Source organism: Saccostrea cucullata, unplaced genomic scaffold, assembly GCF_032062105.1.
Source record: "Saccostrea cucullata isolate Sc308-1 unplaced genomic scaffold, CSIRO_AGI_Scuc_v1 ctg787, whole genome shotgun sequence".
NCBI classification, from domain to species: Eukaryota; Metazoa; Mollusca; class Bivalvia; order Ostreida; family Ostreidae; genus Saccostrea; species Saccostrea cuccullata.
The window spans coordinates 263,478-335,566 of NW_026933448.1; the positions used below are offsets into that span (position 1 = coordinate 263,478).

At 33.0% G+C, this 72,089-nt stretch overlaps 5 protein-coding genes across 7 annotated transcripts; 2 read left to right on the top strand and 3 right to left on the bottom strand.

Moving 5' to 3' along the window:
- Positions 1 to 4,220: 4,220 nt before the first annotated feature.
- LOC134238346 (uncharacterized) lies at positions 4,221 to 9,033 on the top strand. Its single transcript, XM_062720473.1, has 4 exons — positions 4,221 to 4,270; positions 7,722 to 7,920; positions 8,137 to 8,261; positions 8,442 to 9,033. Exons 1-4 carry the CDS (start codon positions 4,231 to 4,233, stop codon positions 8,573 to 8,575), a joined length of 498 nt encoding a protein of 165 aa, XP_062576457.1. The 5' UTR covers positions 4,221 to 4,230; the 3' UTR covers positions 8,576 to 9,033.
- An 11,081-nt stretch (positions 9,034 to 20,114) lies between these two features.
- On the top strand, positions 20,115 to 59,801 carry LOC134238345 (protein shisa-5-like). 3 transcript variants are annotated; one of them, XM_062720469.1, is made up of 4 exons: positions 20,115 to 20,224; positions 57,413 to 57,611; positions 58,481 to 58,605; positions 59,235 to 59,801. In XM_062720469.1, the coding sequence occupies exons 1-4, from the start codon at positions 20,185 to 20,187 to the stop codon at positions 59,390 to 59,392; spliced, it is 522 nt and encodes a 173-aa protein (XP_062576453.1). In that variant the 5' UTR covers positions 20,115 to 20,184; the 3' UTR covers positions 59,393 to 59,801. The 3 variants fall into 3 exon arrangements, with proteins under 3 accessions (XP_062576453.1, XP_062576455.1, XP_062576454.1); XM_062720471.1 differs by lacking the exons at positions 57,413 to 57,611; positions 58,481 to 58,605; positions 59,235 to 59,801 and adding exons at positions 25,163 to 25,361; positions 26,327 to 26,451; positions 27,622 to 28,281 and having other exon boundaries at positions 20,120 to 20,224; XM_062720470.1 differs by lacking the exon at positions 20,115 to 20,224 and adding an exon at positions 53,132 to 53,234.
- On the bottom strand, positions 31,277 to 37,050 carry LOC134238365 (arrestin domain-containing protein 3-like). Its single transcript, XM_062720505.1, has 7 exons — positions 37,038 to 37,050; positions 36,272 to 36,385; positions 33,410 to 33,633; positions 33,136 to 33,315; positions 32,652 to 32,846; positions 32,374 to 32,515; positions 31,277 to 31,766 (listed from the first exon to the last, which is right to left on the bottom strand). Exons 1-7 carry the CDS (start codon positions 37,048 to 37,050, stop codon positions 31,642 to 31,644), a joined length of 993 nt encoding a protein of 330 aa, XP_062576489.1. The 3' UTR covers positions 31,277 to 31,641.
- On the bottom strand, positions 44,038 to 47,039 carry LOC134238344 (uncharacterized). Its single transcript, XM_062720468.1, has one exon. The coding sequence runs from the start codon at positions 46,036 to 46,038 to the stop codon at positions 45,367 to 45,369; it is 672 nt and encodes a 223-aa protein (XP_062576452.1). The 5' UTR covers positions 46,039 to 47,039; the 3' UTR covers positions 44,038 to 45,366.
- A 2,443-nt stretch (positions 59,802 to 62,244) lies between the features above and the next one.
- LOC134238347 (adenosine deaminase-like protein) lies at positions 62,245 to 69,518 on the bottom strand. Its single transcript, XM_062720474.1, has 8 exons — positions 68,107 to 69,518; positions 67,827 to 67,948; positions 67,037 to 67,097; positions 66,142 to 66,432; positions 64,339 to 64,419; positions 63,723 to 63,858; positions 63,333 to 63,433; positions 62,245 to 63,015 (listed from the first exon to the last, which is right to left on the bottom strand). Exons 1-8 carry the CDS (start codon positions 68,137 to 68,139, stop codon positions 62,806 to 62,808), a joined length of 1,035 nt encoding a protein of 344 aa, XP_062576458.1. The 5' UTR covers positions 68,140 to 69,518; the 3' UTR covers positions 62,245 to 62,805.
- Between the last annotated feature and the right edge of the window lie 2,571 nt (positions 69,519 to 72,089).

Here is a 72,089-nt window from a genome sequence, read left to right on the forward strand (position 1 = left end):
CACATGCATCACCTAGATATTTAAAAATGTATTTCACTTTATGGATATAAAACACGAACTGTGTAGAGTACGTACGTTTTATGCGATAAGTAAAATTCGATGTTCTAGAAAAAGGGACCTGTCGTTTTTTGATACAAAATGATAACCAACTTTATATATTGAAAATATTGTGTATTTCGTAATTTATAAAGGGAAAGAACATTATGACTAACAATCTTTTTAATGTTTAGAAAACCTTTAATTCTGAATAACTTCTCCCACCTTAATCCCTATACACCAACACATAAACTTATATGCATAGAGAAGCCCGGTCCTCCGGGCTGCAATAATTGATTGAATTCATAGTAAGTGCATCTATGCACATTTTTATTGAAATCATTTTAAGCTGTAATACTTTGACTTACCATGATGTAGAGGAAATTGGATTTAATTCCAAAAGTAGTAATTCGATAATTTCTGAATCTTTCCTTTCTTAGGAGGATTTTTTTTTTCAAAAACACGTGTCGGTTTTAAATATTTTTAATATTTTAAAGAAATCAAAATTAAATTTGTGATAATGATACTTATATTTGATTTGTAAACTTCATAAAATGCCACAAAACAAAGATACATAAGGGTATATCAGTAAATGTTTTACCAAGACTAACTCTTAGCTCCTCACTAAAATATTCAGAACAGTTAAACTTCAGGTAAACTGCGCAATAATGTATCCAAAGATGGTGTAAATAAGATACTAATAAGTTACAAAGATCTTATAGAATATACGAATATAATAATTATCCCTCATGATCAATTAGCCTTAATGTTCAGGCATTTTGTCATTATTGACTGCTTTCTTTTTCAAAATATAAATGAGACTCATAAATTAACTCTAAATGACATTGGTTATTTTCAACACGTACACACACACACACAAACATCCCCCTCTCTCTCTCTCTCCTTTTAAAATCATTTATGGTTAAAATCCTCCTCATTTTTCTACAGTAATATATTCGTTATTCACCATATATGAATTCTGGGAATAAAAAGACTTCTTTTTAAAATAGACGACTATTATTTTCCTTCCGCAATATTAGCGCAATCTAGTTATTATTCAATTGATAATGTCTGTTACCTTCACCTTCTCAATTTAAATCCAGGCTGCCTTTTGTCTTGGGTACATAGTGTTTGTTATATGTACACCGATATTAGCCGGAACTGCCTTTGTTATTAATTCAAGCCTGACAATTTCTTAATTGAGCCCTTTAAAATCTAATTAAAAATCAAACACTAGTACCTATCATATTGAGGACATCATCGAGGATAAGGATTCACAACATGGAATATCAGTTTAGTTTGACGACTTTCCTTGAATTGAACATATTTTATTGACAATTAAAGCCAAAAGGATAAGACACAAGTTCTACAACAACTTAGATGGTCTTCTCCTTATACAAAATTTTATAATATTGCCAAAATAAAGAACAATTATTTTCAGTAACAATTAGTACCAGAACACAATACTATATATACAAAAAATTAAGATTTTTCAGAGAATCGACCACACTCTTTTAAAAAGGTATGAATAACTTTAAAAATTTCTACATTTTGTTGATCAGAGAATGAATTAACACCCCATAACATCAAATGGACATCTATAATGTACAAATTGTTGAATGATAATAAATTATTCATTAGAGAATATCTTGCTGTTGCATATTTTCTACAAACAAAAAACAAATGATAGGAATCCTCTATTTGTCCACATGAGCAATTCGGACTGTCAATTAAATTACAGCGAAATAGGTCAGAATTTAAAATACAATTATGTCTTAACCTTGTGTGAATAATATTCCAAAATCTCTTACCAAAAGAAAAATACTTTGAAGGTTTTACAATATTGCTTGACAAGCATTTTTAAAAACTTTTAATAGAAGTTGCCTCCCTTATGTTAATTTTAATTGCATTCCACTTTCTAACAGTATCTGGAATAAAGGATTTATTGAATAATTCTAATCTGCATTTTGGCGAGGAATAATTGGAGGAATTTGTAGTAGAGTATTGTGAAATGTTGCCTCTAATATCAGGTACTATATTTTGAATATAAGTAGGTACTAAATTGTTGTATATTTTGTACATTGTTACTAGATTTGTTCGATTTCTTCTATTTTCCAATGGTTCCCATCCAGTTTCCAGATAAAGTGAATTTTTAGAAGCAATAAGTGTAAAACCTGTTACAATTCTAGCAGCAAATAATTGAACTTTCTCAAGCTTTTCTATGTCTGCCTTTGTACACCCCGACCAAACTTCAACTGCATATTCCAGTTGTGGTCTGATAAAAGAAATATACATCTGGGACAAAATATCCCTTGACACATTAAATTTTAGTTTTTTCAGTAAACCAAGTTTTTGTAAGCCTTCTTTACAATGATATCAATATGATCAGACCATCCCAAATTTGAAGACAGAAGTATCCCAAGATGTGTATGTTGTGTGACTCCAGCTTTTACATAACCAATGGAAGAGAGCAGATTTCTGTACTTGACTTGTTGTGTTCTATTGCTTAAATAACTTTCAAACCATTTTAGCATTTTACCATTAATTCCATACATTTGAAGTTTATGAATTAAGCCTTTATGCCATACTCTATCAAATGCCTTGGATAAATCACAGACCACCATACAGCAGAATTTACCTTCATCAATACTTTTCACAATAGAATGGTATATTTCTAGAAGTTGATATACAGTAGAGTGTCCGGGTATAAAACCTGACTGATATTTATAAAAAAGATTTTTTGAATGTAGGTAATTGTACACATGTTTGAAAATAATTCTTTCAAATATTTTACTTACACAACTCAACAAAAAGACAGGTCTGTAATTTGAAGTTATAGAGGGGTCATCCTTCTTAAATAGTGGAAGAACATATGCCAATTTCCAACATTCAGGAAATGTTTTTAGTAATAATGATTTATTAAATAAAATACACAGTGGTTTTGATATAGTATTTTTACAAGACTTTAACATTTTGCGACTAATGTAGTCTGGACCCACTGCTTTATTGACAAGAATTACTGAGATTATGTCTGTAATCTCATATTCTTGAATTTTTATTTCTGGAAATTTATCATTACATCTAATTTCTATATTTGGAAGTTCATGGTCACTGTCGTCTAAAAAAGTGATAAATGTAAAATACTTATTTAAGAGTTCAATCTTGTCAGAGTCTAGTATTGCAAATTTATCTGTGTTAGTGTCATTTATATACTGAATTGGTGGTATTTCACTCGTCGATTTAGTGTGAAAAAAGTCTTTCAATAATTTCCAGTATAATTTTTGATTATTCTTATTAGCATCTTTTAGATGAGAATCAATGTTATCGTAATAATTAGTTATGGCATGTTTTTTCATGTTATTAACCTTATTTCGTATTTTACGATAATTGTTGCGATCAGATTCTGTTTTAGTTTTTTGTGCTTTTTTCCTAAGTCTATTGCGGTCACGAATAGTTTTCTTTAAAAGAGAATCCATCCATGGTTTATTGTTTGGTCTTATGGTTATTGTTTTTTCGGGTATGCATTGGTGAATTATAGAATTAAACTCTTCTGTGAAGTTTTTTGTAGCAGACTCCAGACTTTTCTGTATCATCAATAATGCTATTCCAGTCACTTTGTAATATGAGTGTATTTAGGAGTTCTATATCTGCATGCTTGTAATCCCATACTTTGCGTTTGTATGCCATATTAATGCTGTTGTTCTGATGAATGTATATGTATATCACTAAGTGTATGAGCAACATTTAAGGTGCCAGAATCATGTACATGTATATTTTCACCGATAATTATAGGATCTATGAGAGTGCCTGTATAAGTATAATGTTTGTTAATCTGCAGCTTTCCAAAATTGTATTTACTTCATGTGATGTATTTAGTTTTAAGAAATCAACATTAAGGTCACCAAGTATTACAATATTATTCGAGGTATCACAATTTTCCTTCCGCAATATTAGCGCAATCTAGTTATTATTCAATTGATAATGTCTGTTACCTTCACCTTCTCAATTTAAATCCAGGCTGCATTTATCTTGGGTACATAGTGTTTATTATATGTTCACCGATATTAGCCGGAACTGCCTTTGTTATTAATTCAAGCCTGACAATTTTTTGATTGAGCCCTTTAAAATCTAATTAAAAATCAAACACTAGTACCTATCATATTGAGGACATCATCGAGGATAAGGATTCACAACATGGAATATCAGTTTAGTTTGACGACTTTCCTTCTTCTAAGTATAATTTTTTATATTTTATAGATATATATTTTTTTACTTTAAAAATCGCTGTTCTGTTTAAAAATGTAATATGTTTTACGGTGTTACCGTTGGGGCGAGCGCAGTTTATTTATTATCATAAACCTACACATGTACTGTCTATCATTCAAGAAAAAGAAAGCAAAAAGAATAAAACAAAACAATAAAAAGAAATCATTTCCCAAGCATCAGGATCGAGATTCCAAACTTCTCGGAAGTTTCCGACAAAATCGGAAATACCCGAACCGTTGAAGTGACGAAAGTTCTGTTGACTTAGGACGCAAACGCTAGTTTTATGGAAAAGAGATTGCATTAAATCGTTCTTTTCAAGTAAGTTGTTGCTATGTTTTAGCCACCATGTTGCTATGCACCGCAACATGTTTTCTGAGTCTCACGGAAGCAACCGACATAACTTCGTCAAAATTCGTAAGTTTCCGGTGACGTCATTTGTATCATTTCCGAAGGGCAAGGTGAAGGCCGGTGTTGTGGCATGGGGGTATTTTTTTGAATAAGGTAAGGCAAAATCATTTCGTTGAGATTTCGGTAAGAAACAATGTTCCTTTAATTTTTTTACTATTTTTGATTTATTCGCGCAAAGGACATTGGGTAGTGCAGGAATTCTGGGAATGTTGCACAGAGAAATTTGGCTGACGTATGTACAGATTTCAATCCGAATTTCCTCTGTTCATACACGTTAGTCTATTGAGCTCGCTGCGCTCGCTATAATTTTATCATCTCATGGTTTTGAAATATGAATTTTGTGTTCATGTAGTTGATATTGCGTCCTGGAAATCATGAAAACTGTTAGTTTATAATGATTATGCGAATATAGGGGGTTGAGATGGGATGAGGTTATACATAGCTCTCCTTCGGAGAAGATTCTTCTATATCATTTGCAAATTTGAATATTTTTGATATTCCCTACAACCAAAATGAATTTGAATTACAAAATCTATATTGGATTCCAAAACGTAGTGAAATCCTGACACACAAAGATATACAAAAAGTTCCAGTGAATGTTTCAAAGCTCTGTTTTACTATTCACTAAAACATTAACAATGGGGGAGTAGAAATCTGAGGAGTAATGTGCAAAAATAAATTCAAAAGTGGTATATATACGATACCACAGCCTGAAAAATATATTATATATATACCGGGGTATAGACAATTTTACTAGAAAATACTTTAATGGTAATCTAATAGCCAAGCTTCATGATAAACGTGACGACTTTAACTTTTCCATCGTCAGCTTCCCTTACTTATCCAGCAATATACCTTCATCACCTGCTTATGGGGTTTATATATTTGAGTTGATTCGATGCGGAAAATAATGCTCTATATATGCTCAATTTCTAAAACGAGGTAAGTTATTGACAAACAAGTTGTTAAAACAAGAATATCAGCAATTTCGATTAAAGTCATCATTTCGTAAGTTTTGAGGTTAATACAATGCCCATGTCAGCAAAAGCAATTAATCATTAAGTCAAACACTAATGTTGTTAATACTAATTGTAAGCCATTATATACAGCTGTTCACATCATATACACTGCATTGTCGTCGGATTTTTTCCGTTACATGGTTCTCTATCATCTTAAATTTAACTGTGGTGCAAGAAATGCGCGAAGTACTAATCTTCGCGGTCATTTCGCAAAGGAATCTCGAAATAAATTGAAAAATACAATAACCATGCATCACTATTAAGTTCAAATATAATTAGCATTTATTATCTGGCAAAATGATTGATAAATTAGATATTAATAATAATAAATTGGTATCGATTTTTACATAGTGAAAAACAAAAATTAAAATACATGCATTTCCACAATATAGACTGTGAAAAGACCCCCCCCTCCCCAAAACACTTACAGTACGTGCTAAATAAATAATTATTTGCTTATAGAGTCGGAAGAAAAAAGTATCAGTAAAAATGATTTTAAGTATTTAAGGCTAATTTAAAAAAAATTACAAAAGCTAATTATGCGCATACAGTGATCATTGAAGGTCAGAGGAAATTCTGGTAGGTCACATAAGACATACATGTGCGTTGTTTTGTGCAAGTGAAATTTTAGAGATATGGTTAACTGTATAACTAATTGATATTTAAAAGTTCCTTTTAATTATCATGAAGTGTGAAAAAGGCTTCAAATGTCCTGCGAGAACTAGAAAAAGATTCATTGTGCGAGCTAAACAATTGGCACTAATTAGATTAAATTAACAGTTTGACATTAGAAACTGACAACGTTATATGATTTTGAGGTTTGGAGTTTTATTTGATTAATAAACCTATATATCTATCGTCCTGACATCGACGATCTGACGGTGGCGCTAATATTTCAACTGTGGCGGAACTATGGCGCTGATTTTTAAACTGTGGCGCAAATGAATTTAGCTGTGGCGGGGCCGCCACGTTAAACGGTCAATGGAGAACCCTGCGTTATTTCCCGGTCATGACGAGGAGCACACGGCAATGAATGCTCACTCTTGCATGGCATCTGATTCCGCCTCTCATTTTTGGAGGCCTATGTTTGCTCTGCTACAAAATTTGAATTGTTAAATGGACTCTTGAGCTTCAATACCGTTTGTTATCTCCATATAATTCGTTTACAGTCATCATTTCTTAATCGAGGTAAATTATTGACAAACAAGTTAATGAAACAAGAATATCAGCAGTTTCGTTTAAAGTCATCATTTTGTAAGTTCTATGATCGATACAATGACCTTGTCGGCAAATAAAATTTAACAATAAGTCAAATGCTAACTTACGTTTTTGGTAATAATTGTTAGTCCGTTATTTACACACTAAATTGACATTGGAATTTCCGCTCATCGCGAAGAGCACACGGCAGGTGTGCCCAGTCGGCAGGGGATGTTCACTCCTCCATGGCACCTTATCTGACCTCTGATGTTTCGAAGGTCCATGTTTTCTCTGCTCCTATTTTGTATTGTTTAATGAACTTTTGAGCTTGAATACTGTTTGTTATTTCCACATATTTCATTTCATGATCAAGGCTCTTGGAACAACTCCGTATTCTATTTAAATAGAATATGATGGGCTCTGTATTTTGTTTTTTAATAGCTTCGTACGACCTTTTCATATCTTGAAAATGGAACCCCCCCCACCCCCCCCCCCTCATAGAAGGGTAACTTCCACCATACGTATTAATCTGATAGACGAAATTTTCCATAATCAGTATTAAACAAAGGCCTTACAATTGGCACAATAAATGAATAGCAAACACATGAATTTCAGAATCGAAATAGGGCTTTTTTTCTAAAAGATTTTTCGAATCTTATTTTAAACATCTCCAGAACTGTAAAATATTCACACTAAAGGTTGAGGCAAATTCTAACTTTACCTCTTTAAGTACACAGGAAGTTTTTTTTCATTAATGGAATATAAATACATAACTTATCGACTTTTATTGGACAGTGAGTGTCCCCTTGTTGGTGTGGGCGGGAGAGTGCTGTAAAGCTCATTACGACATACTTCTGTCCTACAACGAGGAAAAGTGGTGTGACGATTTTTGCTGTGTTCAGTTGGGAAAATACGACTGCTGTAGTAATGTCCTTCTTCAGGCGCCATCTAACCAAAGGAATTCCATTTGCGCTGCTTACTTTTCTCAACATAAGTGGGTGTATAGCCAAATTACTAGTATTGAATATTAAATTTGAATAAGCAAGGACGGATAATTCAAATATGAATATCTTTATTTTCCAAAATATCCCTTCTTTTCAATTTACGATCTTTAGATTAAAATCTTTTATTACGTTATGGGTTAATTTGCTAAAATTATATTTAGAGACTAATTGTTAAAATCTTATTTCTGTTTTTCTTCATTCAAAAGGTGGGTACCAACACTCATTGGACTTGGATGTCTTGTTGTCATTGTTGTAGTCATTGTGTGCATCTGTAAAGCGTGTTGTTGTCAGCGCAGAGCAAACGGTGGAGTTATTCGCGGCGCAGCCCCAGGTAAAAAAAAACCAGAGGATTTTATGTTTAACACAGAAATGGCATTGTAAAAAAAAAAATAATCTATTACTGAGTATATTTCAATATAAACATTGTTTCACATGTATGTCATGAAACGAGAAATGAATTAGTTTCCTCAGCTTCTAAGAATATAATTGTAATCACATTTGTGTTCTGTAGGACTAACAGTAGTGAACTTGAACTCTGGATTGACCACACCTCAACAACCCAGTTATCCCATACAACAACCAGGTTATCCCATGCAACACCAGCCTAACGGTCTGATGCAGTCAACACCAAGCTATCCAGCATAATATGATATACTAGTAATTCTTTAAACGGTTATCTGAATATATCATGGGATTGATATTGTTTGAAGTTTGATAAAATGTATTCTTTCAATCGCGCATAGTAATGACTTTTACACACTACTATTTATTTTAGGCATTTTGCAAAAATTTCTTTCCTTTAACGTTGTAGAGATATAAACCCCACATGCATGTGATACAGGTATATTGTTGCAGAAGTAGGGAACTAACATTCCTAGATATATATATTTAATTTTTTTTAATCTTTTACATATATTCCTTTGGTAAAGTGTTATCATTTATGGTATCTATCAAATAAAATATCCATGAAACAATAACTTTAATGTGTACTACGCAGTTTGATAGTATTGATAAGGAATATTTATATTTTGTACATTTAACACAGAATTTACTAAATATTATTAAAATACTGTTGTTAGGCAGCAAATGATATGTATAGAAATGTGGATGTGGATTTTGATAAATTTACATATTGTTACCTATATATCTAACTATCTATGTTAAAGAACTTCGATCCTCCTCGCGGCACACATTCCAATTCGTATGATGACAGTGAGGGAATCAGCCGAAGTTTGCCGAATATCTGATCCTCTTGACCTTTTGTCAATAAAGTGTGTTTTTTCAGCAAATTGAAATTATCTTTCCTACTTCTTATTTTAAGTCATGAAGATATTCTTTAAACATGGCATCTCTTTACCTTTAGATTTCACTTATAATAATAGTAATAATTTCACGTGCTTTGAAATATCGAACACCTTACGTATCCAACAAGTATTTAAATATTTCCGACCAGTAGATCTCGTTTTTAGATTAAGCTTTTTTTTTCAAGGTTTGCATAAGAATTATGCAAAAAATACAAAAACACGGAAACGTTTGACATATTTTTTGTCATGTTTGTTTATCATCTCTCCAATAGTTTTACCAGATATATTTTATGCTTTCGTATTTTAGTATGAAATCAACTAAATCAATAAAATCCTTTTCCATGACCATAAACACAAACAAAAATAGATTTTTCATAATTTTTCTGTTCCTGATTTACTTCCCTTAATGGAGAATTACCTTTACAGTCAGGTAACCAGCGTTACCTGGCCGGAAAGGTATATATTCCCCAGTCATGGAATGCCTGTATGCCTGGACGACTTTCCTCTTTCTAGGTATTATTATTTTCCATCTTTAATTGAGATAATCAAATCTCGGCTAATTTATTCCACAAAAGATTGTATAATACATGATTGCAAGCTTAATTATAGGATTTTTTCAGACTTAAAGGTGTATTTTATATATCACTTTGTATTCAAGAACTGCATGGATTGCTTATGTGCATGGAGAAAACAGAATAAAGGGACACAAAATTTCACAAATAAATGTCATTGTCAATGAAAAATTGAAATTAGAGTTCATTGATTCATCTACGTAGAAATTATTTTACACCTAAAATATGCTTATAAAATTTGATGTATTTTTTCACAAAATATAGATTTCTGTTTTTGTTTAAACATTATCAAAAAAGATGAATCATTCATTGAATTTGGTTTTAATGTAACTTCCGTCTGTCGTCCTTAAATCAAAAGCTCATAGAAACAGATTTTATCGCGAAATGCAAATCATTCAGACGCATTACAGAATTACAACTGGGTGCAAAATTTGGTTAAATGGATTTTTTTATGCGTAGATTTTGCAACATCATAGTTTAAGAAATAGAAGTGTGTTTAACCTTCTGCATAAAAGCAACTTTATCATACTTTTCTTTTGCATGATAGCAATATCTTCTTGGGGAATTTATGTCATGTAAATTATCTATTTAAAAGTCAATCATCCTTTTTATCAATTTACTTTCTTTATTTTAATTTTAAAATCTAAATAAATCGCAAAAGAGCTTTCTTTTTCTGAGGCTTTTAAACCGAAAGAAGATTTCTCAGAAACGTTCGTATCCGTTTTTAAAAAATTCAATATTTTTACCTATATCTATACTGATAATGAAATTTGCTTGTTAAAACTTGTGCTGTATTGGTAATTTTGAAAAGGTGATAAATTTGTTTTTTATCGTTATAAGCTGTACTGGTCCTTCCTACCTGTCTATTATCATTATAAGCTGTACTGGTCTTTCATACCTGTCTAGTATCATTATAAGCTGTACTTATCCTTCACACCTGTCTATTATCATTATAAGCTGTACTGGTCCTTCAAACCTGTCTATTATCATTATAAGCTGTACTGGTCTTTCATACCTGTCTAGTATCATTATAAGCTGTACTTATCCTTCATACTTGTCTATTATCATTATAAGCTGTACTGGTCCTTCCTACCTGTCTATTATCATTATAAGCTGTACTGGTCCTTCAAACCTGTCTATTATCATTATAAGCTGTACTTATCCTTCATACTTGTCTATTATCATTATAAGCTGTACTGGTCCTTCCTACCTGTCTATTATCATTATAAGCTGTACTTATCCTTCATACCTGTCTATTATCATTATAAGCTGTAATTATCCTTCATACTTGTCTATTATCATTATAAGCTGTACTGGTCCTTCATACCTGTCTAGTATCATTATAAGCGGTACTGAATTTAAAGGTTGTTTGTCTGTTGATTTCGTACTAACAAAATTATCTCTATCGGAGGTTATTATATGAAGGTTAACATACTACCCTTACTTCAGAATTATCTATTAAGTAAGCTTTTAAAAGTTTTTACATACTACCATAAATTGGTAACCGCTCATTGTTGCTTATTGGTAGGACGTTCTCTTTGTATTTGGCAGACCCGGGTTTGATTCTCGTTCGCATCACCGCTTCAAAACCTAAGACCATAAAAAAACATAGGAAGTGACTGTTCCTTTGTCAGGATTTTGAGGGTGTTACCTTAAAGGTCCTGTGCCACGGTAACCGTTGGCGCGACCCCTCACTGTTTAATGGCCCTAAGTGTCATGATAAGGTTTAAATTTGCAGCTATTCATCAGTATATATTGTAACATCGGTATATAAGTGAGAAAAACATACTTGAATGGGGCATTAAAACAAAATATCCCGTGGTGTAAAATGATGATAAAAAATAATTTAAAATCAAATTAAATCATACAATACATTTCTGAAATTTCCGTTAAGGGTCATGAAACCTTAGATATATAAAAGGTACTTGTTGCGGTCAACGTTATTTTTAATGTTTAGAAATTTAAGAGAAATACTGTGGTATGCAGTCGAGGACACGGTGCAACGTCTTCGAATGAAGTGGGCACCTCCATTGAATCTGATCCTACTTCCGAGGGATCCAGAAAATAAAGTTATTTCCCTTGTCACCTTCATTGGGTGTACCCACCTATTGTTTCCCTCTCTCAATGTTTAATTTGCTTGATTTTAATTTGAAATAGTAGAATATCCTAAATTTTGTGGAAATTGTAGTTCATTTGAGTTTAATAAACAGAATAAAGAAACAAAACAAAAAATCATGGCGAATTAAAAATTAAATATTGAGTTATAAGTTGACTATCTAGTCGATATGAAAAACAGCAATTACTTTATTTATATAATTAAGTAAATATTAAGTCGTTGAATTTACAACAACTAGAAATTGAAAAGATAACTTCTCTACCTTTTTAATAAGACATAAGATAACAGAGAATCTCACATTGTAATGGACTTCTAGATGAACAACAAACACTTCTCATCTAATATTACCTGATAAGCTTGATTGTAATATGATTTAGCTTTACGAAAAATCCGTAGAAATGGTAGAAGGGTTGTAAATAGTAGGATTTGTGAGCTAGTGGGATTGATTGTAGTTAACAGGATGATTTAGCTGGGAGGGGGTTTAAGTTGAAGAAATTATAGATGTAAGGATAGGTTGTAGATGATTATAAGTTGTAATTATGAGGAAAGATTGCAAATGACAGGAAATTTAGCTGGTAGGAAGGTATAGTTAGTAGGACGAGTTGTCTATGGTACGATGGGTTGTACATATCTGATAAGGAATTGTTGGTGGTACGACGGGGTGTAGATGTTCTAGGGGTTGTGGATGATTATTAGATTTTACGAAGATTTATAGATGATAGGAAGCTTTAGCTGGGAGGAGGTTGTAGATGATAGGAAGCTTTAGCTGGGAGGAGGTTGTAGATGATAGGAAGCTTTAGCTGGGAGGAGGTTGTAGATGGTACGACGGGTTTTAGATCTATCCTTCTGTGTTCAATAATTCAGAAGTGAAAAAAAACTTGATAGATTACACGATCAGTATGTACTTGTTCCTGCTGACAAAGCAGGTAACAACATTGTCTTTGTTTGTAAGATTCATTATATAAATTGTAGTTTAGATTGATTGATTGTATGTTGTTTTACGTCCCTTTCGAGAATTTTTCACTCATGTAGAGACGTCACCATAAACCGGTGAAGGGCTCCAAATTTTGAAATTTACTCGGCACTCAGGGCCATTGAGTAGTGAGGGATCTTTAACCAACGCCTGCCGTGACACGGGACCTCGGTTTTTAAGATCTCATCCGAAGAACCCGCAACTTTCACTTCAAGTGCCGAACGCATGGTGAAGGAAAAGTTGCTACCCGTTTTTTATCGACTTAGGTCAGTCGCGGCCGAGATATGAACTCACGACCTCACGGTCACGGAGCGAGCGCTCTTGTAGTTTAGAGGAATATGGATTTAATTCTACAAGTGGTAATCAAACTTATTCCCATAGCTCCCTTTCTAAGGAGGAAATTCTTCAAAATCATATATCAGTTTTGAATATTTTTAATATTCCCAACAACCAAAATCTATCTGAATTACCATATCTACATTGGATTCCAAAACTTCATAAAAATCCTTACAAAAAAAGATGCATAGAGGGTTCCTGTAAATGTTCTACCAAGCTTTTTCTTAACTTCTCACTAAGATATTAACAGTAGTGAAGGAGAAACTTCAGGTGTCCTGTGCAACAATAAATTCGAGAAGTGGTGGAAATCAGATGTGGATACTAAAAATTCCAAGGAACTTTTGAAGCATTTGAAATCACAGAATTTTTCCAAAAATCAACAACATAAAAACTTATCAACTTTATTCTATTTCCCACAATAAATGAAAGACCAGGTTTTCTGACATCATTGATAGCTACTTTTTCAATAAAAATGGAACTTGTAAATTTACTTACCTTTTCATTGGTCGTTTACAAAAGTTCTTTGTTAAAAACCAATCTGATTGTACAAATAAGTACTCTGAAGTTGATATTAAGAGGATGCTTGAGTTTGATTGACAATATCTATCTAATTTTTGGAGACCAAGTCTTCCAGCAATCTACTGGAATTTCAACCTATTTCTGTCTTCATATGAAACAGAATTTGTTAAAAAAAAAAACAGTTGCTGTGGCCTTCAACTCGACATTTAGAAATATCAACGACGTATTGTCTATCAACAATGGTTATTTCCATTCTTATGTCGACAGGATGTGTCCCGGTGAGCTTTAAATATAAGATACCACAAAGTCTGACACATCTGTTTCATGTTTTGGATATTTTACTAGAAAAATAGGTTAATGGTAATCTAACAACAAATCTTTATGAAAAATGTGATGACTTTAACTTTTTAATCGTCAACTTCTCTTACGTGTTTCATACTAATTGTAAGGCCATTATTTACACACTGAATTGTCAGCGCGGATTTTTCCGTTATTTCCCGATCATGACAAGGAGAACTTGGGGGGGGGGGTGAGCGGTCGGCAGGGGATGTTCACTCCTCCATGGTACCTGATCCCACCTCTGATGTTTAAGAGGTCGGTATTTACTCTGCTACTAATTTGTAATGTTCAATGGACTTTTGAACTTGAATACTGTTCGTCATCCTCACATATTTCATGTACGACGGGTTGTAGATGCACGATGGGTTGTATATGGTAAGAAATTTTAGCTGGTAGGAAGTTGTAGATGGTACGACGGGTTGTAGATTATAGAAGGTTTCAGATGGAAGGAAGATGTAGTTGAGAAGTAAGTCATCCTTACATTTCACGCACGCGTGATGCAACGGTTAGAGCGTTTGTTCTAAAGTCGAAGAGTAAAATTTTGAGTTGATCCTCCGTCGCAGTTTGAAATTTCTAGCTAAACATTTTTGAATAAGAAAAGTTTATATTTTGTACATTTGAATGAGAAATTATTTTTAATTTCATAAAAAACCTTAGGTTTGCAGAAGATCATATATATATAATTACATACACATGTTTATTTTGAAAAATTTACATACTGTTGTATTGTCGAAGACAATCTAAGAACTTTTTTTTTATTTCAAAAAGTGACATGTCAAGTTAAATGATATAGCAGCGCAGTAAATCATAGGCATTTTGTTCTGCTTTAAACAAGAAAAGATATATAGCTTTGTGTATAAAATAATGAAATTTGTCACCCTATTATGATAAGAAAATGGCGTTTCACCTAAAATAATATTGCATTTGTTAAATCCAACTCTTTTAGAAGTTTTTGTAAATATGTGCAAGCTAAGATTACTCCATAGTGAAAATATTTTTGTACAATTTAAAATATATGTTGTATTGTTTCTATATCCTGCTTACAAAAGGTACAATGATCATCAGATAAAATACTTATTTTCTTCAAATGATATTTCACTGGAAGGATTCTATGTAGGATTCTATCCTGTAACCATTGAGCAGAAGTATCCATATTTGTTCTAAAACAAACCTTAAAAACATCTTGAACACAAATATCAGATTCTAGAAACATTGATAGTTCCTGGTTCCATCTAAATAGTGATGTAGGAATGATGCTGTTACTATTCAAATATCTATAAATTATTTTGTGCACTTTTCATATACAATAATATTTTCAAAATAAAAAGGAAGAACAGGGGTACATTCCCTCTTAACAGATGATTTATCTATAGACATTGTTTTTAAAAACCTGGATATAGCACAAATAAAACTGTTGTATTGCATAATGCAAACATTAGACAAATGAAATCTATTTCCAAAATCAGTAACATTTAAAAAATTTCCTTCATTGTCTAAGAAATCACAAACACTTTTAACGCCATTTACATACCAAGTCTTTACAAAAATTATTTTGTTTCCAATTTTTATATTGGGATTGTACCACACAGGTAAGTTCAGATACTTAGTTTTCATATATGAATTATTGTTGAGTGTTTTCATGAAATATAACCATGAATTAAACACATCTTTCCAAAATGTTGTTATTTTTTACAATAAAGCAAGACACATACTCTTCACCAAAATCAAAAACTTTATGTAATATGTCTTTACCATTAATTGCCAAAAAAATATCTAACCATGGTTGATTACTTTTTGTTAATCTTTTAATCCAGGAGCATTTAAGAGATGTAATAATTTTATTTACATCCAACATTTTTAATCCTCCTTGTAAAAAATCCTGAGTAATAACTTTCCTTTTAATTTTATCACATTTTGATTTCCAAATAAACTCAAAGATTTCTCTGTTCAATAGTGATAGGGTTTCTTTACATGGATTTGGTAAAGATATAAAAAGATGGTTAAGTTTTGGTGAAACTAATGTTTTAAGAACTGTAACTCTGCCAATAGGAGTAAGAACCCTTCTTTTCCATTGCTGAATTAATGCTTTGATCTTTGGTATTTGAACATTGTAGTTTAAATCAATAATTTTATCTAGTTCTACTGAAAAATTAATTCCAAGTAAATTGAAAGTTGTACAACCCCATTCAAGTTTCCAACGAGAATGATGGAAAACTTAGAGAATTTTTTTGAACCTATCCAAACAATTTTAGTTTTTGAGCTGTTAATTTTAAGTCCTGTAAACTTTGAGAAAAAATCAATTGTATCTAATGCTGCAAAAAGTGATTAAGGTGAACCGTCAAGGGCAAGCCAGGTATCATCTGCATATTGGGATATTTTATGTTCTGTTTTGTTAATAACAATTCCTTTAATACTTTGATTTTGTTTGATCATAATTGCGAGAATTTCTGCACAGATAAGGTGCCAAGGGATCTCCCTGACGACATCCTCTTTGGATATAAAATTGTTCGGATAAAAATCCACATTGAAGCACCGACGCACAAAATTTTGTATTTAGAATTTTTACCCATTCAATAATGTTTTTACCAAACCCAAAACATTCTAATACTTTATGCACAAAGGTCCAGGATATTGAATCAAAAGCTTTTTCAATGTCTATAAGTACAAGCAATCCCGGTCTGTTTCTAGATTCAGTGTAATCCATAATATCAAAAAGAAATCTGGTATTTTCACCTATATATCTTCCTTTTAAAAATCCAAGTTGAGTATTTGTTATGATATATATTGTCCAGGGTGGATCTTATTCTATGACTAATACAACCTGATAAAAGTTTATAAAACACATTTAAAAGTGTGATAGGTCGCCAATTTTTCAAAACTTCTCTTGGCTTATCACCTTTTGGTAAGCATGTAATTAACCCTAATCTTTGAGAAATGGGAAGTTCTTTCCTCTGAAATATGTCATTTATGGCAAGTACTATAAAAAGTTTTAAATCTGAACAAACCAATTTAAAAAATTCTGCGGTGAAGCCATCACTTCCTCGTGACTTATTGTTTTTCATGTTTTTTAACACCTCTAAGACTTCATTTTCCAAAATTTTTCCCTCAAGTGTTTTGGCAATATGATTTTCAAGTTTTAGAACCTCAGTATCTGTTATAATTTCTGCAAGATCTATGTCGAGAAGTTCTGCATCTACAGAAGTATAGAGAGATTTGTAATACATCCTGATTTTATTTAAAATTTCTGACTGATTGTAAATAGTTACATTTTCCTCTGTTTTAATCTTTTTGATAATCTTATTCAAATAATTACGGGATTTCAATTTACATAAAAATTGAGATGGTTTTTCTCCATATTCAACCCATATGGCTCGGGATCTTATGATGTGACCTTGTAACTTTTCTTTTCTTAAATTCTCAAGATCTGTTTTTTTTTCTCCTCTATTAAATGTAAATTTAAGTATTCTCTGCCTCTAATTTTTCTATTTGTGCAATTAACAAGGCTTCTTCTTTATTTTTTCTTTCTTTCTATATGATGAATATGAAATAGTAATGCCTCTAATCTCCATTAGAAGGACTTCAAAAAATGTACTGTTATCCATATTTTCTATCAGCACATTATTCTTTTCGTATTTGTTTCTAACAGATTTTATTGTTTCTTTCACTTTGATAACGTATGTTTTGTCTGTAAGTAAAGAGTTATTAAATTTCCAAACACCTTTCCCTTTCTTAAAGGTATTGAATTTTATTTCAAGAACTACTGATGAGTGGTCCGATCTGTACCCTGGTTTAATTGCTAAATTTTCAACCAAGTTGCACATATTTTCAGAAATTAAAATATAATCTAATCGTCCTTGTTTTATTGGATTTTTCTTTCGCCATGTAAACATTTTTAAATTTGGATTCAAAACCCTAAAGTAGTCTATTATTTGTAAGTCATTCATAATTTCTAAAAGTTTTTGTCTTGCCTTTGGATTGTTAATGTTACAATAATTTTCTGTATCTATTGAAGGGTCAAGAGCCGGATAAAAATCACCACATAAAATAAAATAATAATTATCAAATTCTAAAAATGTCTCTCTTACTAATTCATAAAACTCTGGATTGTCAGAATTTGGTCTATATATATTAATTAAAGTAACTTTATTATCCTCGATTGTCATATCGAGAGCTAATAAATTACCATAATCGTTTCTCCCTGTGAATATGAAATTCAAAATTGTTATTAAAGAGAATGCATACCCCTCTTGAGTTTGACTTGTACGAATTAAAAATACATTTATATCCCCATTGTGTTTCAAAATAAGGTTCCATTTCTTTAGTAAAGTGAGTATCTTGTAAACAGAGATTTGAAAAACCTTTTTTCTTATAATAATTTAAAACATCCTGTCTCTTGGTACCTGTTGCCAAGCCTTGACAATTCTCCGTTGCTAATTTAATTGAGCTACTTATTTAGTTTGTACTGGTTTAGAAAAAAGCAATAAAGAGACATCAAATAAGTGAAAGCACCATCTTTCGAATAATGAAAGCACATAATGATATTAGAAAAACAGGGGGACATACAAACATTCACCGACACACTCACACAAAAAGTAAACATGATCTGAATTTAGCGAATATCGAGCCCGATCTCACAGTCTACAAGTGTTATTTTCGCAAAGTCAGCTCCGCTGCATATTTGAGTAATTATTTAGTGTCCTTTCAATTTTTCAGACACGTTGTCCAAAATGTAAAATTTGTAGCGATTTCCCTCTTCGTCTAGGGCAAACTCTTTTCCATTATAATACCAAGCACTGTAAATTCGCGGATCATTGTTCAAGTCGCGCACCAGTTTAATGTTCATTTGCGTAAGGTGATCGTGCATGGTGAAGATCTCTTTAAGATTTTCGTCAGCTCTGTTTTTGATTACCATGATCTTGATGTCGGTGTTTCGGAATTTTGCGATCACAGGTCGTGGTCCTCTTCCATCTCCTCCAGGAATCCGATGGATCGCCAGGACATCAGCGGGGTCAAGGTCAACGTTCACCGCTTCCTTGAGTGTCGCGCAAAGCCTTTGTTTAAGATGTTCATTTTTCTCCTCTGCCCAATTCATAGATTTTATGTTAGCTTTTTGGGAATACTGCTGGTTTTGATTAGCGAGGGTGATTGCAGACCCTGCAATAGATTCGCATGTCTGAAGTTGTTTCTTCAAATCCCTCAATTCCCTTGCCTGTACACTTAGTTTTTCTCTAAGAGTGTCAAAATCAAGATTGAATCCATCCGAAATCTCTTTCGTTTGTGTTTGGAATTCTTTATGTGTTCTCTCTATTTTCTCCTCGAATTCTTCCTTAACTTTGTTTTTAATACCCTTTTCGAAATCTTCTTTCATTTCTGAAATTATTTCTTTTTTTTATTTCACCTTTCAGTTCATTTTTCATTTTGAGCAAAATTTCGGAAACTATAAGTTTTACATCCCGATTTCTTAACCATAGATTCTCTGATCTCAGTGAGACTGTCCTGAATTTGTTTAAGATCATAAGTAATATCATGATGTTATAGAACTTGTATCTGATCTTCTTAACGCTTTGTCAATAAAGTACGTTTCCTCGGTGAATTTAAGTAATCTTTCCTGCTTCTGACTTCACATGAAAATATTCTTTTGACAAGCCTTTACAATTCACCTTTAGAACTCATTCGTAATAGTAGTAATTACTCCAAGTGCTATAAAATGTCAAAAGTTCTACGCCTGCTACACCTGTACAAATATATCCGACCAGTAGATCTCGTTTGTAGACTACGATATCTTTTTTTTAAGATTTGCATAAGAATAGTGCAAATAGTACAAAAAACATGGAGTCGGTCTACATGTTTGTTGTCAAAATGCTTGTTTATGATCTCTCCCATATTTTCCCAGATTTATGTATATTTTATGTTTTCGTATTTTAGTATGAAATCAACTAAATCAATAAAATCCTTTTCCATGACCATAAAAACAAACAAAAAAATTTAGATATTTCATAATTGTTCTGTTCCTGATTTACTTCCCTTAATGGAGAGTTACCTTTACAGTCAGGTAACCAGCGTTACCTGGCCGGAAGGATATATATTCCCCAGTCATGGAATGCCTGTATGCCTGGACGACCTTCCTCTTTCTAGGTATTATTATATTCCATCTTTAATTGAAATATTTAATACTTGGCTAATTTATTCCACAAAAGATTGTATCATACAAGATTGCAAGCTTAATTATATGATTTTTTCAGACTTAAAGGTGTATTTTACTTATCACTTTATATTCAAGAACTGCATGTTTTAAATATCTTATGCGCATGGAGAAAACAAAAATGGAGAAAAGGGACACAAAAATTTCAAAATATAGATTTCTGTTTTTGTTTAAACATAATCAACAAAGATTAATCATTCACTGAATTTGGTTTTAATGTATCTTCCGTTTGTCGTCCTTAAACCAAAAGCTCATAGAAACAGATTTTATCGCGAAATGCAAATCATTCAGATGCATTATAGAATTACAATTAGGTGCAAAATTTGGTGAAATTGAATTTTTTATGCGTAGATTTTGCAACATTATTGTTTAAGAAAAGTAGTCTGTTGAACCTTCTGTATAAAAGCAACTTTATCATACTTTTCTTTTGCATGATAGGAATATCTTCTTGGGGAATTAATATCATTAAAATTATCTGTTTAAAAGCCAATCTTCCTTTTTATTAATTTACTTTATTTATTTTAATATTCATACTAAATAAATCTCAATAGTGCATTGTTTTCTGAATCTTTTAAACCGAAAGAAGGATTTCCCAGAAACGTTCATATCCGTTTACAGAAACTCTGTGTTTACCATACTCGTTAGTGAAATTTGACGTACTTTTTAAAACTTGTTCTGTATTGGTATTTTTTTTTTAGATACAAATTTGCAAGTGTGTATTTTGGAACACGGGTTCGATTCTTAATCGCCTCACCGCTTCAAAGGATAAGACCTTATAAAAACAAAGGAAGTGACTGTTCCGTTACCTGGATCTTGAGAATGAGACCTTTAAGGTTCTGTGCCATGGTAACAGATGGCACAAACCCTCATTGGTCAATGTTCTTAAGGGGATGAAGGACCTTTAGCTGAAAAAATACCTGTCATTTAATTTTGTTCATATTTTGTATATATCTTATTTAGTATGTCCTACATACTATAAAGCAGACATATCAATAGGTTTCTAGACTTATTTCTGAGATATTGAGTGACAAATACCATACCCCACAGTGTCTGAGCGGAGTTTTTATTCTCCGTGTTTCTGGGTCCATTACTCGGTCGATAATTGAAATTTTTCACCATAGATAAAAAATATACCAGCGGAAATGTGTCTTTTAAAATATTTTAGAGTATGAATAGGGTTAAAAATTCGAAAAAGCAAGATTCTTTTGTAACACCACATCTGGAGACGGAAATTTACGACTTTTTTAGGACAACTTAAACCATAAAAAAATTAATTTGCAAAAAATCCTATCATTCAATATTTGAAAATTTACGTCGAAGTTCAAGGTCGTCATTGTATTGATTAACTGTAAAAATATCGATTGGTGAAGCTGAGCTCAATATTGCACGGGGCAAAGTTAAACGAGTCATGATCATGAGAAAAACGTGTCATGTTTACATTTCTCGAGTACGGGAAAACCCAACTTTGACGTCACACATTCCGGAAATAAGCGAAATAAGACAAACCCACAGAACTTTTCCGTCAACAACCATGTAAAAATATTTTTTGCGTTCTGAAATTTACAAAATACCCTACTATGTACATATTATGGCCCGTTTTTATGATTTTATACTACCCGTTTTTACCGTGTATGATCTTACTGAACTAAGAGATCCACTATGACGTCAAAGACGCATTGGACGCGCAGAGTAGGGAAACGTCAGAGTGGATTAATCTATTCCGTAATTTGATTATATTTGCAAGAAATTTTGAATGTTTTCAGATATTTTTATACTAGATGGTGAACGCAAACAAACAGTAAAAAAATTATACAAGTACTGTGGTTTCAATCTCGTTTTGTACATATTTTATCAGAGATTATGACGTAAATCAACTGAGTCACGTGACCATACATCCTTCATCCCCTTAAGTGTCGAGATAAGCTTTAAATTTGAAGCTTTTATCAAAATATATATACTCAGTAGTGACATCTCTATATAAATAGGAAAAATCTTGAATGGGACGTTCAAACAAATTATATATATTCCTCGGTTTAAAATTATAAAATGATAGATAATGATTTAAATCAAATCTTACAATACATTTCTTAAATTTCCATTAAGGGTCATGAAATCTTAAAGATACACAGGTACTTGTTGCGGTCCACGTTAACTTTAAAGTTTAGAGAATTAAGAGAAATACAATGCTCTGCATTCAGTGACACGGTGCAACGACTTCAGTTAATGTGTCCACCTCCATAGAATCTCATCCCACTTTTGAAGAATCCAGGTAATAAAGATTATTTCACTTGTCACGTTCACTGCACCTGAATCCTCCTAGTGATTACCTCTCGCAATGTGTACTTTTTTGAATTTCAATTTTGAATAGCATTTGAAGAAGATTAATAACTTCTTATATTATTAAGTAAAGATTTAGTCGTTGGATTTACAATAACAAAAAATTGAAAAAAAAAAATAAACTTCTCTCTCTTTTAATAAGACATAACATGAAAGAGATTAAAACATTGCTGTGATGTCATTCCTTTGTTCTTGCAGTCAAAAAATTTACCTGTGGCAGTCCGATATTAGTGAGCAGTCTGATATTAATCGTAATATTAGACTGTATCAGTACTGATATCCTTCAAAATTGGACTGCTACTGAACAAAAGAAATAAAAAGTGTGATAATTTAACAAACAGCAATCTATATTTCTTACATAGAATGATGATTTTGAAACATTGATCTTACATAATTGCAAAATGGAAAAAAAAAACCTTTCAATTACACAAAATATACTGTAACAGGTAGAACATGCGACAGACCAGATAATGCAAATAAAAACAAACAAAAAACCCACAAAAAACGGGTAATCTCCTGATAAACTTATTAAAATGGAAGACGTGTTTCAATCCCTTTCTCTGGTTTTTGAAAAAGAGTGGGCACACTGAGGGTCACCAGAGAAGCAAATTAATTTTTAAAGCCCCAAAAATAAATTCATAATAAAACTCTAAGTTTAGACACTAGAAAGAGCCGCATTCAAGCAATTTGATCTCATTTTTCTCATTTAAAGGAAAATGCTTAGATGCAAAATCAAGGTAACTAGGCCTAGTATATGATAATTAATAACTAAGTTGACAGATTTGGAACAAATTTTGGAAGAAATTTTTGAAAGAAAAAAGTTTTTCAACGTTTCCCTCAATACTCCTGGATTATTGTTTATATTTGTTTTTCTGAAATGGAACATCAAAAACAAAGGAACATGTAGACGCTTAACATAAAAAAATAAAATGGTCTAGTATACCTCTTGCATCTGCTTGATTTTCTGTGGATATTCTTCATATCCATTCCATTCCATTGCAAATTCATCATTCACTAGATTGTCTAAATGATAATTTGTTGCACTGATTTAATCTCCGTGTATGTTTTAATGAAGAAAAATTTTGTCCCCACTTTCTTTTTCAAATCCTTTCAAATGCCTTCTTCAGTGTAGCCAAATCATTAAATAATAAGTACTTTTTATTTAAGCCTGCATTCTTGAAAAAATTGCTTCAGAGGTCATTAACACCTTTATTTATTGTTCCAATATCGGACTGTCGCAGGTAACTCAAAAGCAATGTTTTAAGTACGATTTATGTCTCATACAATTCTGTATTAAATAATATCAGACGGTTTTCGGCCCTGTCGGGCCTCAAACTGTCTGATATTTTTTTAATACAGAACTGTATTCGGCATATATCAAATACATCACACATTGAAATGGACTTCAATGTAATATAATATGAACAACTAACGCTTTTCACCTAATATTACCTGGTTAGGCGGATTGTAATATTTTTTACAGCTTGGCAAAAAATCCGTAAAAGGTAGGAGGGTTTGTAGATGATATCAAATAATTATAGATGATACGAAGGATTGCGGATTATAGGAAGTTTTAGTTGAGAAGAACTTGTCGATGGTAGAAGGGTCGTTAATGTTTGGATATTTTGAGCTGTTGGGAAGAATTGTAGATTGTAGGATGATTTAGTTGGGAGGAAATTTAAAAGAAATTGTAGACGGTGGGATTGGTTGTAGGTGTTAGGAAGTTGTAGTTAAAAGGAGATATTGCAAATGACTGGAAATTTTAGCTGATAGAAAGATATAAATGGTATGACGGGTTGAAAATTATAGGATATTTGAATGGGAGGAAGTTGTGGGTGGTAGAAAAATTTGTAAAGAACATTCCGAGTTGTACACTGTAGGTGGAATAAAGCATTGGATGTGTCAGACGGGAACTCTTGTAGTTGCTAAAAGGGATTTTAGAGGGTAAGAAGTGTTGTAATTTAGACGTAAGTTATTTTTTAATTTGACGCCAGCTTGACGCAGTGGTTACAGCGTTTGTTCTAAGGTCGTGAAGTAAGGAGTAAATCCTTCATCGCAGGTCCGAATTCCACCGGCGGACATTGAGAATATCGGTTGAAACCGAATAAACCGAGATCCCGTGTCACAGTAGGTGTTGGCACAATTTAAAAAACTGTTCAATGACCCTGACTTTAAATATAGGTCTAAATTTTCAGCATATGGTTGCGTTTCAATATAATTAAAAGGAACTTTAAACAAACAAGCAAATGTTTTTTTTTTTGTTTTATGATATCAAATTCCAAGAAAGAAAATAAATTTGATTCTCTTCCTACGAAGTTTTATTTGAAGATATTACAACCCCGTAACATATTAGGTATTAAAATAGGATAAAAATTAGGATTAACTGTACATTAAAGCTATAAAATGCAACAACTATCTCTTATTGTACTCAGTAATTGAAATACTTTGCTACCGTGAGAGTTATTTTGAAATTTTATTAAAGTTTGATAGCCCTATTGAATATAGCACTTTATTTACCATACTTTATTGGACAGTGAGTGGCCCCTTACTGGTGTGGGCAGGAGAGTGCTGTAAAGCTCATTTCGACGTACTTTTTTCCTACAACAAGGAAAAGTGGTGTGACGACTACTGCTGTGTCCAGTTGGGAAAATACGACTGCTGTAGTAACGTCCTGCTTCAGGCGCCATCTAGCGAGAGGAAAGACCTTTGCGCCGCTTACTTCTCCCAACACGAGTGGGTTTAACCATAATAGAACTCTCTCTCTCTCTCTCTCTCTCTCTCTCTCTCTCTCTCTCTCTCTCTCTATATATATATATATATGTTTTTGTGTATCTTTGCTATCAGGAATATTCATAGACTTGCTCAAGTCTCTATGTTTTAATTTTAGTGCAGTCTTTCAAACTTTTTGATAATGTCAAACACTATGTTTGATAACATTTAACTATGACAGAGAGCAGAGGACAGCAATACAAATAAGAAAAAGAATTTTTTAAAAAAAAAATATTTATAAAAATAAACAATAAAAACATAGAGACTTGAGCAAGTCTAGAATATTCATTTTATGCTACAATATCTAGACAATTTGAAATATAGTCTCTCTCTCAGAAGGACTAGTCATTCAATATACATTGTACAATCCTTATTTCATATTGTAGTTGGTAATAATAACTAAAAAAATATGGTGCCGTATTGCTCAGAGAGAAACTGTTTTGCTTCAGCATATCTGAACTTTTTAGGTTGTGATTTATAAACATACAATACAGCTTGCATGTTTATGATACAGGAGCTTTAAAAATGATTGTCCAAAAAAGAAAATTAATCTTTTTTCCGCGTAGAATTGTATGTTAAATTAAGAATATCTAAGTACAGGTACATGTACTAGCTAAAAAAGGCTTTGTTCAAGTTAAACTTAAAACAACTAACTTTATAAAAGATGAAAAAGAGCCACTTTGATGACCTTAATGTAACTAAATGAGAATACAGAAATTATGTCTGTATAAATGCTCATAATCCAGGTTTATTTACAATTAATTGTATGATATGAAAATTTTTTTAAACATGTTCTATATAACAGCCAGTAATATTTTTTAAGTTCTTATATTTACCTTTTTTCAATTTCAAATAATGGTTTCTAATCAGGTAAATAATGCTACATTAAGGAAATATTTAAGTGGCTGCTTCTATTTTTGGATTTATAGGTGGGTCCCTGTCCTGATAGGACTTGGCTGCATTGCTGTGGTTGTGGGGGTCATTATTTGTATCTGTAAATCGTGTTGTGGTCACAGTAGAGCAGGCGTGGTGATGCATGGCGCAGCAGGACCAGGTAAGAATGTAAATCAATAGCGCTAGGTAAGAATAGCAATCAACAGGTAAGAATGTCAAACAACAGCAACAGGTAAGAATGTCAATCAACAGGTAAGAATGTCAATCAGTAGGTAAGAATGTCAATCAAAAGGTAATAATGTCAATCAACAGCAACAGGTAAGAATGTCAATCAAGAGGTAAGAATGTCAATCAACAGCAACAGGTAAAAATGTCAATCAACAATGCCAGGTAAGAATATCAATCACCAGGTAAGAATGTTAAACAACAGCGTTAGGTAAGAATATAAATCAAGAGGTATGAGTGTCAAAAACCGGTGAGAATGTCAATCAACAGATAAATATGTCAATCAACAGGTCAAAATGTCAAACAACAACACCAGGTAAGAATATTAATCAACAGCGCTAGGTAAGAATGTCAATCAACATGTTAGAAAGTTAATAAAAAGCATCAGGTAAGAATGTCAATCAACAGCGCCAGGTAATAATGTTAAACAACAGCATCATGTAGGAATGTCAATCAACAGCGCCAGGTAATAATGTTAAACAACAGCATCATGTAGGAATGTCAAACAACATCACCAGGTAAGAATGACGATCAAGATAAGAATGTCAATAAACAGTACCAGGTTAGGATATTAATCAATAGCCCCGGGTAAGAATGTCAAACAACAACACCAGGTAAGAATGTCAATCAACAAGTAATAATGTCAAACAGCATTGCAAGGTTAGAATGACAAACTACTAGTATATGACAAGGTAAAAATGACAATCAACAGCGCCATGTAAGAATGTCAATCAACAGCACCAGGTAAAATTGTCAAATAACAGCACCAGGTAAGAATGTCAATCAACAGCACCAGGTAAGAATGTCAGTCAACAGCGCCAGGTAAGAATGTCAATCAACAGTGCCAGGTAAGAATGTCAATCAACAGTGCCAGGTCAGAATGTCAATCAACAACACCAGGTAAGAATGTCAATTAACAGTGCCAGGTCAGAATGTCAATTAACAGGTAAAAATGTCAATCAACAGGTAAGAATTTCAATCAACATGTAGGAATGTCAACCAACAGCGCAAGCTAAGACTGTCTAAAAACAATTCATTCACATTTGTTTTAATTCATTTTCGCCAAAGTCGTAGGATAGAGTTTTATCTAATTACCTACTTTTAGGTGTGACGGTGGTGAATTCAAACACTGCAATAGCCACACATCAACAAGCCGGCTATCCCGTGCCGCAACAGACAGGTTATCCCATGCAATATCAACCAGGCTACTCGATGCAGCCACCACCAAGTTACCCAGCATAATGAGTGGTCACTCCATCAACCCGGAATCAGAATTTATCGTAGGATTCAATTTGAAGTGAATTCAAATGACACAAAGTAATGTCAAAGCTGATTTCTCATGATGACTTTTTCATTCTAAAATTTACATGGAAATATTTCTTAACACACTTTGTCTTACATTGTTTATATCAAGTATCTTTTCTGCAATTCAATTTCTATCAATATCTTAATACAAAATATTCAAATGGCTATTCTTTTATTTACAAGCTACAGGAACAACGATTGAAATGTAATTGTATATTCCCGGTGTGCACTTTCCTAAGATTGTATGCCATTCTTAAAATTTGTTTAACATAAAAGCAAGTTAAGAAAACAATGCGTCCTTTCTTTAGCAATGTAAATGTTTTATTTCGAATTAGATGTAGAAAAAAGTGTAAGAAGTAACGAATTAAACAAAAATGATGATTTGAGCCTTTTATAATGAAAAAAATACTGGAGAACTGTAGAACTGCAAGACGCTTCATAATAAAATTGAGTTTTCTTACATAGTTTCTTTTTTCTGGGAGGGGCGTCTTCCTGTAAAAACTATGATTATTATAAATGAATATTGAGAGTCCTTTTTTTTTTTTATAAATCCCATACGATGCTTATGCTTTAGATAATACTTGAACAGCAATTCAATATCTCCTATAACTAAGCTAAGTTAAACTGTAGCCCATTCCTGTTGTCGGGGAGATAAAAAATATTTTCAAAATTAAAATATTACAAATTTCATAACTTGTGATTGGTCATCAACAACACTATTTTGTTAAAATTTCTGATTCTACAGTGAAGTACTCTGTAGTTAATATTAAAAAGACGTGTAGTTTCTGTTGACAACATAGTCTTCGGAGACAAATTGGAATTCCGTTTGCTCTATTTGTCGAATTGTTTTTATATTCCGATGAAGCAAAATTTTCAAAACCTTCAAAATAGAAAAAAAATCACTAACTGTGGCCTTAAATTTAACGTTCAGATATACTGACGAATTAATAATTACGTAAATGTATATATCAAATCGATATACATGTAGCCTAGTGTATTGGAAGCGGATATATTTTCTTTAATGCATATTTGTTTTGCGAAAAGGTCTGTTTATTATACATTGTATATCATTTGTTAAGTTTTTATGGTCATAGTAATTTTAAAAATTGTTTGTTTTCTCATTATGGTAATTTTGGCCCTTTCCGCTGCCCATACAAGTGAACTTAAAAAAAATAACATCACAGTGCCTGTCACGTTTGGATGTTTTACTGCTTATATACTTAAGAGTCGACTAACAAGTAAATTGTATGATAAACACGATTACTTCGGCGTTTCCATCATAACCTTCCTTATTCTTGAAGTCTTATTTCGCCATCACCATACTGGTGCTTACGTCTTTCAACTTATTCGCTACTTAAAGGGTAATAGAAATGAATCGCAATTCTTTTATATGTAAGAGATGTAATTACGGCGAAATAAAATCAAAGAAAAAAAAAACATCAAAATCTATGAACAATTAAGGGAGATATCGGGGATAAACCCCACTTCACACCCGAGCGATTTTCTGAATGGAGCAGTTTCAGGCCTTTGGCCACTGTGACGTCACTATATGGACCAGTCATTTAGAATGCTAAGAAAACACTGAAAGTTATGCTACTGTTTTTAGCGATTCTTTTACTTTGCAGTGACTTTATCAAGCAGAAGTTTGAAAGTGACTGTAGTATTAGTTTCAAGTTATATTTGTAACTAGTTTTGGGCAAAGTATTTAATATCTATTAGTGTTTGTAGATGATAAAAGATATCCTATACTAGATAACCGTCATCATCGCACTTGCTGAATAAAATTATAATGATTCATCGTAAATTAACGTTTTTTTATGATTGTTTTCAATATCGTATCGGTAACCCTTTTTTTTTTCCTTGAATATATTTAAAACCATCATAACATAATATATTAATCAGTAATGAAAATTTAACGACCTTCACGGCACATAGACGTTTACAACAAATTCTACTTAAACACCCAATTTTATGTTAACGCCCCCAAAATCTACCTGATTCAAGATCAATAATTTACCGCCTGTCAATCATTAAAAAAACAATAGCTTCTGATTTGATTGACAGCTCAGCTACCTGTGCTTCTTGATAATCTGAGTTTGCATGTTTTGAAAACAATTACCTGGTCACGCGTCAAACGCTCTCATGTACCCGCATAGTATACACGCGGATTAAAAAACTCCAATATGTTTGAATTTTATTTCAAAAAATAATTGGAAGTAGATTATTATAAATTGACATAATAAAATATTTCTTTTCTATCTTCATTGCTGTTTGTTACTTGTAAGTATTATATCGTCCACGTTTATCTGTAGAAAAAAATACCGCGTCCACAGAAACCAGCTCTAATTGCCGTAATTAGAAGTCCGACGAACTAAATTATTTTTTAAGAAATGGGATAGAAGAAAAATATTCAGCACTAATAAACGGCAAAGTATAGTTTTTAAAAGATGTTTTATTTTGTACTATGGCTACAATCCGCACGATGTTGCACAAAAATTGATGTTAGAATTAATGCTCGAATTTACTCTAGCGTCTGTATGTATACGTAATGAAAATGTGAAGATAATTAGTAGTGATCGATTCTGAAAAGAAATCTTTCTAAAAATAAAATTTTGTTAACACACGAAGAATAAAAAATATGGAACATTGTGGACAACATTGTTCGCCATAAAAAAAATATTCCGATCGCGGTAAATGCATGTTCACATGCACGACGAATAGGTGGATCAATATTTTTTTTTATTTCAATAGTCACACTTTTTTTAATCAAGTGATTTCTTTTATTGAAGAGTAAAAAAGATAAATATTATTGATTTGTAGTTTTTATTCGTGAATTTTTCTTTTATGTAAGGAAAACATTTTCTAAAACGATATACATGAATCTTATTATTTTTTTTCCTTCAAAACATTACCATGATTACGATGAAAGCGTTTAGTTTACAAATAAATTCCATCTTAAAATAATTATTTTACGTAGTTTCACTCAAAACCAGACAAAAAACACGTACTGTTTACCCTGATTACCAAACACAGACTTCCTGTGTAATGCTACGTATACACAGATTTTTGACATCTTGAGTATTGGGGGTCTCCAGGTAAATAACACCACTGTTACTTTGACCACTCCCCCTCCTCAGGTAACCGTACGGTAAAAAAATTGGGTCTTTAAGCCTAGCAATTTCATTTGCACCCTTAAAATTCCTCCAACCTCCCTCTCCTCGAAAACAGCCTTAGAATTTTTGTATTTATTTTTTTGACTATAAATCATTTTTCTAACAAACAGTAACATTACAATGTGTTTCATACATGAAAAGTTTTAACAAAAACTCTAAAACAATAATTCTATAAAAATATCTGCCGACTGTTCACACAGGAAGCAAGATGAATAATACCTATATATATTTTCTAAATGATATTACATATAGTATTTCACGCTAAAGATTGCAGTTGATATTTTGTTGTAAAACATTGTAAAGTACGTATTACACAGTCGATAGTATATAAACACTTTTACTTTTGGACAGTTTAGTCTGCTATATCATGTCAATACTGCATATACTTTCAGTCTGTATTTTCACAGTACTAAGAACATAGTATGATTTTCTGTGATGTTATTGTAACCAAACTATGATTAAACATTTATTTTGATAATTGTAAACGGATTTATTTACACATACGTATATGGCACACAATCAAGAAAATTAAAAATATAACAGAAAGACAACCAAAAACTAAATGGATTTGAATTCTAAATATGTACTTATTTTCTTTCTCTTCAAAGCAGAGGAATACCTCAGTGTTCATGTACACGTCTAACCAACTACCGCTTGTAAAACGAGTATCTGGGAGTAAATTCCAGTTGTCCATATATCTGTCCGTTCTCTCCCCCCTCGTCCCTCCCGATGTTGGTAGGGCCCCAGATCGACTCGGTGAAGCTAGGATCAGCTGCAGTATAAATTATTTTAACTCCATAAACAATGCTTTAGAATACATATACATGTAATTATATCTTTTTCACAAGAGCTTATATCGGGATGTGTTCTTTTCCAAGGGCATGCTCCGCTTTGCGATGCCCTTTTTGATGACTAGAGATGTAAATACTTGTAAATAAAAGACACAGTATATTAGTTCTTTTCTAACTACCTATAACCAAGGCATGTAGTATCGAGGGTGGGGGTGGTTGCTGCCCCCACCCCCAACCCTTCCCCACTTTTTTTTTTAAACATGTCTTTTGACTGTTAAGTTAGTATGATTATGTTCATTGAAAGATTCCCCCTCCAACTCTATTTTTGTTGCAGCATAAAAGGTTTTTTTATAGAGATGTTTTAAAAAATATCTTGTCGAAAATGATAAACCACCACCCTTACGTCCAATTTTTTTTCAGGTAAGTTGTCAATTTTTTTTCTGTCCCTTCTTTCAAGAAGCGATGCTACTTTCCTGTAACCTGAGGTTTAGTGTACTTTTAGGGTATCACAACAGCAGTGAACAAGCAGTGTTCAAGAGTTGTGAACATATGTAAGGTACCAGTACTTGTAAAATTGATAAAACATACGCATTAATGGTGGAGCGGATGGCTGAGTTGTAGAATTTGCCTGTTGATATTGCTGTACCACAGATTGCAATGGAATTGTTCCTATAATAACTTCAGCTGGGATTTGTAAGTTGAACGACGGTCCAGAGGGGTTTATTGAAAGCTACAGAAGAAAATGTGAATTTTATCCTGGACCATTTCATCCTCATTTTATACTGATAATTTACAGATGAATACTGTTTCACACTTCAAGGATTCATTATATCATCACTTTACAGTAATTACTCCAGTTTTCTTACCGTTACCAAATATTTGACCTTGATGAGAGAGCACCCTCCCAGGTAAGAAGGTGCCAGAGGCGGGATCACAAACCTATCTCCACTCCAAACCTCTGACTCACCAGGAGGCAAATCTTGGTGCTTAATACGGTTGATTACTTTCGGTAATGTCAATGTGCTTTTTCTTCCATGCATGTAGGCAGTGTAGTTTGTGACCTATAAAAAAAAATCAATACCTTTTATTTTAACAATGAAGATTTTACTGAAACATAACCTTTTGGTGATTGAAATAGGTATATTTACACGTGTAACTTTTACAGGATAATCTTTATGTAGAGAGACGACAACAAAAGTTAATACACTGGCTTGGTTATCTTATCATGATTTGTATTTCATAGGGAATTCCAAATTCGCTAGCTGTAGATTTAATTGAATTACTGGTCGGCATAGATAAAGATTTATTTTATAAAAATACAAAAAAGCAATATAACTCAAGGCTGCGTACCATTTGTAGATCAGCATACATGCTACAAACACGGCTGGTATTATTCTGAGCACTTGCTTCGAAATAAATTGATTCCCCAGGAACGTATCCAGTTCGATTGAGTTTCAACGTTCCCACGATAGGCCCTGATTTACAACATAGACAGCAAAGGTCTTTCGAGTTCTGAATTTCTATACCGTTCTGAAAAAAAGAGCATAATTTTCCACATACATGACAATTAATGCATGCATAGAAAGTACTGGTACTTTCATAAGAAACATTTTCAATTACTCACAGCAACCGATGGTTCTAGATTCAGGTCTAATGTTGTTAGGACAGTGAAAGGCCTAACACTGCGTAGATTGGACTTCCGAGGTCGGTCTATTATTCCTTCTACTTTGTACCGAACGTACCCGTGTTCTCCCTCGAAGGAAGACGGCAACTGAGGAGGCAACACGAACGTGAAAGGGAACACATGTTGTGCCGGGGGCAAACGGTGTACATTACCTCCCACCAAACCTTAAATATTTTTGGAATTGTTTAATATCATAGGAGATAACGAAGAGTATTCAATCTCAACGTCCACTAAACAATATACAAAATAAGAGCAGAGCAAACACGGACCTCCGAAACATCAGAGGTGGGATCAGGTGCCATGGAGGAGTGAGCATCCCCTGCCGACCGGTCACACCCGCCGTGTGCTCGTTGTCATGATCAGGAAATAACGGAAAAAATCCGTCGTCAATTCAGTGTATAAATAATGGACTAACAATTGGTATGAAAAACGTCAGTAAGCATTTGACTCAATGATAAATTGTATTTGCTGACAAGGTCATTGTATCGACAATAGAATTTACGAAATGATGACTTTAAACGAGACTGTTGATATTCTTGTTTCATCAACTTGCTTGTCAATAATTTACCTCGTTTAAGAAATTGTTCATACGTAGAGCACGCTCTTGTGTATCGAATCAACTGAGATATATATACTCCGTATGCAGGTGATGAAGGTATATTGGTGCATAAGTAAGGGAAGTTGACGATAGAAAAGTTAAAGTCGTCACGTTTATCATATAGCTTGGTTGTTAGATTACCATTAGTGTCTTTTTCAAGTAACATATCCAAGTATGAAGCAGAAGTGTCGGACTCTGTGGTATCTTTTATCTCATGCTCACCAGGATATATCGTATCGACGTAGGAATGGAAATTATCATTATTAATTGCCAATGCGTCATCCATATATCTAAATGTCGAGTTGAATGCCACAGCAAGTGTTTTCTTCTTTTCACGCATAAGATTTTGCATAAATTCTGCTTCATATAAATATAAAAATAAGTCTACTAATAACGGAGCGCAATTTGTACCCATGGGAAATCCATTAGATTGTTGGAATACCTGGTCTCCAAAAACCACATAGATATTGTCAATCAGAAACTCAAGCATCTTCTTGATGTCAACTTCAGAGTACTTGTGTGTGCAATCAGAATCTGTTTTGACAAAATAATTTTTCAACTGACCAATGACGAGGTAAATAAATTTACGAGTTCCATTTTTGTTGAAGAAGCAGCTGTCAATGATATCAAAAAGCCTGGATTTTAATTTGTCGTGGGGAATTGTTGTGTATAAAGTTGAAAAGTCGTAAGTTTTTAAGCTGTTGATTTTTGTAAAGTCTTGTGATTTCAAATTGTCCAAAAATTCTTTAGAATTTTTAAGTATCCACAATTGATTTACACCACTTCTTGAATAGGTTTAGTTCGGATTATCTTTTGAAGTTACAAACTTATATAAGTCTTTAAAAGGGAATATGCATAAGGCCACAGTTAATTATAACGTGTAATTAAAACGCACCCAAAAAGTTTTTCAAATTCTATAAAAATACCTTTGTGTTCTATGAAAATCCTGCAAATCCATTCAATTTTAAGGCTACAGTTGTTTTTTATTCGGGTTGGAGGTTTAAGGACAGATGATACAAACAAATTTTTTCTTTGAAAAAGATTTAATAACATGTCAGAAGTTTAGAAATGTAAATGGTTCTTAGAACTTTTTCTCCTTAGAACTGGAATTTAAAATATTAGTAATATTTCAATGAAGAAACAAGTATAGACAAATCACATTCAGTAAAGGTTTACAGGTGAAAACAATTTTCAGAATATGTTAACATGGTGCTTAAAGTGTAATATAAACTTAAGAAAAATAGGTATATACCAAGCCAGCTGAATTTTATAAGGAAAAGCTAAATGGTAAAAATCAGCCTATGTGATATTGCTTATTTTTGTCATTTTGATCTTCCTCTTAAAATTCACCTAGCTTGGTATATTTTTCTAAAGCTTATATTACATTTTTAGCACCAAGGTAACATTCTGAAATTTGTTTTCACCTGTAAATCTTCACTGAATGTGATTTGTCTATATTTGTTTTTTTAATTGAAATATTAATAATATTTTCCAAGTCTATTTCATTTTCCGGTTCTTCGGAGAAAAAAAAAATTAAGAACCATCCACTTTTCTAAACTTGTGACATGATATCAAATCTTTTTCAAAGAAAAAAACTTGTTTGTATCATTTGTCCTTAACTTCTCAAGGAATTAAAAGAGACGTAACACAAAACACGACCTAAGATCTCTCCGTGTGAGTGTGTGTGTGAATCTATGTTCGATTTTGTGTGTGGGGGGGGGGGCACCCTGGACCCCCCTTTCAAAAATTGTTTAACCAGCCCCTGTGATGTCACATGGTCTGATTGATATAGAATTTTTAAGCCTGAATTTTCTGAAGCAGAAACAACTACAGTTACGTTTTACAGGGATCGAATATTAACATTATTCCAAAACAATGAGGTTTTATTTTCCTTACCTTCTGTAGAATATCTGTTAGCAATAACCTAAAGTAATTTGTATTCAAATGATTCATTTTCGGCCAAATTAAATTGTATGGCAACACTATTGTATATGATTTAGCTTAGAATTTCTACTATGCGTTTCTTCTTTTTTTTTTCCTGTTTTCATTTTTTTTCATTCAATAATTATTTTTTTCAATTATAATTTTTTTTAAAGGTATATATAATTAGTTTATATATCTTATTTTTTCAACATTATTTATCCATTAAGATGCTAATAATTAAAAAAAAAGAAACTTTGTGCTTTATTGAAGTCCGTTTTTACCTTTCCCAAATACACATATTGTTACATCAAAATATTTTTGGTGGCCTTTGTAGGTATAGTTCTCATCATCGTTCCAAGACACCTGAGCTTTTCCGTCAAATGTTACTCTAAGTTCTACAAAATGTATGAAAAAATATATGCTTTAGTATAATGGAAAAGTTAGGTATCGTGATATTTTGAGCTTATCTTTTCTACTCTTATACATTCTAATTAAATATAAATATGTCTCCACTTGTACATAAAAATGACAATAAATCTCCACATTTTATTTTACTTTAAAACTGCTGGAAAATTTTACCAAAATATTGAGAAAAGCATGCATCATCGGGGAAATTTTCTACCAATGAAAGATCATCATTTTTTTCAAAGAGAGGTTTATCATTTTAACGATAGAACATTCTATCTACTTTAGAAGCTGAAACGGCTTTTGTGACGTCAGACAAACTGTATTTATTAAATAATAATAAAAAAAATGATGACAAGGGGGAGTCTATATTATAAAATACCGGTAAGTTATACAGTATGATGACAAAGGGCCACCTATGCTTTAAAATACCAGTTTGTTATATACGATGACAGAAAGTCCGGCCGATTCGATGTAACGATGCCCCTGAACACTGGATGGGACCACAAAAGGGTTCAAATATTTTCAAATTATGAAAAATAAGTTTTGATAAAAGTAAAGTGTTTTCTTTCATTTAAAAAAAAACTCCCCAGATCTACTTATTTTTAATATGATGTAAAACAATCTCATGAAAAAAATTACCACGGATTTCCATATCTGTTTCCAGATCAATGATTGCTCTTCCAGTAACAGATTGTCTGGGTGTATATACGCCGAGTTTATCGTCCAAGTCTATTTGGAAGGACCTCAACTTTTCCATCTTGTAGTTTAAAAAGCTGTACGTTTTAGCAGAATTTTCTTGAAAATAATTGCTGAACAACTGAAATTCTAAAGTTGTGAGAATTAATTAGATAATGTTTAATTTCATACACTCTTATCTACTTTTTTTTTTTTTTTCAAACTAAAATATATCATTCTTGTTCATTTAAAAGTCATTGAAAGATTTTCATCAAAATTTTTCCACTTGGACAAAATTATTTAGTGGCATTTAATACTATTTATGATGAAACCTACAGCAGATCATATTATAAACAAAATGGCGTTCCCAGTGCAGTTAAAAAGAAATGGACACTTTTATTTACCTCAGTCTTGTAACTTCTCTCAGTATTTATTTTTAAATAAAAAGGGCACATGACTTGGTAAAATGACGTATTATGTTACAATTAGATATGACGTATCATGTTTGTGATGCAATTTTATATACCTTATTCTGTTTGTAAACAGGGAATGGGAAAGGCGAAAGATTTATCACCAAGCATAAAACAAAGGATCGTAAAAAGTTTTTCAGAGTGGAATAAAACAATCAGAAATTGCAAAGTGCCTAGGACTAAACAGATGTACAGTTTGTGCAGTGATAAAGCGATATCAGGAACGGGGTTGGGTGGAGAATATATCTAAGCCTAGAACGGGTAGAAAGAAAAAAAACTTAGTGTTCAGGACGAACGATCAATTTTAAGGTTAGTTAAAACACATCGTGTCGAACGTGTTTCGGGGAAATACTGTTTCAAAGGTAACTGTGAAAAGATTCGTAAGAAAAACATACGAATACGAGAAGTGAACATAAAAACGAGTAGAGTGGGCCAGGGCCAGGAGGAAAAGGCATTGAAAAGTTGGTGGTAACTGAAATCGTGTCATTTTTTGGGGATGAAGGTAAAGTGATTATTGGAGAAAATAATCGCGTATATGTACGGCGGATGCCGCAATGCATTAGTCCCGGTCGTGGCGCAAGGGTCAGTCTTATGATATGGGGGTGTATAACAACACATTCAATTAAATCAAAAATGCTTTTTGAAATATAATTCACAAATATATATATATAAGTCAAGTCTCTGCCTCCCTTTTAACGGCTCACCATAAAAACGGGGAAGATTTTCAACAGCTTTTTTACCATGCATATCAAAACAGGGGCGGATACAGGATTTGTGGTTAGGGGGGCGTGGATAACTTTGTTGAGGCAAGGGGTCTGGGGGCCACCTTAAGGCCCCCAGTGGGTCCAGGGCGAAGCCCTGGTGGGGGCCCAGGGGGCGAAGCCCCCGGAAGCTCCTTGGTTTTCGTGTATTTTAGAGTAAAACCAGGCACTATAATAGTGCATATTTTTCAATTTTTTTTTAAAAGTGGCATATAGGTTCGGATGTTTGAATGATAATATTGTATTGAATGTTTCTCAGTTCTCATTGTATTGTATTGTAACACATGCCACCATAATAAACGATTTACCTACTTAGTACTTACTAATAGTGGTATTGGTTAGTGATGTACCAAAGTACGCCGTGTTTAATACTATCTATATCATACTTTGAATGGGGGGACCAGGGGGCGCAGCCCCCGGAAGCTCCTGGATTTTTGTGTATTTTAAGAGTAAAACCAGGCAGAATAACAGTGGTTTGGTTGGTTTTGTACCAAAATGTGGCATTATAAATATTAGTCACATCATACTTTGAAAATTTTAGGGGGGGGGGGGGGGCGCCCCCCCCCCACGCCCCCCCCCTTAAATCCGCCAGTGCAAAAGTAGTAGTATATATTGGGACTAACATCCCAGTTACAAAATGGGCCCTAAGGGTTTGACGCTCGCTTCAAACTCGAGGCCCAAGGGTTCAATTCTCGTTCCCTGTGCCGCGTCCAAAAACTGAGGTATTTTACGCGGCTAGTAACTGTTCCTTTGCGAAGTCTTTGGCGTTAAAAGTAAAAGTTATGAGTCTTTTGGATATTACGTTTAATCGTCTTTCATGAAGCTTCAAAGCAGAACACACATGCATTCCTTGAAACTCTCTAGTTTAATAACAAGAAAATGGCTAAAAAAAACCCTCAAAAATTGCAGAAATAAGAAGGTTTTAATGTATGACTGAATTGAATCTTTTATCAAAACGTCAGATTACTGAGTACCAACAAAAAACAAACCCGGGTACAGTTAAAACCTATGGTGGGGGTCCACTATATAATGCAGATAAATACAATAAAAATGGTAGGTTTTCAGCAATAGAAAGTAAGTAAAAGTAAGTAAATTTTATTTATAGTCGGACTACATACACATAACAGAGAACATGAGCTATAAAGCTCTTTTACCGACTAAAAACATAAAAAACATATTTATAATATAATGTACATATATACACATAAGAGCACAAATATCACATTAAAGTTTCACAAAGACAGAAGTTCATTTAAACACACAAGAGTAACCAAAGACATTGATAAACAGATATAAAAAGAAAAGAAAGAAATAAAAGACAAAACATTTGAGCAACACACAAAGAAAATAAAAGAGTCAACATAAGAGAACAACAAGTACTTAAAACAAAAGTCATGCACACAAACAAGGAGGAAAGGTTAAGAAAGCACAATACTGTAAAAAAAAATAATAATAAATAAATAAATAATAACTTAAGACGATCATCTATAAAACTAAAAATTAGTCTGAAGTCTGCAGGAGCTGCATTTACAATTTAGTTCTCCGCACCAAGTTGAAATGTAATTTGAAAATTGATTATATGAGGAGAATTGCCTGGCTTCATTGGGTAGAGAGTTCCAGAGCTTTGCTGCCTCATACCTAAATGATTTCATCCCATACCTTGTTGTTCTTGGTCTTGGGACCTCTGCAGTATTTGTATATCTAAAATTGTATGAATTATTTTTAAAAACAACCAGATCTTGCAAAAAGACAGGACTTAAACCTTGTAAAATTTTAAAGGTTTCTATAGCAATGGCACGCATTCTTCTGGTTTTCAAAGATGGTAGTTTAGATTTATGTAAAAGACTTTCATAAGAACTTTTATAATCTTCATAAATAAATCTTAATGCTCTTTCCTGAATTTTCTCTATTTTGCGAGTATTTTGCTCAGTACAAAAATGCCATGTTAAGGGGCAATAACTAAAATTTGATAAAAGAGTGATATATTGTTAGTTTTCCTAACTTAGTTAAGTGCTTTCCTAGCCGTTTAAGAACATTTAATTGCCTTGCAGCCTTTTTGCACATATTTGTAATATGTGTATCAAAAGACAACTTAAAGTCTATGGTTATACCTAGCAACTTAACTTCATCCTCACAAGGAATTTTGATTCCATCTAAATCAAATACAATTTTTTTACTTTGTGTTTTATTTCCAATAGAAATTGCCTGAAATTTTTCAGGGTTGGCCTGCATCTTATTTGAAGAGAACCATGTAATGAGAGATCTACTATCATGTTCTAAAGCTGCTACCACCTGTTCTAGAGATTTATCAGGCTTTGATAGGGTGTTATCATCTGCATAATTGTAGAGGTTACATTTATCTACAAAGAAAAACAGGTCATTTATAAATATGTTAAATAACAGGGGACCAAGAATAGATCCTTGTGGGACACCTTTAATGATGTTTAAGATGTCACTAACATGGTGCCCTAATTTAACACATTGTTTTCTATGTGAAAGGTAGCTATAAAGCATTTCTTGTGCTGATTCAGAATGTCCACAGGCTTTTAGCTTCAAAAGAAGTAGTTCATGGGGAAGGCAATCAAAGGCCTTGGAAAGATCCATTAAAATAGCTGCAGTGTATTCATTTTTATCCAGGGCATATTTCCAGTCTTCAATAACTCTCAACAGAGTAGACTGACATCCAAAACCTGACCGAAAAGCTGATAAAAAAGGATTAAGAATGTCATTTAAAAAGTTTGTCAACTGTGTTTCTATTGCTCTTTTGAAAAGTTTTGATATTGTTGGGAGGACGCTCACTGGTCTATAGTTACCCTTCTCTAAGGTACTATTTTTCTTCAATCATTCCCAGTGGTAAGATATGCAATATAGCATTTCTTCCGTAAGATGAAGATTTGCTAAATTACAATTAAAAGTGGCAAACCGAAATTCAAGAGGGACAAAATACAAGATTTGTATGTACCTCAAGCTGTTTGGTTTATTCAATACATGCCGAGTTTTGGAGTAAATTCAGGATGGATAAAGAAATCACTTCTTTCACAGATTACCCGCATACTTTAGTCTGGAGTAGTTAGGGATAAATTTCATGAAATAGCATAGCTTGATAGGTTATATGATTAAATGCACCGTGTTAAAGAGAGAATCAGCTGACAAATTAAATATTAATACAAGTATATTAAAACAATCAATAAATTTTGAATCGTTATGGGCCTTTTTATAATCAGAAGTGGGAAAACACGACTGATGATTGAAAAAATACAGAGAAAAGCTGGTAATGACAATAATAAACGGCAAAGTATCTTGTTACTTATATTGTATAAATCCGAAGTTGTTTTACAAGTTGATGCATACATGTACCCATGGTCCAAATTAAGGTGTTAAGCAAAGTTTGAAATAAGTAGGATTTAGTTCAGTAAGCAATATCTTTTTTGATTTATATCAAAGATTTTAAATGATTACTTTTCATTATAAGTAACTTTATATTTTTATTTTTTTTTTTCATGTTTGTAAGTGAGATCCACTCTGAGTCTCATTCATTAACATTAATTCGTGAAGTACAAAACCAAGTCAACTGTATGACAGAAGCTCTAGGTAATGTTTATATTTGACATGTAAATAAACATATACACACATATAAGAAATTTTTTTATAAATTTTATACGTAAAAATGCGATTCTTTTCATTTCCAAAAGAGCGAAAATTAATATGGCTTAAATTGGAACTCTGGTCTTGAAAGACATTTATTAAAATAAATATTTTATATAAATCAACACTTTGTATATGATATCCCCAATTTGTTTCTCTATCATAACGACATGTCATTGATCTCCAAAAAGGCTCTTTTATGGTTTGAACTGTACAGTAAAATTTTAAATGATGGAGTACCCTAGTATATATGAAGATGTATAATTCAGTTTCACTAGATTAAGCCATTCATAAAATGACACCACTAATCAGTTTTATGTTTTATAATAAAGTTATATTGATAGCAATAATCAACGTACATACAGCCAGGTGGGAACAAGACAACAAATGCAAAATATATAATTTACCTTTCTCACTCCAGTTTTCCGGAACCTATCGTCCACAGGGGAAAAAGTCGTCAGATTAACTCCCAGAATAAATGCACTAGTGCAATAATGCCAAGGAATATATATAGTTAAAAGAACTCCTAAATTCTGAATATGACAAAAAGTCACCTGATAATTCCAATCACGAGTTATCTAATTTGGAAATAGACAGATTTAAATTCCTCTAGATCGGTACAGATTCGATTGTCTTTGGGGTTTTAAAGCCTTAAGGAAATCAGTAAACCATTTTAGGAGGTTTTTTTTAAATCTAAATATAGCTTAAATGGAATTGGGACAATAATTAGCATTTCCCAATTCATTGATTTTACAATGTTTTTGAAGTGGAAAAAATCATATCCAAAGAGTATCTTTCTGGAATATTATCAGTACTCAGTAAATTCATGTTTTTATAACATACACTCCAATAAGAGAGATTAAGTACTTTATAATTCGACAGGAAACCAAATGTTCCTAAAAGTAAAATGCTGTAATTTTTTATGTATGCTTATTCATGTATTATATGGATGATAGCGCGAGTTTTTTGGATTGTTTGTAAAAATTACTTGTAGACTGTTAAGAAAGCTCATAACACTGCACATTTTAAGACTTCTAATAGTAGGGTAGTAGTATAATATTTAAAAAATTTTAAATGAAGTTGGGAAATACGACTGCTGCAGCAATATCCTTCTTCAGGCGCCATCTGACAAAGGAATTCCATTTGCGCTGCTTACTTTTCTCAACATAAGTAGGTGTATAGCAAAACACGAATATTTAATCTGTATGAGTAATGGACGGATTGATTTATTATATACTGTTTAACGTCCCTCTCCAGAATATTTCACTGATATGGAGACGTCACCATTGCCGGTGTCCGGTGAAGGGCTGCAAATTTAGGCCTATGCTCGGCACTTACGGCCCTTGAGCAGAGAGGGATCTTTATCGTGTCACACCTGCTGTGACACGGGGCCTCAGTTTATACGGTCTCACCCAAAGGACATGATCGCATTTAGTCGCCTTTTACGACAAGCGAGAGGGAACTGAGGATCTATTCTAACCCGGATCCCCACGGGGCAGTAAAGGACGGATAATTCAAATATAAATATCTTCATTTTCGAAGATATCCCTTCTTTTGAATTTTCAATCTTTGGGGAAAAAAATGTTATGTTGTAGGTATGCGATAATTATTTTTAGAAGGTTTGTTTTTTATCATAAGGTGGGTACCTACACTTGACTCATTGCAGTTGGATGCCTTGTTGTCATTGTGGTAGTCATTGGGTGCATTTGTAAAATGTGCTGTTGTCATCGCAGAGCAAACAGTAGAGTTATTTGTGGCGCAGCCCCAGGTAAAAACAAAACGTTATGTATATAACACTAATGACATTCTAAAAGATAATTTAATACTATTTTAATATAAACATAGTTTTATATGTATTTCATGAAACGGGAATAAATTATTTTTCTCATCTTCAGAGGATATAATTGTAATCACTTCTTTGCTCTGTAGGACTGACAGTGGTGAACTTGAACAGTGGAATGGCTGCACCCTACAACCAGTTTATCCCATGCAACATCAACCTAACGGACTGATGCAGTCAACACCAAGCTATCCTACATAATAGCATATAATTCTATTTATCTCAGAAAAGTGTAACTCAAACAAATGGTAACTTGAAATTAATTTTATTAAAGTGTGGCGATATTATGGGCACGGCTGTTATTTAGTTTCAAATGCAAAACAAACAATATCATATGGGCAATGGGCAGCCAAGACAAGAGCATGCCCCAATCAAATGCACAAACAACATTCAACATCAAAGCAAATCATATATCAAGGTCATTACCAAAGGTCAAAGTTCATATAGTGGTAAGTCAAAGTTCATACAACATCAAAAGTTCAAAGTTCACAACATCAAAGTTCAAAGTTCACCATATATATATATAGAAAGCATTGACCCTGGGAGGTGCAGAGGTCAAAGCTTACAATATAATTACCAAAATGCCGCTTATACGCCAGAGGTGATATTTACGATATATTTATTACGAATTACATGCCGCTTATGTGCCTTCTTTACTTGTCGTTTATATATCAGTCACTGTTTAGGAAACATTGGCCCTGGGAGGAGCAGTGGCCAAGGTTTGCGAAAAGTTCATCTAAGTTGGTCTCCAGGTAGACTTTTTCTTGTAACAGCCGTACCATTTGATATCAAGTGATCCTTTTGTAGGACAGCTGCAATAGAAAGAAAAACACAGCGCAAAAATCTATTCGAATAAGGGTTGGGTGAGGAGGGTATTTTTCTAAATATCTAAATTTGCAAAAAATTATCCCTTAAAATTGCACCAACCTCATTCATATAGTCTGTGAATGAAAAAGGATTAACGGAAGTTGACTCAGGGGGAATAACTCTAATTGATTATAGGGATTATAGGCGGATCTATGGATTTTGTAATATGGGAAATTAACACTTTCTTCGATAAAAGCCTCCAATTCGAATAGAATTGGATGTGATATTATCTCAGAAAAGTGTAACTCAAACAAATGGTAACTTGAAATTAATTTTATTAAAGTGTGGCGATATTATGGGCACGGCTGTTATTTAGTTTCAAATGCAAAACAAACAATATCATATGGGCAATGGGCAGCCAAGACAAGAGCATGCCCCAATCAAATGCACAAACAACATTCAACATCAAAGCAAATCATATATCAAGGTCATTACCAAAGGTCAAAGTTCATATAGTGGTAAGTCAAAGTTCATACAACATCAAAAGTTCAAAGTTCACAACATCAAAGTTCAAAGTTCACCATATATATATATAGAAAGCATTGACCCTGGGAGGTGCAGAGGTCAAAGCTTACAATATAATTACCAAAATGCCGCTTATACGCCACAAGTTCCCTGAGATGAGGATCAGAATGAAACTCATCCAGGGAACTCCGCCACCATGGTGGGGGTAGAGCGGCATATACGAACAGCCGTACCCAGGACCCTTGCTAATTGGGAAAGCAGGATTGACCATGCGCAACGATAGCCTCAAGTCCCCCCTGGAGAGAGTTTAGAAAAATGTTATTCCCCAACGAGGATAAGTGTACCCCATCCTGTAAAAATAAAGCTGGATCAGGTTTAATGTCTGAATGGCGAATTATTGCGCCCCCAGATTGCAAGACAATTGCAGCTATACCAGAATTAAACCGTTTGCGTGCATTTTCCATAGCTTTTAAATTTGCTGAATAGCGCCATTGGAGACGCGGAAGTATAAATGACCATATAATCCTACTGTTTCGAAAGTGATTCCTTAGAAATAAAACCAACTGCTTTGCAACCACCCTTATTTTTCTGATCGATACATTGCCCAAGTCATTCCCCCCACAATGTATAAGGATGAAATTAGGTACAGGGCCCACCTTTCCAAGAGTTCTAATCTTTTGTTTAGTTTTACTTAACTGGAGGCCACTATAACCCTGCCACCACAGTGAGATGTGTTTTCTTTCTAATGTCAAATTTGTACCACCTGGTCTTAATACAGCTTCCAAAAAGGCGTGCTTGATTATTGATGAACCCACCAACCATATTGTCTGTATATCTAAAATTAAATTAAAACTTTGGTATGCGAATGTAGGATTTGTAAGAATCAGATTTCCAACGACCAGATCTCTGAATGTCATGAGTTGAAAATCCTTTTAACGCGAGATCAGTACTCGCGCCGATACGAAAAGAGTGAGATTTGTATCCTGAGATACCAGGCAAATTTAGGTGCTTTACTGCCTTACAAAGTACCCCCGTAAATTGATATCGTGTGAGTGGGGATAAATCGAAGTGTCGAAATAATGGACCTGAACCCTCTGGACGGATGCTGACGTATTTAGTAATGAGCTGATATGGACATGCTACACCACCCTGCTTATCTATTTGAAGTACTGTGCCTTTACCTAACTGGTCCGTTTTCGAATACCGGATAGTCAGTAAGAGAGATTGCGTTTCGTGATTAATGGACAAATTGTCGAATTGAATTGTGTTTTGTTGATCACCTTCTCTTGTATTAACTGTTAATTCGCCAACTCTTAAAAATCCATGAAATGCCAGGGAAAATGCAGCCGAGAAAAGAGCTGTTTCAAAAGCATTGGTACATATTATGGGCAGAACTTGAATAATATTTAGCAAAATTGTTTTCGTTATTGGCAGTCTAGTATCTACTTTATGTCTCAAACGTTTCATGCCCTGCAATAACTTTGTAACCAAGAACTCTGGGGTTGGATCGTGAACACTCTGCAATTTACAATAAAATGAAATGGCAGACAAGTATGACCTCACGGTACAATATGCGAGGCCGGATGATGATGAATGCAAAACGAATTGCACGACTGAGTTTAATGTAGGGGGCCATGGCGTGCAATCAATGAGTCTACATACTTTGTAATAAGCTGCCATTCCAGCCCGATGAGATTTATGTGTGTTTTCAGATACTGAGGCGTCTAAAAGTTTAGCAAACTCAGGCTGGAGATGATGTTGCGGAAAGATAGGGGCACTGGGCAAGGGTGTTCCCTGGCATGTGGAGCTGCTTGTCGGAATCTGGCCCACTGCTTACGAGAAATTGAATCAGCAACTACATTGTCTTTACTTGGTATGTAAACTGCACGAAACAGAATATTATAATTCATAGAAGCAAGGACAAATATCTAAATTTGCAAAAAATTATCCCTTAAAATTGCACCAACCTCATTCATATAGTCTGTGAATGAAAAAGGATTAACGGAAGTTGACTCAGGGGGAATAACTCTAATTGATTATAAGGATTATAGGCGGATCTATGGATTTTGTAATATGGGAAATTAACACTTTCTTCGATAAAAGCCTCCAATTCGAATAGAATTGGATGTGATAAAATTGCTATCTGAATATGTAATAGGATTAATATTGTTGTGAAGCTTGATGAAATTTATTATTTCAATCGTTAATAGTAATGACATTTGCACAAATCTCTCTTTATTTTAAGTATTTTGCGAAAGACATTTTTTCTTTAAAGTTGAAGAATCTATAAATAGTGACACAAGTTTATTTATTACTGCATAAATACTTGATCATGTGATCAAGTTTGAGTCAATCAGAAACCCTAGATAATACAGAGAAATAATATGAAGAGAAAGTTTTCCTATAGTTAATTCTATCATGGTAACATTTATGACCTTGTTGGAAAATATATGCTATCATTGGGTGGTATTTTGGCTTTTAATTCAAGTACCAATTGATAGTCCTTTGTTTTATATTGAATTTACCTTCGGAATGTTCTGTCTACCTGATCCAAAGATAGGGTCCACGGCGGATGTGACCGATTGATAGAGGATGCTTACCTCTGCTTTGCCCCTAATCCCTTTTCTGGAACTTTCAGGGGTGCCTGTGTATGCCAAATTCACAAATTTGTATCGTTCCTAGATTTTTCAAATCGATCACTGTTCGTTGTCCTTTCTTCCTTTTGATTTGTTTAAGTAAATCGGTTGGTATCATTGAACATCAGTAAGTCAATCATCACTGTTCGTGGTCTTTTCTTCCTTTTGATTGGTTAATGTAAATCGGTTGGTATCATTGAACATCAGTAAGTCAATCATCACTGTTCGTTGTCTTTTCTTCCTTTTGTAAGTCGGTTGGTATCATTGAACATCAGTAAGTCAATCATCACTGTTCGTTGTCTTTTCTTCCTTTTGATTGGTTTATGTAAATCGGTTGGTATCATTGAACATCAGTAAGTCAATCATCACTGTTCGTTGTCTTTTCTTCCTTTTGATTGGTTTATGTAAATCGGTTGATATCATTGAACATCAGTAAGTCAATCATCACTGTTCGTTGTCTTTTCTTCCTTTTGATTGGTTTATGTAAATCGGTTGGTATCATTGAACATCAGTAAGTCAATCATCACTGTTCGTTGTCTTTTCTTCCTTTTGATTGGTTTATGTAAATCGGTTGATATCATTGAACATCAGTAAGTCAATCATCACTGTTCGTTGTCTTTTCTTCCTTTTGATTGGTTTATGTAAATCGGTTGGTATCATTGAACATCAGTAAGTCAATCATCACTGTTCGTTGTCTTTTCTTCCTTTTGATTGGTTTATGTAAATCGGTTGATATCATTGAACATCAGTAAGTCAATCATCACTGTTCGTTGTCTTTTCTTCCTTTTGATTGGTTTATGTAAATCGGTTGGTATCATTGAACATCAGTAAGTCAATCATCACTGTTCGTTGTCTTTTCTTCCTTTTGATTGGTTTATGTAAATCGGTTGGTATCATTGAACATCAGTAAGTCAATCATCACTGTTCGTTGTCTTTTCTTCCTTTTGATTGGTTTATGTAAATCGGTTGGTATCATTGAACATCAGTAAGTCAATCATCACTGTTCGTTGTCTTTTCTTCCTTTTGATTTGTTTAAGTAAATCGGTTAGTATCATTGAACATCAGTAAGTCAATCATCACTGTTCGTTGTCTTTTCTTCCTTTTGATTGGTTTATGTAAATCGGTCGGTATCATTGAACATCAGTAAGTCAATTACATAAAAAAATTTAATTAATTACTTTCAAATATAGTAATAATTTTGTTGGCAACATGTAATTACAAAAACATTGATTTTTGATTTTCAAAAACATGATTATTTTGCTTGTTTTGTTTTAAAAGAAAATGAAGAAAAAAATACATGAATATTTTGAAGAAGTAGTATTCAATTTGATCATTCCTATTACTCTGTTGCCTTGGGCAGTGCGTTTTATCTGCTTAAAAAAATTGCATTTTATTATTGATTTATTTAATAAGCACAAATTCATGTAAAATAGTACTTGTATGTATTATTATTAACACTTTTTGTATCAATTTTACTGGAAAAAGTAAGTAATTGAACCTTTTGAACTCAATGATAAATTATATTTGCTGATAATACGATTTATCATTGAGTCAAATGCTGACTGACTTTTTCATAATATTATTAAGCCATTTTTACACAATGGGCTGTCGACGAAATTTTCTTTTTTTTTTCCTTTTCGAACAAGCTTGACAAGGAGCACACAACAGGTGTGACTGGCAAACTATTGTCAGCAAATGGTCAATAAAAAGGACCTTGTCAGTATCAATTCATTAAGTCTAATGTTGACAGTTTTTTTTTAATTTTTATTTACACTGAATAGTCTACAAGTTTCCCTTAGTCCGATCATGACAGGGAACACACCTTATTGTTGACCAGTCTACAAGTGTCGCTCTGTCCTAACATTAGAGGTCCGTGTTTTCGCTATTCTTTTGTTGTTATGTTGAATGGGCTTTTGAGCTTGAATACTATTCGTTATCTTCATAAATTTCATGGCACCTAATCCCACCTTTGATGTATTAATGGTCCGTGTTTACATTACTCTTTATTTATATTGTTTCCACGGACTTTTGAAATTGATAACTGTTTCTTTTTTATGTTAATACATACCACAAAGTCTGACACATGATTCATAATTGGATATTATGCTTGAAAAAGACGCTAATGGTAATTTAGGAACCAAACTAAACTCTGTAATAAACATGATAACCTGAACTTTTCTATTGTCAACTTCCCTTAATGCAGCAATATACCTTCATCACCTGCATACGGTGTATATACACATAACAAAACTTCTAAGTGTTCACTTTAATAAATGCATTTATTTAAAAACTACTCAATAGAATGGTATGATATTTTCAAATTATTACAACAAATGAGTCTTCTCAAAAATTGTAGAAAGAAAATAAAATATCACCGATAAAACCAATGTTCCGTGACGAAGCATAAACACAATAAATCTGTACTTTGCGGCATGTGTTTTGTGTAATAACCATCTTTTTGTGATCATTTTAAAAACTGGTTTCACTAAAAAACACTAAACATTGGCAAAATGACCATTGAGATAGAAGGGAGAGCCATAGGAATGTTGATATCTGGACCATCCTTGCACCACGTTTTACTCACTTCTATTTTAGTATTTAATTGTCCTTGATATTACTTTTAAAAATAAATAACCAGTTTCAAACCCACTTTAAACACATTTTTCAATAGACTGTGCGTCATTTTTAATCGCCAATTTATCACAATTTGAAAGTTTTAGACAAAATTTAACCAATCCGGATGTGACCTCGATCTTGGTCTGAGGCTAAAATTTCGCGTCACACCAGGTTAAAAGAGTGTTAAATTGTCCTGAAATAATCTCAGAAACACGAAAACCAACAATTTCAATTGTAAGCAAATGAGAAGACATCAGTGCTCCTGACAGTCTAATATCAGCTCAAGTAGTCTGAATCATCCTAGAGCGGTGCACGTACGTGCTAAACTCCCTAAAATATTGACCAAAAGGCATCTGTGTGATGATACACTGTCAAATTCCCGGATCTGAATCCAATTGAACACATTTGGGATTTTATAAGGAATGAACCTCCCCCCTTCCACACAATGGAAAGATCTATGCAGTAGGTGTGGCAGCAGATGGGTCAGTCTCCTATTTAGGGGTACATGGTATCCAACAGTAAAGATTGTCTTGTAGTAATTAGAGTGAGTGGTGGTCTTACTCCATGGAAACTTTTTGTGTGAATTTTCAATTTAAGGGTACATCATTTCCTTGACACTTTGCTTAAAATTCTGACGAGATACTTACATGAAATTTACGCAACATCGAACTTAGATATGCACCATTAACCATGAATTAAAGAAATTATTTATTGTATGCATTTGTTCCTTAAAACTTAAAAATGTTCGGTGAACACTTAGAAGTTTGGTTCAGTGTATATCTCAGTTGATTCGATACGCAAGAGCATGCTCTACGTATGAACAATTTCTAAAACGAGGTAAATTATTGACAAGCAATTTGCTGAAAATTAAATTTAAGCAGTCTCGTTTATAGTCATCTTTTCGTTAGTACTATGGTCGATACTATAACATTATCAGCAAATACAATTTATCATTGAGTCAAATGCTGACTGACATTTTTCATACTTTTTGTTTGTCCATTATTTATACACTGGATTGACTACAAATTTTTCCATTATTTACCGATCATGAAAAGGAGCACATGGCTCTTGTTTTGAATATAGTTCGTTATCTCCAAATGTTTCATTCTTTCTTATTCGTGGAAAGTCTTGTGTTGGAGTACGACAAATGGCAATTCGAAAGAAATTTCTAATTTATGTTCTCATAGCAACATTCTTCTTAGAAATCAACAGACAATTCAAAGCCAGAATCATTAAGACCATCATTTTTTAATTTTTGTTAATTATTGTGCTTATCCTAATGGTAGAAGGTAAAATATACGTTTGAGTTATTTTTCTGATTGATGAAAGATCATGAAATTTCAATCAATTAGTTTAGCACTTCCTAGTACGTTAAAATCTCTTGTAAACCTGTCAAATGTGCACATTTTATAAAATACAGTATACATGCATAAATAATTAATATCATAAGAATGGACTTTATGGAGATAATGAACAGTATTCAAGCTTAGTTTATTTCACCCAGACAAACTATTAGTACATGGGGCTCAAAAGTCCAACACGGACCTCTTAAACATCATAGGTGCCATTGAGGTGCGAGTGGCCATGGTGAACCGTCACTTCCGTCTTGTGATTCTTGCCATGATAAAAAAAAAACACATCGGCAAATCTGTGAAATTCAGTATCATCGGTCTACAAATATTGAGAAAAACCTTTGATTTAATGATAGATTGTATTTGCTGACAAGGTCATTTTATCGACCAGACAACTTATAAATATTGACTTTAAACGAGGTTGCTTATATTTTTGTTTCGTAAACTTTATAGAAATTGGTATATGTTCTAAAATTCTTCATACGTAGAGTATGTTCATGTGTATCGAATCAACTGAGAGACATAAACCCCATTTGCAGGTGATACAAGAATATTGTTGCATAAGTAATGACCAGACATACCCAGATACTAAGTATATATATTTATTTCCTTTTTTTTTTACATTTACCCTTTTTTGGTAAAGTCTTAGCATTTATAGTATCTATACAATGAAATATCCATAGAATAATAGCTAAAATCAGTAAAATGTATTCCTTAGCAGTTTAATAGTATTGATAAGGAATATTTTGTATATTTATATAATGTTTTTAAAATGCTGTTTTAAGCCAGTAAATGATATGTATAGACATGTGGATTCGGATAAATTTATACATAATTTCCTATATATCTATCTTTCTATGTTAAAGAAATTTTATCCTCCCCTTGGCACATCTTCCAGTTCGTTTAACGGAATCATTGGAAATTTGCAGTATGTCTGATCTTCGTGCCTTTTTGTCAATAAATGTTTCCTCGGCGAATTAAAGTTATCTTTCCTGCATCTGACTTTACTGTAATTAAAATATTCTTTAGACATGGCATCACTTCACCTTTAGATTTCACGTAATGGTAATAATTTCACGTGCTATAAAATGCCGAACACCTTACGCATCCAATGCGTATTTAGATATTTTCGACCAGTAGATCTCGTTTGTAGATTAAGTTTTTTTTATCATCAAGGTTTGCATAAGAATAATGCAAATAATACAAAGTTATGGAGTCGGTCTTCATGTTTGTTTTCTCGATTGTTTATCGTCTCTCCAATATTTTTACCAGATCTTTATGCTTTCGTATTTTATTATGAAATTGGCAACTAAATCAATAAATCCATTTCACAACACCAAAAACACAATAAAAAAAGTTTTTCCATATTTTTTTTTCTTTTCCTGATTTACTTCCCTTGATAGTTAGTTACCTTCACACCCAGGTAACATCAGAATTTACCTGGCTTGGAGGACATACATTCCAAAATCATGGCATACCTGTGTAGTTTGACGACTTTCCTCTTTCTAGGTATTATTTTATTCCATCTTCAATTGCAATAATTATTTAATCTTGGCTTAATGATACATCATTCAAATCATCTCATGTATTATTGCAAGCTTTATTTTAGGACTTTTTTTTAAGAAAAAGAGAAATATTAGAAGTGTATCATATACATGCAGATCTCTTATAATTCAAGAACTGTGTAGATTAAACTGCTCATGTACATGGGGAATCAAAATAGATAAAAGGGCTCAAATATTAAAATGCAAAACAAATTGTGAATAAAAAACTAAAATTTGATTTCTGAAAATGATTGCATCAATCGTAGACACTACTTTACAATTAAGGTATAAATGTAAAAATAAAATATTGCATTTTCCCAACAAGATATTGAATTTTGATTTTGTTAATGTTTAAAAGATGAATCATTTATTGAATTAGATTAAATGCTTCCGTTCCGTACTTCGATCAATAACTCATAAAAAACAAATAATATCACAAAATGCAAATCAGAATTCAGAAGCACTGTAGAATTTTCGCTGGGTGCACAATTTGGTCAATTTGAAGTTCAAAAAAATTTTGCTACTTTATTGATTTACTTTATCTTCTGTATAAAAAGCAGATTTTCTACAATTTTATCATTTTTTTCGATGATAGCAATATCTTATTCGAAAAATTATCCCATTTAAAAGATTTGTTAAAATATCAATCCGTTTTTTCAATTTTTTATAAACAATTAATTTTTTAATAAAATGTAATATAATAGCGCATTGTTTTCTAGGACATTTTAAACCGAAAGCAGATTTCTCAGAAACATTCAGATCCGTTTTCAAAAATTCAATATTTTTACCTGTCTCTATACTTGATAATGCAATTTTACGTGCTTGTTATAACATGTCCTGAATTGATAATTTTTTAAAAAGAAATAATATAAACTTTCAAGTATACATTAGTTGCTACACATATACTAGTATACTGCAGAAGATAATAAATGCTGGTTTTGCATTCTTTTCTGATAAGATTATAAGTTACTGAAGGTTATTTGTACGTTGATTCCTACATGACGAAATAATCCATACTGCAGGTTATTGTATGAAGGTTAACTTGTTATTTTTACTGTATGTAAATGATGTAGCCGAAATTATAATATCTGTTTGTAAATGATCATTCTTTACAACAATGTTCAGATAATATTAATCATATTGAATAAAATCTTAACCATGATCTTAAAATACTACATGAATGGTCAAAGAAAGGCTATTGAAATTAAACCCATGGAAAACCAAAGCAGTATTTTTTTCATTCAAAAATGTACAGCATTTTCCTAAATTATTTTTGACAATTGCTAATAGATAGTTTTCGATTGACCAAAAGTTACCTCCCGTTGCTCGCCATATTGGAGGTCGACTCAGTGAGTTTTCCTCTTTGTCTTACCAAGTTTGAGAAAATATAGCATAATTACTTGGTGGAAAATCTTTATTAAATAATTTTTTTTAAATAAAGGAGGCTTCCAAAAATTTATATACTTCAGAAAAATAGTGATTCCTAATTCAAAATTGCAAATATATAAATTTAAATTTGGTTGAACAATGAAGGAATATGAGCATTTGGACCTCCAGTATGGCGGCCAACGGGAGGTAACTTTTGCTAAATTTAGGTCAATCGAAAACTATCTATTGAAATATGTTACAGAACACAAACATCTTGGGATACTTTTGTCATCCAACTTAGGATGGTCTGATCATATTGATATCATTATAAAGAAAGCACACAAAAATCTGGAGCTCCTTAAAAAACTAAAATTTACTGTGTCAAGAGATATTCTGTCCAAGATGTATATATCTTTTATTAGACCACATCTTGAATATGCTGTTGAAGTTTGGTTTGGATGCACAAAAACAGATGTTGATAATCTTGAAAAATTGCTGCAAGAATAGTCACTGGGCTTACAATTATTGCTTCAAGAAATTCATTATATTTGGAAACAGGTTGGGAACCACTGGAATAAAGAAGAATAGGGCAAAACTAATAACAATGTATAAAATGCACAACAATTTAGTACCTAATTATTTACAAAACTTAGTACCTGATACAAGAGGCAACATTTCAGGATACACTACTCGGAATTCTTTAAATTATTTTTTGCCAAAATACAGATTAGAACTCTATAATAAATATTTATTCCCAATACTGATAGAAAGTGGAATTCTCTTAGTATTAAAACAAAGGAGGCAACTTCTATCACATTTTTTAAAAACTATCTGTTAAATAGTAATGTAAAACCTCCGAAATATTTTTCTTATGGAAAAAGGTTTTTGAACATAATTCAAACAAGATTAAGACATAATTGTATTTTAGATATGAGTTATATCGCTGTAATATTATAACCAGTCCTAATTGTTCTTGTGGACTACCAGAAGATGCATATCACCTGTTCTTTGTTTGTAAATGAAGGATATGGAGATAACGAACAGCATTCAACCTCAATGTCCATTAAACAATATACAAAATAAGAGCAGAGCAAACACGGACCTCCGAAACATCAGAGGTGGGATCAGGTGCCATGGAGGAGTGAGCATCCCCTGCATAAATATTATGTAAAGGCAAGAAATTCCTTAATGAATAGGCTACTGTCATAAATTATTTACATGTTATAGATATGCATTTAATGCTAAGGGACGATGATTCTCTTACTATTGAACAAAATGCTGAACTTTTCAGGACTATTCAAACTTTCTTAAATGAATGTGGTCGTTTTTCAAAATAAGTTTCCTTTTTTTCATACTATCTCAAATTATATGTGTACATTTAAAGTTTTTTTCTCTTTCTATTGCTACGATGTATACAATGTATGTACATGTAGTAGACCATATGTATATATGTTGTTTCTTTTTATTTTGGCAATTTTACAAAATGTTGTATTAGGAGAGGACTATCTAAGTTACTGAAGTTGTGTCTGATCCTTTTGACTTTGTTCAATAAAATATTTTCAATTCAAGGTGAACATAATACTCTTACCACAGAAGTTTTAGTCCCCTATCGGTTTAACCGGAGGGGACTATAAGAGTCTGTCCGTTTGTTTAGCTATCTATCCTTCCTTTTGACTGTCTGTCTGTCAGTCTGTCCCACTTGGTTTTCCGCTTTTTTTCTAAATGCTTGCAGACATTAAGGTCTCACAAAAGGTCAGTATATCCAAAAATTTGTTTTTAAAATAGCACCAAAACTATGTGAGGTATAACGTGAAAACATTTACATTGTATACATGTATAAAAATGCATACGGAGTTTATATATCCCTGTGAATTTGATACGCAATAGCATGCCCTATGTATGAACAATTTTAATATCTAGGTACATTATTGACAAACAAGCTGATGAACCAAGAATATCAGCAGTCTCGTTTAGAGTCATGCATCATTTCGTAAGTTATATGGTCGATACAATTACCTCGTCAGCAAATACAATTTATCATTGAGTCAAATGCTGAATGACGTTTTTCATACTAATTGTTAGTCCATTATTTATAAACTGAATTGACGACGGATTTTTCCGTTATTTCCCGATCAATACGAGGAGCTCAGGGCGGGTATGACCGGTCGGCAGGGGATGCTCACGCCTTTATGGCACCTTAACCCACATCTGATGTTTTAGAGGTCCGTGAATGCTCTGTCCTGTAATGTATTGTTTTGTGGACTTTTGATTTTAAATAATGTTTGTTCTCTCCATATGTTCCATTATACCAAATCGTAAGAAAGAAAACTAATTTTAGTCTTTTTTAAAAATAATTACAACCACCTAAAATGGCATAGCAAATAATATCAAATATTAAATCTCAGTTGAAGTTTATTTCATATAAAAAATTATTACAGTTAGCTTTTAAGATTCTGATCATGAGTAATATAATAACTTAGTTCTCCTATTTAGGACTTACTGTGAAAACATAAATATTTGTGGGGGGGGGGTATTTTTCGAAGCATGGAGAGACCAAAAAATTTATGTTCAACACGAAATTCAAGATTATAGTTATATGTATTGCTAATTAATATTCTCCAACCACAAATTCAAGTCCCCACAAACCAATAGTTTTTTCTCAAACTTCGAAAATCTGACCTCGCGAAAATATGTGATTTTACAATATGTTGTTATTTTAAAGATATGATAGGTATATTGATTATGGCAATTTATTGATTTCCCTTTCTTGGACAGTAAGTGCCCCCTTGCTGGTGTGGGCGGGAGAGTGCTGTAAAGCTCATTACGACATACTTCTGTCCTACAACAAGGAAAAGTGGTGTGACGACTACTGCTGTATCCAGTTGGGAAAATACGACTGCTGTAGCAATGTCCTGTTTCAGGCGCCATCTAGTGAGAGGGAAGACCTTTGCGCTGCTTACTTCTCCCAACACGAGTGGGTTTAACCATAATAGAACTGAATTTCTCTCTCTCTCTCTCTCTCTCTGTCTCTCTCTCTCTCTGTGTGTGTCTGTATGTGTGTGTTCCTTTGCCATCTGGAATATTTTTTCTATGCTACAATATTTAAACAATTTTAAAAATAGTCTTCCTCTCAGAAATACTAGTCATTCAATATATTGTACCACCCTTATTTCTTATCGTAGTTTGTAATAAAAACTGAAAAAAAACACTGATGACACAACCGAAGATAGTTTTGCAATCTACTTTTAAGTAATATTCCTGAATCCTATATTATCAAATTAAGATTAGAATGACTACATTTGATGATGACAATTGTACATTAATATGATTTTATACTGCACTGCTAGCTTTGTTGTCTTTTCATGTTTACGTGCAGTATATAAACAGTATATTCAGATCTGATTCACATTAAAATTAAACATAACAGCATAGTCAAAAAATCTTTTTTAGAAAGATGTCTTTCGCATTTTCAGATTAATTCGTTTTAGATAAGGGAACGGGAGTGTAATGGTTCAAAAATTACTTTTTGAACTTTTATGAATACACACTAGTAAAATGTCTCTCCTTCATTTACGCCACGGCATGCAACATGGATGGCAAACATTTGAATTGGAATTGGTATGATAAATGACTGCTCTTAAATTCTTTTTCATTGCAAGTAAATTGTTCTGCTGTTTCATAACTTATGTTTGTAAGTTGTGATTTATACACATAAAATCTACAGTTTGCATGTTTGTGTTATTATCAAAAATGAAAAGCTTTGTTAGTAAAAGCAACTTCTTCTGTTTTTGGATTTCTGGGTGGGTTGCTGTCAGTACTATCAGTATTTTGATTTATTTCTAGGTGGGTGGCCGTCCTGATAGGACTGGGCTGTATTGCTGTGTTTGTGGGGATCATTATTTGTATCTGTAAATCGTGCTGTGGCCACAGTAGAACAGGTGTGGTGATGCATGGTGCAGCAGGACCAGGTAAGAATGTCAATCAACAGGTAAGAATGTAAATCAACAGGTACGAATGTCAATCAACAGGTAACGATGTCAATCAACAGGTAAGAATGTCAATCAACAGGTAAGAATGTCAATCAACAGGTAACAATGTCGATCAACAGGTAACGATGTCAATCAACAGGTAACGATGTCAATCAACAGGTAACAATGTCAATCAACAGGTAACGATGTCAATCAACAGGTAAGAATGTCAATCAACAGGTAACGATGTCAATCAACAGGTAAGAATGTCAATCAACAGGTAACGATGTCAATCAACAGGTAACGATGTCAATCAACAGGTAACGATGTCAATCAACAGGTAACAATGTCAATCAACAGGTAACAATGTCAATCAACAGGTAACAATGTCAATCAACAGGTAACGATGTCAATCAACAGGTAAGAATGTCAATCAACAGGTAACGATGTCAATCAACAGGTAACGATGTCAATCAACAGGTGAGAATATCAATTAACAGGTGAGAATGTCAATCAACAATTCACATTTGGATGTTTTCACCATGTAACAGATATTCCTAATGAAAAAAAAAAGTGTTTATTTATTTTGGGCTAGTCATGAAAAAGTAACTAACTTAATTATTTTTTAGGTGTTACGGTGGTGAATTCAAACACAATGGCCACACATCAACAAACCGGTTATCCAATGCCACAACAAGCCGGTTATCCCATGCCGCAACAGCAAGGTTATCCCATGCAACATCAATCGGGTAACACAATGCAGCCACCACCAAGCTATCCAGCATAATGTGGGTTTCATCTAACCGGAATCAGTACTTAACAAAGGATTGAAGTTGTAGTGAATTTAAATGACACAAAGTAATGCCAAATCAGATTTCTCGTGATTTTTTTTAGTTCTAATATTTAAATGGAAATATTTCTTGCACACTTTGAGTTGCATTGTTTATATCAAATATATTTTCTGCTGTTTAATCTCCAAAATATTGGAATGGCCATTCTTTTATTTGCAAGCTACAGGAACAACACTTTTGTTAACATAAAAGCAAGAAGGAAAATGTGTCCTTTCTAAAATGTAAATGATTTGTTTTGAATTAGATGTATTAATCAGAAAAATCAAACAGATTTAAGACTTGGACAACTGAAAAATACTGGAGAACTGTAAAGACGCTTAATAATAATAAAAAAAATGAATGAAAGTTTCTTTTCTAATTGTTTTTTTTATTTAGTTTTTTTTTTCTTTTTCATTATTTTTATTTATGATTTTGCTTTGGGTTTTTTCTGGCAAAATCTTTTATTATTATATAAATGAATATGAAGAGTCTTTTTTATACTTGCCATACGATGTTAATGCTTTATGTTCATATATCTAGATTCGTAATTTAACAGCAATTTTTATTCCTAAGACAAGCAAAACCTGAAGACCATTGCTACTTTCGAGGAGACAACACGTATTTTCAAAATAAAAGTATTACTAAAAAATAATATCTTGTGATTTGTCAACAAAATTATTTTGTTAACACCCCCCCCCCCGATTCTACAATAAAGTATTCTGCAGTGATAATCTTTTTAAAAAAGATGTATAGTTCCTTGCTGACAACATTAATTAGACGTCGGGGATTTACTATTGGGATAACAGAGAACTACATGTAGTATTTGAAAACCCTGTGATATCAACTTACTTTCCAGTAACGTAAATCGGTTTAAAAATCAGAGAACCTAGAATATTCTCTTACGTATCAAATCAGCTGTAATACATGAGCACCATATGCAGGTGACAGTGGCTTATAACTGTAACATATAGGAAAATTCATCCAGATCTGTGAACGTCGAAAGAGTCATTAAATTATCCAAGTATAAATCAAGTACATTCCATTTTTTTACTTCTAGGAAGAGATATGTTACTTATTTTAGCAATATTTAATTTTAGTTGTATGAAGACTCTGCAATATCATCTTACTCTTCTTCTTATGTCGATAAGATATATCCTAGTGAGCTTTAAATAAAAGTAACCGAAGTCAGTGTTAAGGTTAGGGTTAAAAGTCAAACAAATCTGCTTCATAATTGCACATTTACTAAAAAAAAATACGTTAATGGTAACCTGACAACAAAACTCTTTTTAAAAAACGTGATTATTTTTCGTCAATTCCCTAGCTGTAGCTATAACTTCCCTTACTTATGCAGCTATACACCATCATCTGATTACTTACATATGGGGTTTATATTTTTTAGAAGAGCATGCTCTTTGAACAATATCTAAAGCAAGTTAAGTTATTGAAAAACAAGTCACTGATTTGTAACTTCTATGGTCGATACAGTGACCCTGTCGACAAAATACAGTCTATCATCAAATCAAAAGCTGATTTACGTATTTCATACTAATTGTTAGGCCATTTTTAATTAAACACTGAACTATCAACAGATTTCCTGTTACTTTCCAATCATGAAAAGGAGCACACGGCGGGTGTGATCGGTCGGCAGGGGACGCTCACTCCTCCATGGCACCTGGTGCCACCTCTGATTTTTTGGAGTTCCGTGCTTGCTCTGCTTCAAAATTTGTATTATTAATGTTTTTAGCTTGAATTCTATTCGTTATCACCATATACTTCATGCAATGAAAGATATGAAGATAAGTGACATCATTCAATATCAAAGTCCATAAAACACAATACAAAATAGGAGCAGAGCAAACACTCCGGAGGTGGGGTCAGGTGGTTAGGAGGAGTAAGATAATTTTTAAAGATATTCTAAATTTCATACCCGCTTAGTGCAGACCAGAGGTTTTGCGTGTTGCACAAAAATACAGAGATTTTTTTTTCATCAAAAATTGTTGTAGATGAGGTGTACAAATCCATATCTAGACATTAAAAGATTTCCTAGTCGGGGTAACATACATTCCTTAAACATTAGTTTGATAATTCAAAATCTAAGTAAGTTGAATTGAATAGTTTTGTTTTTCTATAAAATACTAGTAATATATGAATAAATATTGTTTTCCGATTAAAATGTTACTTTATTGCTATTTCAACATTCATAATTTCTAATGACGGAAATTGTTAAACTATATTGGGAATGAAAGTTTTCAAATAAAAAGATTAAACTTGAAACACACACATTCAGCGCATAATAAGCTTATAGGAAATGAAATCGGAAATGACCAAAAATTCTGTCTTCAATTCAGTGTATAAATGGACTATCAAAAAGTATGAAAAGCGTCAGTCAGCATTTGACTAAATATTAAATTTTATTTGCTGACAAGGTCATTGTATTGAACGTAAAACTTACGAAATACTATTAAAGACTTGAAACAAGAGACTGCTGATATTCTTGTTTCATCAACTTGCTTCTCGAAATTGTTCATGTGTTCTTGCGTATCAAATCAACTGAGATATATAAACTCCGTATACAGGTGACGAAGGTATATTGTTGCATAAGTAAGGGAAGTTGACGATTGAAAAATTAAAGCTATCACGTTTATCATAGAGCTTGGCTGTTAGATTACCATTAAGTAAAATATCCAGATATTTTTTGCCCTGTTAAGGAGTTTTCAATAATTCTTTAATGAATTACCGAGATTGGTCAGTGTGTCTGATTTTCACCTTTTGACATAGAAACTAATAATAACAACATGTTCTGATCTAAAATAACAGGTTTATTTTTAAATCATTAACAAGAAATACAACCGTAACTTTTGCTCAGTTAAATGGTAAAATAATAAACAAATGCACATGATTTAAATGAAAGTTGCAAGTTTATGAAGTGTTATTAATCACAATTGAAAACAAAAATCAAATTTGAGGTACCGGTACACTATTTGAAACATCATCCTGATTTTGCTATATGCGATGTTAAAAACACTGAATGAATATGTCATCTTGGCATAAATAAATTCATATCTGCTAATTTAGTTGTTAAAGGTATAAACAATGTCAATTTGGTGGTAGATAATAAAATTCCATCCTTCTTTACCTGTATATCAAAAATGATAATTTTTCTGCAATTTGATACACAATTTTTATCAATCAATGGAAAAAATATAAAATCAGGGAGTTCTATACTACTTAGTATATGGGTCCCTGAGAAAATTAGGAGCAAAATTATTAACATTCATCTTCATTCTCAAGAATACTGGCAAGATTCTACAAATACAGTTTAGGTCTTTAATCTGAATACAGTGAAAGGACTACTTGATTACAGATCTAGTCACAGTTTTATATTAAACTGTTCCTCCATCTTTGATTTGTATACTTTAAATTGATCTCTTAGTTTTTCCTTGACATTCTCCTCACAGAAAGTGTAGTTTATACTTTGTTCTGATAGATTCCATAGGTCACGTTGTTTGAGGTCAAAAGTAGAAGCAGCCAGTTGATACTCTTCTGACATGGAGGTACTAAAGACACCTTTATCATCCGTCTGTAAATGAGAAAATCATAACAGTGTGAGTCTAATGTTGGTTACATTTCTATAAGAAAATTGATAAGTACCAGTACATAAAATGAAATCATATATGTTTTAAATAAGGTAAAATAAAGGTGTCCCCATTTAGCAAGTTGCGTTAATAGAGTCATTTAATCAAATACAAGTGTACAAGGAATATATACCGTAGTTCCTAAATATCACACAAATGAACTTGTATAAATACACTGACTTAAATACTACACGTATAATTTGTTGTACCTTACTGACTAGGTCACTGACTTACTGACTGGATTTGTGACTTAGTGACTTACACAAATGACACAGGGGTGCTCCTTCTCATACCAGAACTTGAATTGATGGTTGTCAAGGTTTGGGACGGTCTGTCCAATCAGATTAGAGGTCAAGCAAAGCTCTGTAACAATCAATACTAAATTATACATTACTTGATATAAATTATTTTATCCTGTAATTTTTTCTCTACAAGCATAATAAATCTTTACTACTACATGTAATATTATTGTTTCCTTGGTTAAGCTAGATCTTGAAATAAGATAATCAAAGAACTATGAAATTTAATTCTGGTATTTTAGAATAAGGAAAAAGAAGCTACCGGTATTCATGAATGTATCAGTTGCTTAAGAACAGCATCCATATGTATAGTAATACCTAGTGGAGTATAGTGTCTACATATATAGTTATACCTAGAGGAGTACGGTTTTTAAGAACAGTGTTTTCAAATTGCTGGTTTCCCCCTGCCTCAGTATGTAGAAAGGTACCATGTCCGATCCTGTCTGGGGGCAGGGTAAGCATTTCCATTGTCTCCTCGGGGGCGGGAATCTGTGAAAAACATTAATTAAAAAATTACATAAATTGGCATATCCAAAATTTAACGCATTCACTCAGTATTTAGTTATTGGCATTGTCATGAATTAGCACTACACACTTCTGTTCCATACATTGTATTTAAATGATTCTTAGCGGTTTCATGATTTAGCACACTATTGTCTGCACAAAACCACTAAAATATGAAGCCCACTTTTTAAGCATGCATACAGTACATAACAGAGCTTCCTAAAATAAAATTTAGCATCACAAAAATATATTTGAAGTAACCTAGCTGCTTTGACTCCCATTTTGGTTCGATCTCCCCTTTTTTTTTGCTCTGAGTGAGTATTTGGTAAAATTCTCAGTGGCCCTGCTGGGCAAGTTTAAAGTTTAAAGGCATGTTTAGTAGCCCAACCTCAACATTCAGTTGTCCCGGGCCAGCGGGCTACCATTAGTGTCGAACCCTGCTCACACAGGTGTAAAGCTTCCTACCTCACACAGGTGTAAAGCCAGCTTGAGACCTGACTTCTGAGCTTCCCTGAACACGGGGAGGTAGTCCCTGGCATCACCAACCTAGTAATTATCACAACAAATATTACACAGACTACTCTAAACAACAGATGACCTTATTAACAAAATTATCTGAAAACATAAACATAGGTAATCAGAGATTACAGAGCTCACCTCAACGAATGTTGTCTTTAAGTAAGGCAAAGTCACACAATTAACCAACAAAAAGTGTACATTCCAAATATGAAAATATTTAAGCAATTTTGATCTGATACTTTGCAATAGACCTACATAAAAAATTTAAACTAGTTCTTCTTCATGAAAATGTAATCAAAATCCAGCATCTGAAGCAAATTTGAGAGTTTTCATCTCTTGATGCAACATTTGTGCAAGTTTGGTTTATACAATGTTATATAAGCCTTATAGTTTTTTGGTAATAGACCTGCACCCATAACTTTTACCTGGTCTATTATCTGAAAAATGTATGTCGAATTCAGCATCCGAAGCAAGTCCATTAGTGTGCATCCAAAGATGTATCGTCCATGCAAATTTGCTCATTATAGGGCTCATAGTTAATTGGAAATGAAACATGCATCAAAAACTAACATTTTCACTCATCCACAAAAAGTAGGTCAGATTCAGCATCCGAAGCAAGCCTGGTAGTATGCATCCTTAGATGTATCATCCATGCAAGATTGGTCATTAAAGAACTCATAGTTACTTGGAAATGAAACCTGCACCAACAACTTTTACCTGTTCACTCAACCAGAAAATGTAGGTCAGATTCAGCATCCGAGCAAGCCCGGAAGTGTGCATCCTTAGATGTATGATCCATGCAAGTTTGGTCAACATAGGGCGTAAAGTTACTTGCAAATGAAACCTGCACCAACAACTTTTACCTGTTCACTCAACCGGAAAATGTAGGTCAGATTCAGCATCCGAAGCATGCACGGTAGTATGCATCCTTAGAAGTATCATCCATGCAAGTTTGGTCAACCTTATAGGCTTATAGTTACTTGGAAATGAAACTTGCATAAAAAATTTTAACCTGTTCACTCAACAGAAAATGTAGGTCAGATTCAGATTCCGAAGCAAACTCTATAGTATGCATCCTTAGATGTATCATCCATGCAAGTTTGGTCAACATAGGGCTTAAAGTTACTTGCAAATGAAACCTGCACCAAAACCTTTAACCTGTTCACTCAACCGGAAAATGTAGGTCAGAATCAGCATCCGAAGCAAGCCCGGTAGTATGCATCCTTAGATGTATCATCCATGCAAGTTTGGTCAACATAGGGCTTATAGTTACTTGGAAATGAAACCTACACCAAAAACTGCACCAAAAATGTTAACCTGCTCCAAAACATTAACCTGGTCATTCCTTTGCTGAAATTGCAGCATCTGAAACTTTGACTGGTACAATGAAACACACTAGAACCATCTTCCATGCATGTCTAATCAATATAGGACATAGAAGTACTTAAAAAGAAAACTGCTCCAAAAAACTTAACCTTAACCCGGGACGCCGACGCCGACGCCGACGCCGAGGGTATTACATAAGCTCCCCCAACTTCGTTGAGGTGAGCTAAAAATAAATAAATGTCTTAATAATTAATAATTTCCAAACAACCCTTGTATTCTTAAAGAAATGAGGAATATATACTTGAAGACCTTTATTTGGTGGTATTAATTGTTTAGTGATTTGATTAACAAATTTTGTATCTGCAGTATAAGAAGAGGAATGTATTCAAAAAAATATATAAAAACTGGACTAAGCTTGCTCACACTTGGGTCACCACTCAAGTCCATCCCCACAACGAGATCTCCATGTGATTTTTGGAATTTCTGAGCAAGTCTCAGGGTCTCCCATCCAACTTTTACTCCATTCCGGCGATCAATCGCCAGGAGAAACCGCACTATGATATCTAAATCCCCGCAGTCTTGTATAGCACGTAATACAGACTCTACATAACTCTCTCGTGACATGCCTGTATCCTGAACTGCTCTGGGTGTGCTCCGGAGTTCCAGGTATTTCACATTGTCATCATGAAATTCATGTATTACATCACATGTCACCTGAAAAAAGGTGAAAAAGTCTGTAAATTACAGTCTAATTTTGTTTTCTCAAACTCAATGAGGCAAAGAAAAAACTTCAACATATCCAATGATTCAGCATATCTCTGGAAAGAGCTAAAAGAATAAGTTGTTGGACTTTCAAATCACTTAAACTTATCCATGTTATTTTGGTATCAGCATTCAAGATACTGAGGTTCAATTAAATCACTAATTTTTACATTAACCCCCTTCCCCGCAGTCATGCATTTTAACACTTAACCACTTCCTATTTCTAATGCAAAAATCGTGCATATACTGTTTCCCCGCAATCATGCATTTTTCATGCACTTTCAAAACTACATTTTATTCACAATTTATATATAAATGCCAATTCCCTTCAATATTATGTTTGCTAAAATCTCATGAAATAAGAAAAGTTATATCCTTATTAAAATATTACGTCATAATTATTAACGCTATACATTAGAGAAACTTGTACCATGCTAAAAAGTGCTTGCAGGGAAAAGTTAAATCATTATTTCTATGACGTGAACATTAAGAATATGTTGAGTCACAGTTCACTAAGTTGTATAGAGCTAACAAGGTAATGTTAGGTAATTATTACCTGGTAAACCGATTCAGTATTGTCTGTTAGCTGATGGATAAGGCGGAATTTTTCAAAGCACCTGTAACAGAAAAAAAATCTTTTGCTTTGTAAAAACAAAATTTTATACAGAATGTGATGTAATGTTTATAATCACTCTTGGATGCGAGCAGCTCCTGTCTATGGGATAGGCTTATCTACTGCAAAAAAAATCTTACGAGGTCTTGTCAGGATACCAAAGAAACAGAATGTTTTGTCGATCATGATTGTTTGAAAAAATACTTCTATCAAGATATAAAGTAATATTGATATGATCAATATATCTAAAAATTTTGGTCCAGCTAGGACCTGTAAAAATTCCTTTGGTCCTGTGAAATGTTTTAAACTGTCTATCCAAATGTCTTGTTATGGTGTCTTTTGTGAAGACTGGGAAACAGTGCAAATAGACTTCTTAAAACATCAGAGCTGGATTGAGGTGTCTGAAGTAAGCATCCCCTGTAACACGATGTGTGTACTCCTTGTCATGATCAGTAAAATCCCTAGACAATCAGTATGAATATCTGTCAACATTAAATTTAATGATGGAATTATTTTGCTGACAATGTTGTATCAACCATAGAATTCTGAAACTTAGATGTTAAATGAGACTATTCATGTCCTTGTATTATAAACTTGTTTGTAAATAGCTTGCCTCATTTTTAAATTGGTTCATAATAAATTACGGCAATTGTACATTTGTGTAGTTTTCATTCCACTTTCATGTTTTTAAATTAACTGACACTTATTCCTCTTTGATTCTATTTTATCTTACTCTTTAAGTGTGCCAGTACTTCCTTTCTTGAAGCTGAACTGTTGGTCCGAATTCTTTTTCTTGGCCAATAATTTCTGGATTGTGGCCTCACTAACTGATCCGTTGATATGTGCATGTAATTCCTGCAAATGATGTTTTCAATATTAAATCTTATTCAAGAGAATTAATGCAGAAACAGTTCTCTTTTTACCGATCCAGATTTTATTTTTTCATTTCCAGTTAAGAGAATTTCAATGACATCAGCTAAAGGAAAAAATAACAATTACATATTAATACTTACAACTTTGGGCAAGCTTTTACAAAATTCCTCCATTTCAATTTTCTGAATAATGTTTTTTTTTGGATGATTTAGCAGGTTTCGAGTAAATTCGAACTACACTTATATTTCAGACTTCGATCATCTAGTGTTCATTTCTGACTTCATCATATTTTGCGTTTTATCAAAATAAATACTGCATCATTAATTTTTCTTCAAGTAGAAACATTGGTCCATTGGATTTGCACCTGGGAAGCTTCTGTCTTCATTAGATTGCATTGAGCAGCAGCATTCGTCGACACGTTTTCTGACTCTGTTTACATCGGAAATGAATATAGAGTTACGCCCCTTAGTACAGATATTACATCCTGTCTGGAATCTGTGGATCGCATACGAAAGTTAAACCGGGTCCGTAAAACAATATATATGTTTTTTTTATAATTTAAACCAAAATGCAATCTAGAGTACTACATCACTAAAAGATCAAAGAACTTCTGCATACATCACTGATACATTACTAATGATAGAAAAAGTTGTTTTTGACATCAATTTGGTGCCAGGCACATTACTGGAAGAAGAAGAAGAATTTGGTCCCTATAGCTAAGGTTTAGATGAACACACAAAAAACAATATCGAAATATTAATATACAGGGCACAAGCAATCACCTTTCAAATGCAGATTCGGACACTCACAGAAAAAAAAATAATGTACATCTTATAAATTTCCAATAAATGAATGGCAAAAAAGGACTCTAAATCAATGAATTTGAAGAAGTAGAGTTTAGAAAGCGTGATAGGCGAACGTGAGGCAGATTTTTGAAAGTGTGAGAATTAGGAGGGGGTGGGGAGAAACAATTCAAATTAAGTATTAACCTGTAAACAAAAACATGACAAGCTAAAACAAAAGCATTTTATAAATAAAAATTAAAATCCGAAACTACTATATTTTGTTGGTGTACATGTGTGTATTGGGGGTGGGAAAGAGTTTCACTTTATTCCATGCTGCAACAAATTTATATTTATTAAGGACAGATGATACAAACAATTTTTTTTCTATGGTGGAGACTTAATAAATATGTCACAGTTTAAGAAAAGTGGATATTTATTAGATTTTTTTCTCCTTAGACTTGGAAAATGTTACAGTCTCTGTCTCTCTCTCTTTTAAAAATGACCTGAAATATACCAAACTTGCGTTTTGTTAAAATATTAATGCAAATTTTCTCGACCTATGGCTATGAAATATAAGTAATACATCAATAAAATAACAAACACGGACAAATCACACTCACTAAAGGTTTACAGATAAATGTCAGTGAATTATATACTTTAGAAAATTATACCAAGCCTGGAGAATTTTATGGGGAAAACAAAATGGTAAAAACCAGCCTAAGTGATTTTTCTGATTTTCTTATCATTTTGTTTTTCCTCATTAAACTGTTAACCTTTACTGAGTGTGATTTGTCCATATTCATTATTTTATTAGTATCACTAATATTTTCCAAGTCCTAAGAGAAAAATTTCTAGGAGTTATCCATGTGTGCATCTTTTTAAATCTGTGACATGATATTAATTCTCCTACAAAAAAAAAACTAGAGGTACTGTGAGCAATGAGCTCACTAAATGATACCCCCTGCCTCCCATATGAATATAATGGCAGTGTCCATGTTTTGCTCTGGAAAATCAAAAATAAATGTCAGATCAAAAAGTAAAATAGGAGGTGCACAATGGCAATATGTAATTAAGAATCTGTGAAAGTTTCATTAAATTTCCTTCAGTGGTATGAGAGGAGTTGCGGATAAGAGATGGGTACTCCAAAGCGTAACAGACGGACGGACGGAAATACCGATTACTATATACCCTCCCACTTTTCAAGCGGGGGTATAAAAATTGTTTGTATCATCTGTCCGAGAGAGAGAGAGAGAGGTAGGTTATATATTTATGAGCAATTCACAAACGCTAAACCATAGGGAACATAGACACATTACTTTCAAAATGTCAAAACAAAACTTATTTATGTTTTTAAATCGTTTTGATAAGAAAATTCGGATCTACAGATATACTGGCTCCTCCGATATTCCGAACATATCTTGACACTGTGGCAATGAACTGTTCTATCTTTCGTATTGATACTGCAATTTTTTTTTTTTTATAAAAAGAAAGCTTATATAAGGACCCGTTTTGCAAAAGAACTTACAGCAAAGACCAACATTTAATTCTGCTTATAACTTTCTGTTTTACAGGAATTTGAAAACGGTTTTTATTCTTCTTGAAAAGAATTTAGAAAGATATTTTAATGGTAACAATTTCAAAAAGAATATAATTTTAAAATTTTGCAAAATTTTTATAATCAACGTTTTTGGTCTTAGTCGTAAGTTCTTTTGGTAAACGGGCCCCAGGCTCTTTATAGTTCTACTTCATCTCATGGTAACATTACAGACTGTCATAGACTCTCTCTCTCTCTCTCTCTCTCTCTCTCTCTCTTCACAACAACACTAGACTATACTAGTAGACCTCATTTGCATTTCAGGTCATACTTTTTCTTGAAGTCTTCAGACCGCTGCAGGTTTTCTTGAATTATAATAGCTTTTAAAAGTTTACTTTTTAGAGCATTGCCCTGCACCGTACACCTCAACTGAAAGAAATTTAAAGCGTGGGTAGTAGAGTAAAAAATAATTGATAATAAATGGTCGTAATGCGATTTAAAAAGTAAAATCTCATGTGCAATCGATTTTTGTGTGCATATCCGAGAAGTTTTTGTGCATGAATATTCTTATCAACAAAGGAAAAGTATATCTGTACAATGAATAAAAAGTTTAAAATCCGGTGCTACGTAAGCCGTGATATGTAGACTAGACCTCAACAAGTACAATCCCAGCCTCAGTAAGAAGCGATTACAACGCATTGTGTATTCTTTGTATTCAATCATCTCTTTAAATCTACATATATACCGGTTTAAAATAATTTTCATTTGAAAAAAATCACCATAAAAATATCATCCTTTTACGACCCTGTCGGTGTATGGGCTGTCGGTCCCATTGTTTTGTATAACGGTGTATAACGGGTTAACATTCCTCTTACAGACGTAATACACAAGGTACCAGGTGTAAGATAAGAAACCCTGTTTACAGCACTTTTCCAGCATTTAAACCCAATCTGTAATAGAGTGATTAAACTTTTATCTTGGAGAATTCTTCTACCAGTCTCTATCGCTCTACAGCCGTGTAGCTGAGCCATCTTTAGGTTGTCGAAGTAAACATCCCAAAAGGTAGGTTTGTTTACGTTTATATATTAGTCGTGTGATCATTTGATACCGATCAGATGTTGGGGAGGGGGAGAGATGGAGGTTTTCACACCAGACGGGTGATATTCGTCTGTTGCTTTTTTCCTCCCACTCTATATCTGTGTCTTGGCACAGACAGTAGATATATCCTTGTTTCTGAGAATTTTACTTCAAAATTTAACTTAAGTCTTGCTCATCGGTATATAATTTTGTATATATGTGTGACGAGTGAATTAAACTTCCGTATGTTTGATCGTAATATTGCGTAACAAGATTATATTGCTTTTGCTTTCGTTGGCACTTTTTAAATCTTGATTTAAAAAGTCAAATGTTTAATCTCTATAGAATTTAACAGCAACACAAACATTCAGAATTCTCATCTGAAAAGTTTGTCAATTTTCTCTCTGGAATTCGTCTGAGAGCCGTAAAAAACAATGACTAGTGCTGTAACAATTCGGAGATTGCTAAGTTAGCTATATAGATACATTGACTAAACCAGCAAGTATCAGTAAATATTGAGAGAGAGAGAGAGAGAGAGAGATTCCAATCCTTTCTTTATCATTGACCACATGCCACAATTAATACTCAGCATGATATATACAGATCCAGAGTCAGCTGGGTTTACCACGTCTTGTACTACATATAATTCATAGAACTCTAAAACATTGGTAAACGTAACCGATGTACATTAAGCGGTCACTAATGATTCAACATTGGATCCTCGTAC

What these genes read in the sequence shown, in the direction of transcription:
- LOC134238346 (XM_062720473.1), top strand. Translation starts at nt 4,231, where the DNA reads ATGGAATATCAGTTTAGTTTGACGACTTTCCTTCTTCTAA. An exon ending in GCTTACTTTTCTCAACATAA is followed by an intron (nt 7,921 to 8,136) that starts GTGGGTGTATAG and finishes TTCATTCAAAAG; the next exon opens with GTGGGTACCAACACTCATTG. An exon ending in TATTCGCGGCGCAGCCCCAG is followed by an intron (nt 8,262 to 8,441) that starts GTAAAAAAAAAC and finishes TGTGTTCTGTAG; the next exon opens with GACTAACAGTAGTGAACTTG.
- LOC134238345 (XM_062720469.1), top strand. Translation starts at nt 20,185, where the DNA reads ATGGAATGCCTGTATGCCTGGACGACCTTCCTCTTTCTAG. An exon ending in GACGACCTTCCTCTTTCTAG is followed by an intron (nt 20,225 to 57,412) that starts GTATTATTATAT and finishes TTTCTTGGACAG; the next exon opens with TAAGTGCCCCCTTGCTGGTG. An exon ending in GCATGGTGCAGCAGGACCAG is followed by an intron (nt 58,606 to 59,234) that starts GTAAGAATGTCA and finishes ATTATTTTTTAG; the next exon opens with GTGTTACGGTGGTGAATTCA.
- LOC134238365 (XM_062720505.1), bottom strand. An exon ending in AATATGTGTATTTGGGAAAG is followed by an intron (nt 33,634 to 36,271) that starts GTAAAAACGGAC and finishes AAAATATTTAAG; the next exon opens with GTTTGGTGGGAGGTAATGTA. An exon ending in AGGTCAAATATTTGGTAACG is followed by an intron (nt 32,516 to 32,651) that starts GTAAGAAAACTG and finishes TTTCTTCTGTAG; the next exon opens with CTTTCAATAAACCCCTCTGG.
- LOC134238344 (XM_062720468.1), bottom strand. Translation starts at nt 46,038, where the DNA reads ATGACATTCAGAGATCTGGTCGTTGGAAATCTGATTCTTACAAATCCT.
- LOC134238347 (XM_062720474.1), bottom strand. Translation starts at nt 68,139, where the DNA reads ATGGAGGAATTTTGTAAAAGCTTGCCCAAAGTT. An exon ending in GTAAAAGCTTGCCCAAAGTT is followed by an intron (nt 67,949 to 68,106) that starts GTAAGTATTAAT and finishes CATCATTTGCAG; the next exon opens with GAATTACATGCACATATCAA. An exon ending in ATACTGAATCGGTTTACCAG is followed by an intron (nt 66,433 to 67,036) that starts GTAATAATTACC and finishes ACCTTTTTTCAG; the next exon opens with GTGACATGTGATGTAATACA.